Source organism: Rhinolophus ferrumequinum, chromosome 4 (assembly GCF_004115265.2).
Source record: "Rhinolophus ferrumequinum isolate MPI-CBG mRhiFer1 chromosome 4, mRhiFer1_v1.p, whole genome shotgun sequence".
NCBI classification, from domain to species: Eukaryota; Metazoa; Chordata; class Mammalia; order Chiroptera; family Rhinolophidae; genus Rhinolophus; species Rhinolophus ferrumequinum.
In genome coordinates this window covers 25,023,025-25,095,113 of record NC_046287.1, presented here as the reverse complement: position 1 = coordinate 25,095,113, position 72,089 = coordinate 25,023,025, and the positions used below count along the sequence as shown (strand labels likewise).

General features: G+C 38.7%; 1 long non-coding RNA gene across 1 annotated transcript; it reads left to right on the top strand.

Moving 5' to 3' along the window:
* Positions 1 to 18,224: 18,224 nt before the first annotated feature.
* Positions 18,225 to 49,045, top strand: LOC117021493 (uncharacterized). Its single transcript, XR_004422871.1, has 3 exons — positions 18,225 to 18,516; positions 26,763 to 26,961; positions 46,960 to 49,045. It is a non-coding gene; the product is annotated as an uncharacterized LOC117021493 (long non-coding RNA).
* Positions 49,046 to 72,089: the final 23,044 nt, after the last annotated feature.

Genomic DNA, 72,089 nt, shown 5'->3' with positions numbered 1-72,089 from the left:
TGCCCTGAGAACGTCTTTGGTACTAGTAATAGAAAATCCACTGAATGGGCTAAATGTTATGTCCTGCCAATGAGCCCTACACAAATTCATTTTCTCAATATGCCCAGAAGGTGATAGGCAAGGCACTGAAATGTTTAGAATTGTGTATATCAGTACAGTCAGCCCAGGCTAAAACTTCTTTCTAAAAATCAAGCCAGCAACGAACAGGGTTCAAACCGTGAGTCACCTGCTCCACTTTTAGCACCGGACTCTGCTGGTTCATAGCTTCTCTTGACTCCATACATGTAGGTCATTGATTACCAGACCATAAAGAGATCAAAGCACTAATGATAGGTTCTACTGCTTTAGGAGCTATCTTGAATTAGTGTTGTGCAGTATCATATAAAAAATAATTCAGCCTCAAGAAATAATTTAATTCTTTTCATGACAGAGAACATTAGGATTCATTTTAACATTATTTGTTCCTCCTATGAAAGAGCAGTCAAATAATAAAATTTCATGCTGGATTTATGGTTCTTGCTTTGTTTCAACAAAGGAGATAACATGAAAGCAGAGGCACTAAGTTAATAAACTGTGGGGAAAGTATGTGGACCATTATACTATGTACTCGTATACTATAAAAAAAAACTCTTTCTATATCTTAAAATAGAACCTGTTCATCAACATCATTACTGATGTGTTCAAAACAGAGTAGGTTAATATCCCCCTTATTTTTCCCAACACCTAACAAGGTCTGGGGCTGGGGAGGCAGAGACCATCTTGGATCTGTTCTTCATGCAGGCTGGGGTGTAAGAGGTGTACCCCTGAGAGCCTAGGTCTTCCTCTGGAAGTTCTCCAAGATTGTACGATGCGAAGGAGAAAGACAAGAGGCGAGAAGACAGGAAAGCTGCGGTTTCAAACTGAAATCAGCTGACCTGTGTATGAATCTGAAGGAACAAGAATGAGCAGCAAGACTGGCCTCCAGGAGCAGAGGGAGCGGAGTGAGGAGCAAGCCCTGAAAACGAGACTCAGTGGAGGGAGAAACTCATCATCTATTCGCCCAGGGCCTAGAATAACACCTGGCATGTTGTAGATGCTCCATCATTAATGTTTGTTAAATAATCAATGGTTGAGTGACTAAATGAATTCACAAAAGGTGAGCTTGTGCGATTCAGTAACATAAGAGATGTCCCCTCGTGTCAGCGTCAGTGTGTGCTGACTGAAATGGCTTTTAAAAATATCTGATGACACCAAAGTGGAAATACGCTCCTAAAAAGGGTACATGCAAGAAGGAGAAGTTATGCTGTGCAAAAAGCCTTTCCCTTTATAGTTCATCATATAATTATCTCCATTTTTATCATAGTAATTATGCTCTCATTAAGTGTAGAATCTGTCTCTCTTTTTTACCTCTGGTGCTTGAGTGTACTGTTTTCTATATTAAGAAAAGCTTCAGAAATAATACCAAATAAAATTGGATGTGAAATATTATAACAACAAATACACCTTCCCCATTAAAGGCTTTTTTTTAAGTGTAGTATTTTCCGGTTACTATGCTCTAGACTTGGAAAATGTCCTGTTGGGAGGATCAACTCCTCCCCCAATATCTGACACTGTACCCTTACCTGGTCCTACGTTATGAACTCAATCTCATGTCTTTCCACATATACACCATCCCAGTGAAACTGACTTTTCTCTTGTCTTATGCATTTGATATCCCAGATTTTATGCCCATATCTGGATACTATTCTGCTTTCCTATGAGTTGCTATTCTCACTTTTTAAGTTCTAGTTCAAGTTGTAGTGCTCCATAAAACTTTTATCTGCCCAGTCATTTTGATTGCATTTATAATTTTTTGAACAAAGCCAGTGTTTTAGGTACTCTGTATAGGTTTTTCATGGTTGGCATTTGATAAGATATTTGTTGATTATTTTTTTTTTTGCTGTGGTTTCGTGAGTCAGTATTTATTTTCATAGCTGCATTGAAAGGCAACTGTGGTCTAAAACGCTGGCTAGAATGCCATGAGTAGGTGATGTGTCACACATTTTACATGAACGTACTTTGCGACAAAATTATCTTCATCCTTCTGAAGTAGGAGCATATGAACATGGTCTGCCGCCAATGAGGTTTGTTCATTCCAGGGTAGAATATTATTATTTCCAAATCTCATCAGTCTTATATTTTTCTTTGGTTTTTCTTTCTCTGCTGTATGATTAGTATATTAGTCACACCAGGTCAGAACTAAAAGTCTTTGCTCAAGTTTATGAACTTCACGATGACTTTTTCAGTTGCAACATCTGGCTGTAAGGACTTCACAGGTGGATGCTGTGCAAGTGACAGCTGTGCAAGTGACAGCAGGTCATGAGTGCAAACTGCTGTAGGGTTCTCTTGTACAGTGATTTTTCTCTTCCGTAGTTGTCTTCTGCTCCTTAGCTATCCTTCTGATCCACGCTAAGTCAGTCCTCTAATGATGGTGACTTATAATTAGAAAGCACTTTCTATGTCCAGATGTGGTCCTGTGCCAAAAAAAAAAAGTGAATACATGATCTCTACAATGTATTCACAATGCCTAATATAAATGTTTTAAAATTCTTGAATGTATATTACAAATTAAATTATTAATTATTAAAAATATTAAACACAGGAAAATGACCCATAGTCAAGAAAAAGATCAATAGAGGGAGCATTTGAGATCTTGCTCCCCGGCGTATCAGTGTGGCTCAAATAAACTCTTATAAAAATTCAAAAAAGAAAGAAAAAGATCAATAGAAACAGATCCACCGATCACTCTGATGCTAAAATTGGTAGTCAGGCTTTAAAATAACTATAAGTGCATTAAAGGATCTTCAGGAAAATGGATGAAGAGATAGGTAATTTCATGAGAGAAGTGGAAACTCTAAGAAAAGAAATAATACATCTAGAATTTTTAAAAGTACAATATCTGTAGTTAAAAAAAGCATTGTTAGGAGGAACAGCAAATTGGACAATGCAGAATAAAGGATCTAGAAAAGAGGTCACTAGAAATTATTAAAACTGAAGCACAAAGAGCAAAAGATTGAAAATTATTGAACAGAACTTGAATAAATTACATGACAGAATCAAGTGGTCAAACGTACATGTTACTCAGAGTCCCAGAAGGAAAGGAGAGAGAGGAGGGAGAAAATATATCTGAAGACATAATGGGCTAAAAATTTTCCAAATTTGATTTAAAAAATTAATGAAGAAATCCAAAATTTCACCAAACCCCAAATAGAATAAATTACACACCTAGGCACATTTGCTGAAAGCCAAAGATGAAGTCTTAAGAGCAGCCAGAAAAAAAGACGCATTTCATACAAAGGAACAACAAAAAGAATACATTTGACTTGTGTTGACTTGTATCAGAAACAAAGGAGGCTGGAAAGTAATGGAATGGCATCTTTAAAGTGCTTAAATTAAAACAAAACAAAACAAAACAAACCTGTAAGCTTACAATTTTATGAATACTCATATTCTATAAAAATAATTTAAAAATGCAGGCAACATAACAAAATTTTACATGGGAATGTAAATTGGTGCAGCCACTACAGAAAACAGTACAGAGGTTCCTCAAAAATTAAAACTGAAGTTACCATATGCTCCAACAATTCCACTTTGGGTATATATCCAAAGGAAAGAAAAATAAGATCTTTAAAAGATATCTGCACTCTCATGTTCATTGTAGTATTATTTACAATAGCCAAGATATGGAAACAACCTAGTTTCCATGGACAAAGGCATGGATAAAGAAATGGATACATATATATATATATATATATATATATATCTCAAAAACGTGTATACAAGTGGACACTTTGGTCAGTGTTGCTCAAGCAGTAGTTCGCCATAATCAGAAGTGTCTGGACGTTGATAGTAACCACTTTGAGCACCACTCATAATTGCAGAAGTCAAACGTGACCTGTTTCATCTTTTGTTATCGGTATATATAGAGTATTTCAATTTTAATACAGTTTTTTTCTTTCTTAAAATGTGTACCATGTTTCCCCGAAAATTAGACCTAGCCGGACAATCAGTTCTAATGCATCTTTTGGAGCAAAAATTAATGTAAGACTGGGTAATATATTATATTATATTATATTATACCCGGTCTTATAGTACTATAGTACTTATAGTACTTATAATATAATATAATACCCAGTCTTATATTAATTTTTGCTCCAAAAGACGCATTAGAACTGATTGTCCGGCTAGGTCTTATTTTCAGGGAAACACAATATACCATTTTTTGGCACCCTCTGTATGTAATACACACACACACACACACACACACACATATATGTAATATATATTATGTGTAATATACATATATAATATATACATATATATAAATTATATATATAAAATATTATTCAGACATGAGAAAGAAGGAAATTCTGTTAATTGCGACAACATGGATGGACCTTGAAGGCATTATGCTAAGTGAAATAAGCCAGACGGAGAAAAATAAATACTGCATAGTGTAACATATATGTGGAATATAAAAGAAATAAAAATAAAAAAACCTCGAACTCTTAGTAACAGAGTAGAAAAGTGGCAGTGTTAGGGGCTGGAGGTGTGGCAGAAATAGAAGTTGGTAAAAGAGTACAAACATTCAGCTATAAAATGAATAAGGTCTGAATAGTTAATGTAAAACATGGTGACTATAGTTGACTACTCTGTATTATATAGTTGAAATTTTCTAAGAGAGCAGATCTTAAATGTTCTCACACACATTAAAAAAAGATAAACATATGAGGTGATGGATGTGTAAATTAACCAGTTGGTAGGAATTCTTTCACAATGTATACATACTATATAAATTCACCTTAAATATCTCAAATATACAATTTAAATATTTCACAATTTTCTGTACCTATTATTCCTTAGTAAAGCTGAAAAATAAAGAAAAGCAAAAGTGGAGATAATTTGTTGCCAGCAGATCTATCCCACAAGAAAAGCTAAAGGAGTCCTTCAGGCTGGATAGAAATAATACCAAATAGAAATTTAAAATTGCAGGAAGGAATGAAGGGTACATGTATATAAGTATGTGGATCAATATAAAAGATTATTTTTCCTCTTTTCTAATTGTCTAACTGACAATTGCTGTTAAAAAATAATTATTATTTCTAGGTTATATTTTATTGAGACCTTACTTTGTACTAAGAACCAGCCTGAGTGTTTTACAAATGCTAATTCATATAATCCCCACAGTAAAACAACACGATGCAGAGATGTGTAGGAACTTGACCAAGGTCACAGTTGTAGGCATTTAAGAGTGTAATGATTAAAATATAGATTCTGGAATGAAATAGACCTGGATTCAAATACTATCTTTCCACAAACCAGCTGAGTATATTTGGGAAATTTATATAATGCTTTAAGCATCAGTTTCCTTGTCTAAAAAAAAAAAAAATGCATAATAATATCTCTTAAATTGTGACAATTGGATAAAATAATTAATGTAAAAAAAAGTAACCCAAAGCTAGGCACCTGCTATGCTCCCCAAAATGTTAGCCATTGCTATAATGTGATCTGAGATTAAAACTCAGTACTGCCTTCCTGCAAAGCCCATGTCCTTAACCATTGCCCCACAGTACCACTCTTTCTTAGAGAACAGTTTAAAACCATGAAACATGAAAAGCAAAACAAAACAAAACCCTTCCCTATTAAGGAATCAACAGTATAGAAAATACAAATGCTCCTGCCAAGTTAAAGAAGAAAAAAAAAAATCTACTTTCTTTGATAGAAGACATCTGTTTCGAAAATTGGTAAACTTGGGGTGCAAATATTTATTTTAAATACCTTTAGATACTCAAGATTCCATCTCATACAGCCTTTTATGGTTTTGTTACAGCAGCACACTTTCTGTACCAACCAAAACAAACCATCACCAAATATGTGCATTTCAGAACAGAAACACTGATACCAATTTGTTAGGGAATTGTTAGGGGTAAAAAGCATTTTTCTTGTTTTGGCTACTTATATTTTCTCAATATATTCTTAAGTTTTTAACACTAAGTCAATCAATCTGATGATCCAGTAAAATTACTGTTATGATTTATCAGTTATTTTGCTTTCTTTTTGGCCTTTTGAAAGGTCATAAGCAGCAAAGAAACTTCTTGTCTATGAAATGCATATCCCTAAACAGCAGTACTAAAATTTTCTGTTTTGCTAGTCATGGGATTTTAAAATGATTCAATTCCCTTAAATAACGTAAGACCCTTAAATAACTAAGACATTACTTAGTTCATTCGTTTACTGAAAAATTTTAGTGAGCATCTACTGTATGCCAAGCTCTGTGTAAGGCATTATGGGACACACACAAAAAAATAGACATCCAGAAATGACAATCTGGGAGAGGACTCGAAGAGTCTGCAAGTAATTATATATACTGTGTTTCCTCGAAAATAAGACCTAGCCGGACAATCAGCTCTAATCGTCTTTTGGAGCAAAAATTAATATAAGACCCAGTCTTATTTTACTATAATATAAGACCGAGTCTTATAATATAATATAATATAATATATAAAGTAATATAATAATACAGGGTCTTATATTAAATTTTGCTCCAAATGACGCATTATGAGCTGATTGTCCAGCTAGGTCTTATTTTCAGGGAAACGGTATTCAGTTTGACAACTTTGTGACAGAGGATTAGGACAAAGACAATAGAAAGATAGAGATGAATTCTAGATTGGCTTCACAGTGAACTGAGTATTAAAGGACGTAAAGAAGTTAATCAGAACTGTGTTCAAACAATAGTTAAGAAATACACAATCTAAACACATTAAGATCCTTAATGAGCACAATGGGGGTAATGTTTTCATATTAAAGCAACATTGAAAGCTTCTAGACATTGGACTTGACAATAATTTCTTGGATGTGACACCAGAAGCACAGAAGCAAAAATATACAAGTGGGACTACATCAAACTAGAAACCTTATGTACAGGAAAGAAAACCACTAACAAAATGAAAAGCCTATAGGATGGGGGAAAGTATTTGTAAGCCACATATGTGATAAGGGGTTAATATCCAAAATTTATAAGAACCTCCCACAACTCAATAGCAAAAACAATTTAATTAAAAGATGGGCAAAGGACCTGAATAGACTTGTCACCAAAAACACACAAATGGCTAATAGGTTTATGAAAAGGTGGTCAACATCACTAATCATCAGAGAAATACAAATCACAATGGGATATTGCGGATGGCTGTTATCAAAAAAAAAAAAAACCCACAAAAGATAAGTACTGGTGGGAGAAAAAAAAAAGATAAGTACTGGTGAAGATGTAAAGAAAAGGTAACCGTTCTTTGTACATTGTTGGGAATGTAAACTGGTGCAGCCACTATGGAAAATACTATGGAGGTTCCTCAAAAAATTAAAAATGGAATTACCATTTGATCTTGCAATCCCGCTTCTGGGTGTATAAAAGAAATTGAAGTCAGGATCTTGAAGAGATATCTGCACTCCCATATTCATTGCAGCGTTATTCACAATAGCCAAGAAATGGAAGAAACTTACATTTGTCCGTCAGTGGATGAATGGATAAAAAAATGTGGTATATACACACAATGGGACACTATCTAGCCTTTAAAAAAAAGGTAATCCTGCCATTTGCAGCAACAGAGATGGACCTGGAGGACATTAAGCTAAGTAAAATAAGCCAGTCATAGAAGTATAAATGATCCCACTTTGATGAGTAATCTGAAATAGTCCAACTCATAGAATCAGAGAGTAAAACTGCGGTTACCAGGGGCTGAGGGGAGGGAGACATGGGGAGGTATTGGTCAGAGTACCAAGTTCCAATTAATTACCAAGATGAATAGGTTCTAGAGATCTATTGTACAGCATAGGAATCATGGTTAACAACCTTCTATCGTATACTTAAAAATTTGCTAAAGGATAGACCTTATTTTAAGTGCTCTTCTTACCACAAAAAAGAAAGAAAGAAAAAAAAATATATATATATATATATAAAATAAGTACAGGGGAAGGGGCAAAACTTTTGGAGACGAGTAAGTTTATGGCCTTGATCATGGCGATGGTTTCACAGTGTATTCTTATTGCCACACTCATCAAGCTGAATAGATCAAATATGTACAGTCTTTTGTATGTCGATCCAAACCTCAATAGGCTGACTTAATAAAAAAAAAAATTAAATAAAACATAGAATGCACAAAATAAAGGTAAAGCAACATTGTATTAGATATTAAACATGCCAGTCTTAAAGTTTAGCCTTTTCTGGGCCCATATTATTTTGCTATAATATTAAGTAAATAAATAAGCTAAAAATGAAAATAGTACTGATACTGATGTTTTCAAAGTGTAAAGTGTGGTTTCTGACTTTCTTCCAATATTAAAAAAGTAGAGTACATCACGAAGTAGGTTTTGGCATCAGCTCAGTAACATACGTTATATAAGACCAGATTAAATCAAACAGCTTGAGAAAAATAAAGAGATAACCTAAATTAACAATGTAGAATTACTAGTAGACAAACTTGTCACATAGTATTTCTGTTTTCGTTTGCCTTAACTTAGGACATGATTTCTGGTTTCACTTTGGCACAAATTCTAAAATGGCCTTATGTCTTATTTACATACTTGGAATTTAGTTCTCACAGAGGACATGCTGCTTAAGAAAACAGGTGCTTTAGCACAAGCCCTGGGAGGCAATATTTACATTTAATGTGATTTGCTTAAAGAATCAAGTAAAGCATGAACACCTTGTTTTGACACAGGTTACTAGATGATATTTACTTGGATTTTAAAAATGATGATTTGTCATAAAAAATACCCATGACTCTTACATGAATCTGTTTAAGCTTGCTAACTCTTTGAAACCACTAAAGATGTCTAACTAAAGATGTTGAACTTTATGTTTTGGGGTTTGGGGGCTTTGATAAGGTAGGATACAGTCTAAAGAAAATCATAGTACCACATTAGCACATCATTGGATCCTCTTAGTGAATGTAATTCATTTCTCACAATAATAATAGTACTACTAATAATAAATGCCATGGATATTCAGAGTGTATGTTTTTAAAGAAAGAATGAGAAGGAAAGAGAAAGCAACATCTTGGTAGAAAGTGGATTTGTCAAAATGGGGTAGAAAGCAGGGATATTGCTGAAAATGCATGTCTGAATGTTCTATGTAGTTTATCCTGCTGCAAACAGGAAACTCAAAACTCAAAAGACAGTCTCACTGAGCTATGGATTACCCAGCGTGGAGTGCACTTCAGGGTGGAACCTAAAGAAGAATGAGTTGTCCTTGCAAATTTTTCTTGCTACTAATGATGAAAACTCAACCTCCTAGGATTAGAGTTGAACAATAGGTTAACAACTGAACAGATGTTTGAAGATCTGGCCGACAGTGGCAAGTTCAGCTGCTTCCACTCACATTTGTGGCTGAAAATTGACAATCCATGCTCCTTGTTTGATTCTCAGTGTGAGAAGGTGCTAAGCTTGACTGTAAACCCTGACGACTTGAAAGGTCACCCTTTCCCTGTGCATCCTCTCCACCCTCATGATTAACCCTGAAATGGCCGCTCCCGACGCCCTTGCGGCTCCTCCCAGCCCACTGTCTTGAAAAATCCTCATTTCTGATAAAGCTTGTTAACCTTTGAAGTATGTCTCATTCGTTGTGTCATTTACTATCAAGCTTTACTCTTTCCTTTGATTGGATTTTTACTAAAGCTGAGATCTTTAAAAATATATGTTCGAGTAACTAGGGATGTATTAAACAATTGGGTACATTTTTACAAATATAAAGGGTAGTAGTAATTATAACTGATCTGCAAAGGAAAATGTGGAATAATTTTTATTTATTCTGAGTATAACTGTCTGATGTTAGGATTTGGCATTTCCTTGTGGGAAACCAAGTATGGGGATGTTCTGCCAAGATAAAGGAAGGAGGAAATAAGTACCGCACCCCAGTAAGACTATATGGAGGTTTTTACAAAACAGTTTTAAAAATAGCTTGTCTGATGATAGAATCAATTGACCTTAAGGAATATTTCCTAATCCTACTGCTATGAGGTGTTAGTTCCCAAAGTTATACGACTATTATTCTGACCGTGGTCCCATTTCTTTCTTTGGGGATTTCTCAAATCCTGCGCCTAGCTCTGCTGTGGGAGGAGGGATAGTTTTAATGAGTCCCACCACGCTGCTTTGGATCAGGCTCATGCCTTTCTACACTCTTCCCTAGGAAAGTCTCTCACTTGGGCCGCGTGATTTTTTTTCTTTTCCCCAGTACTCTGTTAGTGCTATGACAAGAAGAGATTTGTCTTTCTGCAGGAGCATCACATAATTTTGAGACGATTTCCCAGTTAAAGTCATAATTACTGGTCTCTGCATTGGCAGAGAAGTGATATCCTGAATCTCAGCTGATAATAACCTGTCCTGTAACATGGGTAAGTCACAGATCAAGGGCAAAGGGAAAACTGATTTCTGAACTTCCCATTACACTGTCCCTTGATTGATGTAGATGGGCCAAAAATATATTCTGACATGTTGGAAGGTCTCCAAAGATTGCTCTGTAGTGTCCTATTCTCAGAGGTACACCTTTGTAACTGTAACAGATCTAAAAGTACTAGTAGATCGAATGCTGGTTACCCAAGGAAGGCACCTTTTTTTTTCTTTAATCAAAACTGGTGCCAGATGGGCACGGGACTTACTAGGGAGACCATTTTGTAGATTGTGTAGATGCCTGACCACCCGGCTGTACACCTGAAGCTGAAGTTGAATATTATTGAATGTCAACTATAATTAAATACATATAGAGAGAGTTACGGGATGTGGAATATAGCATAGGGAATAGAGTCAATGGAACTGTAACAGGTATAGATGGTGTCAGGGGGTAGTAGATTGGGGGAGGGGGTTATCACTCTGTGAGGGGTATAAATGTCTAACTATTACATTGTTTTGTACACCTGAAACTAATAGGGAAAAAAAAGAAGAAGAAATCAAGAGTATTTTTCGTAGAGGGTAGGTGGGAAACTATCCTTAATAGCTGAGACAAGTGTTTCCAAAAATAAAGCACTTTTTAAAATTGAAATTTCCCAAAATATATTAAATAAAATGTCATAATTCAATCAAAAAACTTGTTATAATTCTCTGTTAATAGACTGAGAAAAGATATATCATTTTGATAAAGTGGGAGAAAGAAGTGGAATGAAGGGGTTAAATATTTTTCTCTTATATCAATATAAATGAAGGTCTAGCTTGATGGTAAGTCGTTACCACGGTTTTGCTTAGAGCTGCTGCTATGGCGGCTCTGTGAGTGTATTCACTTAATAGATACTTTGAACACGCGTTATGGGTGAAGCAGTATGGTTTTTCTAAAAGTAGGGCACACAGAGATGAAAGAGAGGGAGTTTTTATCCTGAAAAATAACTTAAAAATCTATCACAAGTCTGCAGTAAATAACCATAAGACTCCGTTCACAACACAGTACCTACCAAGTTTCAGCTCCTGCTTCAACTTTCTTAAACTAATCCATCATAGAAATACATTAATAGCCAGTATTGTTTGGAGGTAGGTTATAATATTAATCATCTGTAAGAGAAAATTTATTTTGCATGTGAACTAAACATGAGCTAATTCAGCTTCTTGTGCAATAGGCTGATGGGCTGAATACAGTTTAAAAATAGGATGAATTCTAAAGTTCTGAAAGCTCTAAAGAAGCATCATGATAGATTCATGCAATAAAGTAAGCAATACTTGAAACGTATCACCTTATTTCTCCTGCCTCTTGCATAGAAAAGTCTTATGTTATACATTTATTGATGCTGGTTGTTCATGGGACAATCTTTATGTCAATTTGATGATAGTTTTTAAAAAATTTTCTTGTAAGCCCTGCCAGCACTGTGCTACGTGTTCGGGGAGCACAAAGACAGCCTTACACGTACAACTGGGACAATCGTATGAAAGGATAGTGGCAGGAACAATTACAACAGGAAAGACACCTTAGAGTACGGGGTTTTTGAAATAAAAACTGAATCTTGGTTAGGAATTCGAACGGAGAAAGCAGCCCCAAGACACTTAGCTCTAGCAAAGATTTTGAAGGCAGGATAGTGATGGGGGAAAACGTACAAGTTTGTGAGAACTAAGACTTTTGGAAACTTAGGTGCACTTGGAAACATCAGAAAAGCTTGTACCCTGCCCAACATGAGAATTAATTGTGTTTAGTAGTGTTTCATAGGAATTAATACATGAAGACAGAGTTACTCTAAATTCACTTTGGAATAAATGCACCACATTATCTATCAGAGTTGAACCATATAGAAATTAGATGTACAAGGCATATTTTTACTCAGTCTAGTATTGAAATTACACATGGAATTGTAGATCCATTGTCATAATAATTTGGTTCCCCAGGGCAGGGGTCTTTCGCCCTCTGTTTAGAAACCACTCGTGTCAGGTATGGCCGTAATGGAGGGCAAAGCTAGAGTATCATTACAGGGCCATAAAGTTTGTTCTTAATTTGGGAGAAGGCATAAAAAGTATTTGAGCACATAGTGGCATAAGCCAAAATGTGGTTTGGAAAAATTAGCTCAATTTGATGTTAGCTCCATAAGGACAGGGGCTTCTCTCTCGTACTCACCGTTGGATACACAATGCTTAACAGTGCCTGGATCGTAACAACTGCTCAACAAATAAATATTTGTTGAATGAATAAACAAATGAATGAAACCAATTATAAGGACAGAGTTTCAAAAAGTACAGGAAGGTAAAAAAATGTCAAGTGCTGCAAAGCAACCAAGGAGAAGGAAAATACAAAATAAGAGCATGCAATTGTGACTAGTAAGGGGTCTGAATAGAGCGCCGCAGGAGCCCTTCCAGGAGAGTGCCAGGCATAGAGGGCAGGCAGACTAAGGGGGGAAGAAAGGTTAGTTAATGAAGAAGGTGGAGAAGAGATGAATATTTTAGAAAGTCTCAATCCTCTTTGGAGAAGACCTTGGCATTGTCTGGTAAACTTGAGCTGTACTGTCCTATGGCCCAGCAGTTCCTATGGCAGAACTATGGATAAGGCAGTGTGGTTTCTCACGATGGAGAACAGAGAGAAGAAACATTGTTGAGAACTCTGTCCCAAATCATATATATTTAGGGGCGATGGGGCATCGTGTTGGCAACTTAACTCTCATGTGGCTCATGAGAAAAAGTACTTTATACTGTATTTGCCCATTTTCTGAAAGGCCAGGATTGTTTTGAATTTAAAAAAAAATGTAAAAATCATTAAAAATGTTTTTAAGTAAAGTAAGTTTAAGAAGGTATGACATCAATAGAAAAGCTAGAGATAGGGCAGGAATTTGAATGGGAGACATTGTTAAATAAATGTGAGGCTTTTGTGAGGAGTTGTTTTGGTTTTGTTTTTTAGAATCAGGAGAATGTTGATAGGTTCACAGACAGGGGAGAAGGATCAGGTTAGAAGAGAAATACAGCTGGAACTGTTCTGATAAATGCTTCAGTCCAGCATGCTAAATTTCATGGGCCGATAGAAAGACAGTCACTGGCAAAGCCACCCACAGTCCACTCTTGCCTTCAGGAAGTTGGACTGCAAATGCTCAGAGCAGGAGCACATACCTTTTCACCTCCGAGTGACTCTAAAATGTATTAGGAGGCATGCTACAGGACAGTCTCGGTAGGAATGGACAGAACAGTTGCTAGAATTTTCAAGACCAATGTGCCCAGTATTGCTAGACATCAGTTGTTACAATCAGTTGACTCTGATTTCGCCTTCCCCCTAGTTACAGAGACACTGAGGCAGGTGAGTGAGGTATCGTTGCTGTGTATAATCAATGGCGTTGTGTTTGTACTCATCGGTGTGTCATTGCCACTCATCAGACTGTATTGCTCTGAACAGTTTCCACAGTAACCTGGGGCCTGTCACTGCTTGTTCTCTAAATCTGGCTCAGGGAGACGGGGCGCGGTGGCTGTGGAGTACAAGAGAGCTACATAAGAAGTGGCTTAAACTGGCTACCACAGCACAGAGCCATTTTGGGAGATTAAACGCACAGAGTTATAATCTGCTTTGGGAAAATGTTATTATTTTTTAGTCCGTTATAAACTCCAAAGCTACTGTGCTTAAGTGAGTAAATAATATCACTCCTGTCACATTAGTTGTGGAAGGCTGTTGTAATTCTGTTTGGTTAAACCTGCTGGCAAAGCAGGCAGAGCAGGGAGACCAGGAGACCCACTCCATGGAAAACATAAATAACATTTATTTTTGCTGGAAAAGATACATAATATTATATTGTAATTACAGGTCTTTAATCATCCCGGAGAAAATTTGAGATGATGATACGGAGATTAGACAACGGCAATCTCCAGGTCTTAAGAGAGAGACAATGTGAAGGGTAACACCGTGGGGTTTGGATTCAGACAGTGGGCCTGTTTCATCCCAGCTGGTAACCGTAAGCAATCTAGTGAGCCTCATTTTCTCCATCTGTAAAATGGGGCTAATGGTACCTTACAGAGTTTTTACATGGTTTAAAGATAATATATGTAGAATGATTAACAATGATTATTATCTGCTTACTCATACCCTGGTACACTGCTCATTAGATATTACTGCTTTTTATATTTACTGTACATAAACTACATTCTAATCCAGAAGCTCCCTAACTGGAGGATTACAAACATTCACAATCATGAAAAACAAGGAAATATACAGATTTAAAACAAGAAAAAGAAAAACAACGTAAACACAGGCTTTAAATTTAAAAGCCTTTTCAGGTGGAGGTATCTTCCAATAAATCTTCCATATCATTCATTCATTCATTCATGTATGTGTGTATGTATGTATGTATGTATGTATTTATCTGCCATTCCTCTACCTCTGAGGAAAAAAAGAAAGAAAGAAACTATATTTTATTGGGAATGGGAGTAGGAAGCCTTATGTTTAATAAAAGAGATCTAGCTTAGTTATAGAATCTACCTCCTTCTTTAAGATATCATAGCATTTAGAGATGTATCTAAGCAATCTCAAGAAGAGTTTATAGTCAGTTATGACAGTATTCTCGTGTGATATTTTATAATCTTTAAATAGAGAGGTCTTTTGCCCTGGTTTACCAAGGACACTTCCAGTTTATTCCTGTTATTCTGACTTAAAAGCCCCTATAATCCTTTCCCTCTTACAGGTATCCTAGTTTGGACAGTAAGTACAGTCATTCTATATAAAGCATTTTACACTTGAATTTTCCTGAGAACCCAGGTTAGATGCAATGTAATGGAAGGTATTGAATGTAGGTATTTTGCCTACAACTTGAATAAATTATGCAGAAAGCCACCTAGACTATGAAATGTTTGCACAGAAAATTTTCAAGTTAACGTTTTATTTTTAGGTCATAATATAGCAAAAGAAATTAAAGCAAAAAAGAGAAATATTTACAAGTCCAAGAGGACCAAAGCAAAAGTAAACACGTGCCAGGTCACTGTTGGCCAGAGCAGTACAGAGAATTAGGAAATTGTGCTCATGCCATGCTCTGGACTTTCTGGCAACTCCTTCCCAGTCTGATAAGAAAGATGAGAGGTTTTGATTGACTGTGAAGTGATTTTTACAAATCTAAATATTATGCAATTTTTTTTTTTTCAAAAATGCTATCGGAGTTCAAAACTTATTTTGAGCATTTTGAATTCTGAAGTCCTATACCCTGGAGAGGAGTACATTTCATAAAATTACAAAATGATGTGACATGAAAAATATCCAGTGTCTAGCCAGCTTTTCCTTTCCTCTTCGGTATATCTACAAAATCTGTATTTCCAAGAAAGGGAGAGAAATTAGGATTATGCTTTTGCTCATCAACAACTGAGATTTCTGGATTAATTCTAGTTTGTGAGACAATTCAAACATATTGCTTTTTGTAATTTAAGTCATGGAAAAAATTAAGCTAATGTAAATAACAATTTATGAGGTACGAATATACTAATTTTTCTTATGATGTCACTGTATCATTTTAAGCAGGGTTTTAAGTATTGTGCTTTTCAATATTATTTATTTACTCAGCCTTTATTGAACTTATTACTCACCAGGAAAACAAAATGGATATCTTGGCATGAAATAAAGACAGATAGAAAGAATAGATAGCTGTCAATGCCGAATACCAGCATGTGGATTATTTTAAGTCTAATGAGTTCTACTCCTGAGAAATCATAATCACAAAGTAATAGTAAATTACAGATTTTTTTCCTTTCATTAACTTGCCATAAGTAAATCCCCATGAGTAAAAATTTCTGTAAATTCTAAGCTTAAAAAATAATCAGCCTGAAGTCCTCTAGTAATCCAGACACTTCTCTCATTAATCTGTTAACATTTTCCATTTTTGAGAGTATAAAGAAGCTCGTGTGTATTTCTTTACTTATTTTGAAAAATTAGTTTAAAAGGCCTGATAACCCACAAGCAGAGATCATTATGAAAAATATTTATAGATATGACTACATTAGAATGACAATCTTCTGTAGGACAAAACCCATCACAACCAAAATCTAGAGACAGAATATGTAAAATACATGCTAGACAAAAGGTTACTCCATTTAATACATGAGTTCTCACAAAGAAATTTTAAAAAAAAAATTGTCTCCCCTAGAAAATTGGCAAAGATTTGAGAAGAGAATTTATATTAAGATAAGACATACATATAGAAAATAAGAAAAGATACTCAACTTCATTGATAATCAAAGAAATTGAAATTAAGTCATGATGGATTGAGTGCTTTCACCTGGTACACGAAGGACTTTTAGAGTGAGAATGTCTATACTGATGAGGATGAAGGAAGGAATGAGGATGAAGGAAGGAAGTCATTTTCATACACTGCAGGTGAGCAGGTAAATCTGTAAAACTTTCTAGAGAGAAATTTGGCAATATGTATTAGAAGCTTTAGTGCTGTGCAAATCATTCAACATGGAAATTCCCCTTCTAAGGATTATTCCTGAGAAACAGATTGGAGAAGAGCACAGGGTATTATATATAAGGATATGTTTTATAGGAATTCACACATTGGCAAAAATTAGGAAGAGTCAACTATCAATACTGAATTGGTTATTAAATATGGTATATTTATAGATGAAATGTTCATTTATTAAGGATGTAAATTTATGTTTATTGGCGTACAAAAAGGCCAATACACATTTAATTGAAAAAAGGCTAGTTACAAAAAGAATGTTTATAGTAGGATATACACCAAAATTATATCAACAGTCATCTTCCAGTGGTAAGGTTATATAGAATTTTACTTTCTCCTTTGCATATGTCTATATTTCCTAAATTATTTACAGGCGAATAAAAACAATAAAGGTATTTCCTCCCTTTCCCCATTATGAAGGAGAAAATGTCATAGTGATTTCTGGTTATTTTCAATTAGGTGGTTATTTTCGATTAAGTTTGAAATTTAATTCTCTGTCCAGAAAATAGTAACATTTATATTCTAATAAAAACCTAACTGTGAAGTGTGCTTCATACCTGAAACTCTCAGACAATGATAATGGGAAATTTCTATAGACAAGGTTGTGACCTCTGCAAATAGAAAAGTCAGGAGAAATGAGAGGTCACATGTGTTATGGCGTAAAGCTGCCTTTATGTGGGGCAATCCATTTGGAGGGGAGATTTCTTAATACGTCATTGTTGTTCTGAAGGTTGGCACTTCTTGTTTTCAGTTTCAGCCCTATTTCTTCTTCTTCACCAGCACAAAGTGAGCCAGATCTTGGGCACCAGGAGAAAGAGTAATTGGAGGAAATGGGGAGAGAAGGAAAGGGCGACAAGAATGCGAAACCTTCCTGGCCACAGTTTGGAGAGCAATGATATCTGGCCCATAAATTTGGTGCTACTTTTGTCTATGGAAAATCACAGAAGGGAGCCCAAAGGCCTCTCTTCCTGCTCCATGCATAAATTTTAAGTCAAAATTTAGCCCAGAGGTAAAAAAAAAAAAAAAAAAAAAAGAGCCAAATAAATACGTGTAGCAAGCTAAATCCCTCACAAAGGGGCCTTCAGTGTTTCTACTCAGCATAAGAACATAACTTCTGGCTCTTCTACTGAAATGATTCATGAAAAAAAAAAGCTGAATGTGTTTTCTTAAGAAGCAAGTCAATGTGTCAGAAAAATATGATTGTCCTAATCCAGTTTAACTTTTAACCTCAATAAATAAGCAAGAGAAGTTTGCAACCTGAACCTTCTTAGCAGTGAATGTTTCTCTTCCTTCTTACTCCTGAAGAGTTTTTCTTTTTCATCCTGGGGATAAAGGAATATTATAATTCATCAAAATTTATCCCTACAGGAATCTGGACACCCCAAAAAATGAGCTAGTGAAAGAAATTATGAAACTTGCACAAATATTTTCTTTTTTTTTAAAGAGGCAGGCATCCATTTGGATACAGCCTGGGGTGAGAGCAAAGGATTCTTGCCAGGCCCTCTGTAAGACTTTCCCTCCCGGCATGGGGAGCAGTGGATGGAGGGTCGGGACACATTACTGCACCCATATCAACCAGGTCTGCGATGCTGAGCAAGTCCCTTCACTGCTCCAGGACTCCGTAAGAAATGGAGACCAGATTGCTGATTGACAGAGGTGGGGGTGGAGGGAGGAGCAATTTGAGGAAGGTGGTCAAAAGGTACAAACTTCCTGTTATAAGATAATAAGTCCTGGGGATGTAATATACAGCTAACAATACTGTACTGTATATTTGAAAGCTGCTAAAAAAGTAGATGTTAAACGTTCTCAAAAGAAAAAGAAAATTAGCAACTATGTGTGGTGATGGATGTTAGCTAGACTTGTGGTAATCGTTTCACAATAGATACATATATCAAATCATTGTGTTGTACATCTGAAATGAATATGTTACTAGTATATGCCAATTGTATCTCAAATCTTAAAAAATGAAATGACATTGACATAGAAAATGGTTAGACTAAATGGCTTTATTTGTGCCTTACAGTTCTAAGGTTAAATTACTTGCATACTACTAAATTGAGTGAGAAGGAAAGAATACAAATCAATATGTACAATATGATCCCGTTTTTGTAAAATAAAGTAGAGACACAGTAATAAAACAAAAGTGTATTCATAAGGCAAAGACTAGAATGAAACAACAAAAATAGATTGCAGCTTTTTATAATTCTTTATATGAGTCCTTGATCAGTAAGTATAATACTGCAAATACTGTCTTCTCTCAGTCCGTGGTTTGACTTTTTACTTTTCTAATGGTGTGTTTTGATGAACAGCTATTGATTTTAATGCAGATCAATTTATTATTTTTCCCTTTTAAATTTGCACTTTTCTGTTGTGCTTAAGAAATCTTTGCCTACACCAACAAATGAAGTTATCAATGTTTATTTTTATCTTTACCATTTTGTTTCAAGTCTTTTAACCAATACATCAAGGGAAGTACAATACTATACTCAAAGGAAAGTGTCCTAGGGTGGCATGCCTTGTTTTAAAGTTGAACTTGCACGAAGGAAGTCAAGGAAAAGCCTTGAAAATCTATGTTCCACTTTTCTCTACAGATGGTAGCCAGTAAATCCCCTGGGAAGTTGATTCTCTCTATCTTTCTAGTATGCTCTCTGAAGCTCCCCATGTGTCATTGGCAAATTTCCCCCATTTCGTCAACCTTTACTCTCAATGCAGTCTTCATTCTCTCAAACCGTCTGCAGTTCCACCCCACCCATTCCTCTAAGCAAGGGTGGATCCAGGATATTTGGAGTTCTGAAATGTATACGGTTTGGGAGCCCTTTTAAAGAAAAGAAAATAAGTAAAATAACAAAATATCTTGGGCAGTGCATGTAAAAATGACAAATATAAAATGTCCTCAGCTGCCCTGGGCGGGGCCAGTGCAAGTGAGGGGTTCTGACCACAGGTCATAACTCCCTCCGCAGTCTTTTCAGAGGAGGCTGTTTATTCCTCAGACGTCTTGTACACAAGAGCCTGGAGTTGGGGTACATTGTGGGTTTTAAGTCATTTCTTTTCCTTCTTCCATCAAAAGCCCTCCCTCCTTTGATGTTTCTACCATCAGGCCATTCATCGGACCGCTCGTGTACTTCTTCTCCTTGTTTTTTCTATTTAACCTCTCCTTGGCCACTGACCTTTTATTGAAGATTTTTAGGTCACTTAGGACTGCTCTTCACCCACCTCTGTCATTTATTATCCCCAGATGAACTGTGCAACACCTTGGTCCCCATCGTGTAAAGCTGCTCTTCTGATCCCATGTCTCCCTGTAGCCACCACTTTGTTTTCTCATCTCCTTCACAGCAGATCATCTCACAAGAGCTTTCGATACTTAGTGTCCTCACTTCCTCACCCCAAATTCTGTCCTCAACCGTCTTCAAACAGAAGAAAGTGGTATTCTCAAGTCAATAATGAGTCTCATGTTTCCAAAAGCAATGATCTGTCTTTGTCTTCATCTTGTCATCTGAGGAGCTGTCCACTCCCTCTTTAAAAAAAAACAAAACAAAACAAAAAAGAACAAAAAAAAAAAAAAAAAAAACCAGCAAAACCAAAACAAACAAAAAAACCCCTTTATTTTCTTGGTTTCCATGACACCACACTCTCCTGGTTTCCTCCTGCCTCCCTGGACACTTACTCCTCTTTGGGGACTCCACCCCCTCTGTTCCATCTCTGAATATGAGAGCACTGCAGTCTCAGTCCTGATTCCTGAGTCGTACCCTCTTCACCATCGGCACTCACTACTGAAGTGATTTCCTTCCGTCCCATGGCTCTAAATGCCACTTAACGTGCACAGGATTCCAAAATGTGTATTTCCGCCATTTCCTATTCCCAAATCTCCAGATGCATATCTGTCTATATTAGTTTCCTGTGGCTACTGTAACAAAGTACCACAAACTGGGTAACTTGGAAAACAGACATCTATTGTCTAACAGTTCCAGAGGCCAGAAGTCCAAAATCACAGTATCAGCAGAGGTGGTTCCTTCTGAGGACTGAGGCAGAATCTGTTACATTTCTCTCTGCTGTCGTCTGGTCGTTTCAGACATGCTTTGGCTTGTAGATGGCATTCTCCCTGTGTCTTCACATCATCTTCCCTCTACATGTGTCTGTCTTTGTGTCCAAATTTCCCCTTTTTATAAGGATACATTCATAATGAATTGGCCCCACCCTCATAACCTCAATGTAACGTGTTCTTCTGCAAAGACCCTATTTCGAAATCAGGTCACATTCACAAATCCTGGCGGCTAGGACTTCAACATCTTTTGTGGGGACACAGCTCAAACCTGAACTCCATCTAACTGCTTTCCTGACGCTCCTCTCGGATGGGAATGTCAAACAACATGTACAAAACAGAAACCTTGATTGATGCTTCCACCAACCACGTATTTCTTCAGGCTTATTTACTTTAACAAGTAGTACCGCCTTCTACTATCTTCAGTGCCGTCACTGATGATTCTCCTTTCCTCACACCCCACAGCCAACACCTCAGTAAATGAAGTTAGCTCCGTTACACACTCTGAATCTGTCCACTTCTCTCTCTCTCCACCACTACCAACTACATTGATCCAAGTCGAGATCATCCCTCACGTGCACCGCTGCAACGGCAGCCTGTCTCCATTCTTGCCTCTCCACAATCTAGTTTCCACCCTGCCACAGCAACTTTTACCTTACATTGTGTTTATTTTTGGTCAAAGTAATATATACATATAATTTTAAAATCTATGACAGTATTTAAAAACCAGTGGAAAAGAGCAGTTCGTTATCCCATCTTTTCTTACCCCTTATTTTCTGGGGTTTTTTTCTGTTACTGACCTCTACGTTCCTAAATAATACGATTGCTGTTTCTTGGTATATGAATTTAGATATTATTTACTGGCTTCCTTTTATGGTTGGTGAAGACCTGTATCTCCTATACCATCATTTCCCACTGTTACGCCCCCATTTCTCTCAGAATAGTAATGTTCCTATTTTCTTGTCAAACAAGTCATCAGGGTTTTCATTATTTTGTTCATTTATTTTTTTTATTTTGAAGCTAGTTAGTTTCTTTTTCATACATATTTTGTGTTTTACTTGTAGATGTAAATAATTTTTTGAGACCTTGCATGACTCAAAGGGCTGAAAATTATTTTACCATCAAACTTGTGGCATGGTTACTATTGAAAAGTTGACTAGTATGTTAAACATTGTTCCTTTGTAACCTTCCCCTCCATCCTCCTCCCCCAGAAGCTTCTAAGAACCTCTTTACCTTGGTGCTCTTATATGTAATGATGGTGTGCTTTGAACTAGGTCTTTTGTATACCTTCTCCGGGGATTCTTCTTCAGTATAAAATAAAGATTCATGTCCTCTCATTGAAGGAAATGTTCTTGTATTATTTCTTTCATAATATCTTCTCTTGTCTTTTCTTAACTCTCTGAAATATTCCGAGTTAGATGTTAAACACCCTGATCCTCCAAGCCTTGCCTTTTTCTTTTCTTTTTCCCATCATCGTGTTTTTTCTTCTACATTTGGGAACTTTTTTTTCAACTTTATTTTTCAATTGTTTTCTTATTTCATCTAAATTTTTTTCTGTTGTTGGTTCCTTTCTTATAGTTCCCTGATACCATATTAGATATGCAATATCTTATCTTCCTAATGGTATTAAAGATTTTTTTTAATAATTATGCTCTTTGATTTTTTCTGTTTTCTCCAGGAGTTTTTTTTCCTGTTTATTTGGTCTCTCTTTTTTATATTAAAAGATTTTCTCAAATATCTAATTATTATTATCTACTATTTTATACTTAATAGTAGTATATAGTAGTATACTATAATAGTATACTAGTAGTATAATAGTAGTACTTAATAGTACTTGGAAACCAGATCAAGTCCAGGATTAGGACTGACCAAGCGGTAAGCTTCACTGTAAGATGAATAGTCAGGGAATTATGTGCAAGTACACTCTGGGCCTTTTCATTTTCTTGTAAGAAAAATGGCCTTGAGTTTCTTCTTGCCTGTGAAGTATAGACCAACATCCATGCAACAGGGATTTGCCAGCTTTTGATTAGTCTGTTTTCATCCCTACGCTTCACATACCCATCCCTCACGCTGCCATGTTCCCCTGATTCCTTCACCACTCAAGTTCAAATTCTCCGTAGAATACATGCTCCTTTACTTGCCATAAATGGTATCATCTTGATGCATGACCAGGAATGCGCATCTGGAGGCTAACAGCTTCCTATTCAAACTTTTATCCAATCCTTTTATTTCTAGGCCCTTGCCCCACCCCACTCCCACAGTACCTTATAACTTCCAGTCCTGGGCAGTGAAAATTGTCTCACTCCTCTTTGGTATTCTCTGCATGTACTTTAGTTTATAATTACCTGCTTCTATCTAAATCAGTTACCATTCTTCTGTCCATCTGCTTCCATGTTCCAAAAATATGTAGTAATGCTTTAGCTCCTGCTGTCTCCTCTCCTTCTATCATTGTTCTTAAAGTTTTATGCTTTTTTTATTCCTTTACTATTATTTCAGCCAAGTCTTTGGAATAAGAGGAGAAAACTCTATGTGGTCAACTAGTTGTCCTTAACATCTTTAACCAAATTAGTGACTTGCTCTTTAAAGTCTCCAGTGAGTTTTCATCGCGTGAAGAATAACATCCCAAAGCATTAGCATGGCCTCTAAGGCCCCATGTGACACGGTCCTGTACGTCTTTCGGCCCCATCATGCACCTCTCCTCCCCTTTCACTTACTGCACTGTAGTACACTGACCTCCTTTCTGTGGCATCAAGGCTTTCTCCTCAAATCTTCACGTCTTGTTTCTTTTTATTATTCAGATCTCAGCTCAGATACCACTTACTCAGAGAAATCTTCCTGACTTTCCTAACCCAAAGTATTGCCCCCGCAAGGCACTCTACTATATCAATTTTTTTTTTAGAATGTTTTTTACCAGCTGTACTTATCTCCTATGTTTATGTGTGAACCAGTTTACTGTCTGTACCAGCCTCAAGTTCAAAGGTTCTATCAAGCGTATTCACTGCAGTGTCCCCAGTGTATGGCACATTGAAACTCAATAAGCATTTACTAAATTATAAACACTCAGTATTACTATTTTCATTTACCAAACTGGACAAAATATGCTTACCTCCTCTGATACAAGAAAAGAATTTTACAGAACCTTAGAAGAATTTATTCTAAAAGCTTTACTCTAAAATTCAAGATATTTGAATTTGTGACTTCAGAGCATTTTATTTTCTGTTCAGGTTTAAGAAGCTGCTGTGTACAGAACTGAGGGAACCTGAAACCCTTCTAAACTACTTCCTCACCCATCATTGCTACTCCTGCCAATTTATTTATTCAATCAACACGTATTTATTGAGCTCTTACTATGTGTCAAGTACTGTGTTAATATGAATATATAAATTTGAGACAGACACTATTTATGGAACTTGCCTACCAGTGGGATAGGCAGATAAAGAGTAATAAACAGCCAGAGAAAGAAAATCATAGCAAATTTTGACAAGTCTTAGGAAGGACAAAAACAAGTAGATAATTACAGGTAAGGACCTACTTTCGATAGAGTAGTCAGGCAGGGTCTCTTTGAGAATCTATTAAAATATTTTTCTCATAGAGAGGAGAAAAATAATCTCACCAGTCACTTTCCTTCTCTGGGAAATATTTGTTTTCTAGTCCAGTCACATGGTCCCCTTTGATTTCTTAAAAACAAAATTTAAAAGTTCCACCACCAACGCATCTTATATAACATGGTGGTTTGGGGGGAGGGTGGTGGTGGAAGGAACGAAAATACATAAATATATATATAACAAAGCAGAGAAGAAAATATGAATAGCATCTATAGTCCTTGTTTCTGTAGCTGGTCATGAAGCCATACAGTTTTCTCTGTTGTGACTGATTTCAGGTTTCCTTTGAATCTCAACTCCTCTTGGTTCTTGGGTTGTTTCCATGGTAGGATGATCCACGCCTTCTTTCCTGAAGGGTCTGGGCCATCAGTGTTCCTTCCTGCATGGGGTTGCTGTCTTCTTCCGTGAACCTTAACCCCTGAATGACAAAGTGTCAAGAAGTGCTCCTGGGGACACTCTGAGTTCCAAACATACTCCTTTTTGCACCTATTGTATAGAAATTATTTTATTTCCCTTGATAACCAGGTTCCATCACCAGTATACCGTATCACGGTATTACTGTTTCACTCAGTACAGTAAAGTCTTCTTTGTCTGTGGCAAACAAGGAGAAAATAGGAGATGCATGTCAAGGACACAGTATTTGGAAAAAGAACCAGGTTAGTGTTTGTTATGAAAATCAAGAGAGAAGAAAATGGATAGAAATATCAAAACCCTGCTGCTGTATGAAGGGCATGGGACTGAGAACAGATCTACAGACTCAGTGACTTTTAAGAGAGTGATTTCAAAGGAGAGGTGAAGACGGGAGACAGACATTGAAGAGTTGAGGTATGCCAGCTAGTTAAGGGGTGAAGGCTGGGATGCAGTTTGGAGGGGAGATGCTGGGCTGTCCTAGATTATTAGTCATTCAAAATCATTGGCAGGGAAGGGAAGGAAAGAGGGCAGGGCAGGGTGAGAGAATGGTGATCATAAATTGAGAGTATTTCAGTCTGCCCTGTGCTATAATTCTCTGTAGCCCCACTCAGCTGCCCTGGCCAAATATTCACTGTTGCGAAAAAAAATATTCCTTTTCATTACAGCCTTTTGAAATACTGCTTTTCTCTCTCTGTCTCTCTCTCTCCCTCCTTTCCTCACTCCTTCTCCCTGTCTCCTCTCCCTCCACCCCCCCTTTTCTCCACTATTGATTTCATTGGACTTCCTACCTTCAGCTGTATGTCTGCAGATAATTCTTAAAAACTAGTGGTTCTTAAAGTGTGGGCCCCAGACCAATAGCATCAGAATCACCTGAGAAACGTTTAGAAATGCGGGAAGTGGGCCCCAGTCCAACCTACTGAATAAGAAAGCCTGGGAGTGGAGCCCAGCTACATGTTAACAAGCTGGAGGGTGATTTGGTGCATGTTAAAATTTGATAATCACTACCATGGCAGCATCCCAATTTCTGAGCCTTCTTCCAAGCTCCAGGTCTGGCAGTCCCCATAAGCCAAACATGGCTATCTGGGCATCTTGTGTAGGCATCATCTTCTACTAATTCCAAGGCCTCTAACTCTCGTTTCCCCAGTAGCCTCAATGTTCACCACTCCTCATTTGAATTTCTTTCAAATCCATTCATCATTCTAATTGGTGTTCATACGTATTTAATTTTTCTCTGTTGGTTATATAATAAAATTTATTTAAAAAAAAATATTTTTAACCCTCGGTATGTAGCCTGACCAGTAAAAATTTATTTACTATTATTTGTATTTCCTCTTGTGTCAATCATCTTTGCCAATTTTGCTCTTTGAGATCTTTGTATTTTTATAAATAGTAAAGCTCTTTATAAATTGGAGGTATAAATTCTGTTAATCATATTCATCACAAATATTTTCTTGTTATATGAGAAACTCTGGGAGTGGAGCCCAGCTACATGTTAAAAGTTTTGTTTTATTGTTTTTAATTGTAATGAAGTTTAAAAGTTAATGCTATAATATGTAATAAGTTGTAGACAAATGGATAGCTTTGTCTCCGTAATATTTTGTATTATTCAATAGTTAGAAAATGATCACTCCTACAGAACTGAAAGAGACTCTGTGTTGTGGTTTCCAGTGTTTTTCCATGGCTTAAAAAATGTGTAGCACTTTCCATGGTTCACTTTGGTTTATGGTATAAAGTACCCATAAGGCTTATTATACCCAAAATACTTATTAGTTAATGATTACTGTCCCAACTGCTTTATTAAACTTCATTTTTCAGGGGCAGTAGAGTGTAACGGTTAAGATGTGGCTCTGGAGCCCAGTGGCCTGGATTTAATATTAGCTCCAGCTCCTGCTGATCTTGGGAAAGTCACTTCAACTTTCAGCTCCTTCGTCTCTGGTGATATGCATCCTCCTGTGTCACACAGCCCCACCAGCTTGTTGTGACCGAAACACGTAAACTCAGCATCCAGCACATAGTAAGTGATCAGCAAATGTTAACTATGTTCCGTTTCAAAATTCATTAGCTTTCCTCTTCCTCTTTTACTGTGCCATCGACACATATGCCTATATTTGTACCATTATTACATTATTTTAATTATTGTGATTTTCCAGGTATAGGCTCTTGTAGAATGGTCTTATCTCAGCCCCCTTTTCCAGAAAATCATATATAAAATGCACATGCTGTACCTGACTGACTTGACCGAGTGACAAAGTAGCTTAGTAGGTAGAACATAACTTGAAAGAGGAAATAAGAAAGAGTCTGGAAGATACCAGCTCAGTCAGGCGGGCCACGGCAGGTAGGCAACATGCATGTGACGCTTTCATCGAGGAAGCCAGCATTGGACAGCGGTAGGGTTTTAGATGAAGGAGGAGAAGGAACACAGGTGAGTTGAGGAGGTGTTACAGGAGAGAATTGTGTGAGAAGAAAGCAAAGAGACGAGAAAGGAGGGAAAAGAAAAACAGAGGAATACATCATGTGAAAGAGAAGTGTCACTGAATCTACATAGCTCCAGTTATCTCTGTAGTGACTGGAAACAGATCCAGCTGAATCCCTCAGCACTCGAGAAATAGATTTTGCGCACGCACAGCCAGTGATGTGCAAGCTGGACAGTACAATACATATGTCTGCGTTTCATTCTAAGCTCTATTTGATTTTGCTTGAGTGTTTAAATGCAAAGTTACTGATTATTTTTTTCTGTTGTCTGGGTAGTCAAGATATTATGTTTTGCTCTAAAACGTTGAAACTACTCTTTATTGGTGCCTCCAAATATTTCTCAATATATATTTACATGAATTTTTAAAATCATTTATATCATTTCAAACTTACCTAAAGCCCCTTGACCATTATTTCAGCATGCTCAATCATTTTGGCCTTAGTCCACATTTGAAATTGTGATTTGTGTTTCCCAGTAGATTTCTGTTCAAATCACATCTTGACTCCTAACCTTCTTCTGCATTACCTAAGAGCACATAGTGTTACCTTCAGAAAGAGTAGATGCATATTGCATTGGAAAGCTATGCCGGGCCTGATCCGTGAGTTTGCCTTAAAGCCAATTTATGCCACTTAAAGTAATCCAGTATGCACCTTGGTAATTGAAATCCTTCCATTACTCTCACTGCAGCCCATTTAAATATTTCTCTTTCAAATGCAATTACGTCAGGAGGTAAGCCAAATGCTCTGGGAAAGACATGGGCATTTCCAACAAGAAGGCTTTTGGCTGTCCACCAAAAAACTTGTTGGTATTTATAATTCCACGTCTGACTTTCTGCTCTGCAAGGCTTCCATTTGCAAAGAGCACTGTCAGCCCCCCAACTCCTCATTCTAGGAGAACGATGGGACTCGGGTTGACCAGTGCTCAGGGTGGCGACCACCCAGAGGAGGTTACCTTAGATCTCTTTATGGCTTGATTTTTTTGCTACAAGAAAATTTCCCCCATTGCTTTCTTATCTCAATCTGAAATCAAAGCTTTTTACATCCTGTGAAGTAGTACCACGTCTTTCTAAAATCTTAAACGTCACAGATGCAATTTTAGCTTGAGTGCAAGCTTACCCCATAATCACAAATTTGAAAAGAAAGGTTTTTGGATATTAACAAAACTAGCAAATTTCTAGGCTACAACATCAAGAATGCCTTTAAATGTCCTTAGATAGGTGTTTATTCTATATTTAAGTATGAGAACGCTGCTGGACCACAGTGTGTGAACTAAATTCAATTGAATACATAGAGGAAACTCGTGATTCTGTATTCTCGTAACTGTTTTGTGAAAAGCTTTCCATTGAACTCTCAAAAATGTCTCACAAATCAACACTAGGATAATGCAACGAAGTTATAGTTAACTCGAGCACTCTCCTCACATGCCAGGGTTCAAGTCTGCTCCTAAGTAAGTGCCCTTTTGAGGGCTCATTGTGAGTATTTCCATCTTCCCTCAAATAAAATCTATTATGCATGTTCATTTCCCTTCTTCTTTTGACTTTTGGCTGTCAGATTTACACCTCTTCCAATCTATGTTATCTTGGCCTGTGGCAGCAATATCACAGCCAAGGACAGGGAGCCCGAGCCGGACAGACATTGCCAGAAAGTACCTAACAAATGCTTTCTTACGTGATCGATCCACTCAAGAAATGGCCCCAAATAGTATCACAGAGAAGGTTTACGATGAGCTACTGGAAGAATTATTAATAAGTCACTGATTGAAATCCCTGATTAATAATAGACCAACTTTACCGAAACATAGAGAAGGTACATAGAGCCAAGCTACACAGACAGGTATACTCCAGAGCCAGTCCAAGGTCTTGAGATAAAAGCATGAGGCTGTGTTGCTTTCTTGGCAATGCCTAAAAGATGTGCAACAATAGTGGGCTTGTCGTTCGTGAAGACGTTGTAGCGGTTTTCATGACTTCTGCGCCCAGAGAAGATCGAGTTAGAAATCCTCCTGAAAATCCATTCATGTCTTAGTCAAACCTCCTCCCCCCGAAAGATACACATTATTGAAATACGAATAAACCTTCAGAAAGAGGGTACCACAAAGCCTCAGTGCCCCTGATTTTACTAGAAAGATATGTGGTAGCAGGAAGCTGAACAGCTTCTATTTGTGCATAAATGGAAGAAATGGGTCATTGTATCTGTCTGGTGCCTTTCATTGGTACTAACATTATATATTAAAATTACCTTTTAGTCTTTAGAAAAATAGAGGCTTAAATGTTCTAACTGTGAGTTTCACATTTCTGAGGACTGTGACATTTAAAAATGTAAAGTTAACATTTTTAGCTCAGTTTATAATAGGTAACAAAATATGTCCTTATTGTGTACAATGCAGAATATGTGTGTATGTGCATGTGCACATGTGCGTGGAAAAAGAGGAAGAGACAGATGTGTCTGAGCTTATATGAAACATTAATGAGCACAGAAATCTCAGTCCAAAACTCTAAGGTTTAAAACAGACAAATATTCATTTAGTGGCTTTGGGCAAGTTATTTAACTTTTCGTTGCTTCAGTCACAAGTTGGAAATCCTAATACTAACACATCCTTCAGAGTGCATGTTCTCTAATTCAGTTTTAAGCATTTCTGAAAATATGATCTAATAAAATGTCTTCATGTCTCAACAGAACAGTGGAAGGCAAAGCATGAGACTTTACATAAAATGCAAAAGCAGCAGTGGGCTTCAAACAGTTGGGTCCAAGAAAATAATTTTCTTAATGTAATCTACAAACAGAATCTCCTAATATTAAAATCTTTATGACCTTGTGGCATTGATGGGCCCAGAGCCCCAGTAAGTAAAATACCATCAAAGCAGAAACTTTTATCCCATAAAACCAGATCCTTGAAAAAGGAGGCTAGTGGCCTGGGGCTGAGTCCGCAGAGCTCTTTCCACCTCAGGACTCCAGCAGTAACCATCTTCACACAGGCTTCACACAGTCTCACCGAGAGCTGCAGATAAGTGGGGCTGACTCTGCTCAAAGTTCCAGAATAACCTGCCCACTCCTTAGGATCCAGCTTACTTAGAACCAGGCTTAAAAGGTTCGTTGTTGATCTCTTTTACTTTAAATTTTGCTAATCAAAATTTTGGGTTTTTTTGTGTCGTTTGGAGAAATCATGTCTTTCCAAGGAAGTTCATTCCAAAAGTGATTAAAACTCATTCTCAAGACTTAAAAAAGAAATTCCTAATTTTAGAAGAATACTTGTTCTGTGATCTATGGAATAATTTAAATCTCAATTCCCAGAATGATGAACTGCCCTCCTTTTCTCTTTGGCAATTTTCTGTAAAGAATGAAATACTGTGTTTGATCATTACACATGAGCATTAGTTTTTGAAGGAAAAAGCTGCATTTTTTTTCTTTATTCTGTCTTCTTATTCCAGAGCTGAACCCTAACACTGAGATGGGAGTTTTGTAATCTCCCTTAACAAAAATTACTTCAGGAAAAATTTGGAAAGATCATCAGGGAAATTGACCCTTGCTCAGAAAGTTGACATGAATGAAATGTAACTATAAAGCTAAACTATTTAGGTCAGGGCAGAAAGCACTCGGAGGTAATTTTCAAAGGATACAATCATCCCTCAATATCCGAGTGGGGTTGCTTCCAAGATCCCTGCAGATACCAAAATCCACAGATGCTCAAGTCCCTCATATAAAATGATGTAGTATTTGCATGTAACCAACACACACCTTCCAGTAGACTTTAAATCCTCTCGAGATTACTGATATTATTAATACCTACTACAATGTAAATGCTATGTAATACTGCATTGTTTAGGGAATAATAACAAGAAAAAAAATCTGTACATGTTCAGGCCTAACTGTACATCACAGGCCTAATATATTAATAGTACATGTCAGCAACAGGGTAACATTTTGCTTTCAAATGTTTTCCATCTGCGGTTGGTTAAATCCATGGATGTGGAACCTACGGATGCAGAGGGCCAGTTATAATTCTGATATAGGTCTGAGGATTTGGCAACTACAGAAATCAGGTAGAGAAGCTGTACCAAAATCAAGGCTCCGTAAGTCCAGTGCACTAAACAGTCAGGTGCAAAACAGTATCCTTTCCTCATGTGCTCCCCTGGGCCCACAACAGGGTCCTACCGGACAGATGAATGCATCGTAAATACCTTTCTTCATTCATTCGCTCCCTCCCTCCCTCGTGTTCTTTCATTGATTTTTCCATGTGTAGATACAGCTGAACAAGCCCTAAGCCAGGCCCCATACGTGTGCTTCAGATACAGAGATGAATACAAGATAGTCTATTTGCAGTGTAACATCAGGAATCCTTAAGTCAATCCAGTACAAAGAGGTAAGGACAATAAGAAAGAAAGGTATAGATAAAGCAGAAGAGAAGAGGTGCACTTGATTCAACTGAACGGAAAGAAGGTGGTGTTTGAGCCAAGCCCTGAAGACTGAGTTGGGATAGGCAGACAGAAAAAGTTGGGTGGGGTGGGATTCCAAATAGTGGAAAAAGGTGGGCATGAGAGACTATTACATGTGATGTCGGTGATCATATCACTCAGTATGGCCACAGCGTGGAACATAGTAGGACGTGGGAAAGTGGACAGACAAAATCCATAACCTAAAAGGATCTCTCTGTCATTCTAAATGGTCTTCCCTTGGCACTGAAGGTAATAGTGACCCCAGCAAATATTTTAAGCAACTCAGTGGCATGATTAGATATATAATTTTTTTTAACTTTTTATTCTTTAATTTTTTCATTTTTATGTATTATATATTATATGTAATAATTGCACAATACATTCACATTTTCAAAAAAAAAAACAAGCAGAAAGGAATACAGGGAATTATTTCATGTTCATCCCTGCCCCATATGTGAAGAGTTTCCTCAGTCTTCTATAACTGCGTAGCATTTATAAAGGAATACTCTTGTTGCAGTGCAAAAGAAGAATTGAGGACATGGGAAGTTGCAGGAATCTAGGCAAGAAATGGTAAGAGCCTTGAAAAATGTTAGATCTGAGAGACTGGAGAAGTACCAAGGAGATAGAATCAACAAAACTTGGAGGTAAATTGGGGAGGAGGTGAAGAAAAGAGTCAAAGACAACCCTGGGATTCTGGCCAGGGCAGGGTGAAACAGTGTTAGATGTGCAGCATTTCCTGAGAAGGAACTCCCTGGAAGAGCAGGTTGGGATAGGAATGACTCAAAGGAGATGATGAGTTGAGTTTTCAACAGGTGAAATTTGTGGATGGAGTTCAGGAGAGAAATGAGAGGTGGAGAGTTTCAGGTCCTTGGAATACAGTTAGTGATTAAAGCCTTGGATCTGGAGGAAATCATTTAGCAAGAATATGGAACAAGAAAATAAAAGCAGGTAGAACCCCCTGCATTTAAGAGGCATTTCAAGGAAGAGAAATAAATATTAGAAATACTACAGGACATTAGAGATTAGCATAGGTTTTGCCGAACAGTGTCCTATGGAGGTGTTCCCCACATAGGCAGATGCTCACGCACACATGCATGTATGTGCACTTGGTCTGTGTTTGTGTGTGTGTGTACATACACGTGTGCATGTGCACGTACTTGCACACACTGTTCCATGGTCGTAAATCTTGGGGGTTCACAATCTACATTGCTGTATTAAAGATTAGTAACATCTTAGAGGACATTTTTGGAAAACAGACTATCCAAGTGTTTGGATAAGGACTGCAAAGCACCGTCTTTAGATCTGGAGAAGATGGCCTCAGCCCTGGGCTCTGTCCTTTTGGGGGTCCTGCCTTGGTTCTCCCCTAACTGTTCCCTTTTTCATAGAATGTAAAGTCCATGAAACTAGAAGTATATATGCACTGGGAACCTGTCCCAGCCCTGCTCTCACACTTAGACGAGGTTCTTGCTATCCGGGATCCCAGAATTTGCTGCCCTAATGGCCTTAAAGCTGCACCCAGGGCCTGTGTGGGCACTTACCTGGTCTGTTCTCCTGCGGGCAGAGTGTACCCACCCTCTGGTGTACACATCGGTAAGCCCAACTGGTGGTGAAGAAGTGACTATTTATGGGGAATGTGGAAGAAGCTGGGAAGGATGAGCTGAGGTAGCCATACAGATAGGAATGAGAGTGCTCATTGTGTGGGTGGGAGCTGGGGTGGGAGGACCACGCTGACAGACCAAGGGCCAAAGCCTGCGGCCAGCTCTCCCCACGCCACCACATCACCTCACAAGTCCGAGATTTCTAAATTCAGCCCAGCCCTCCAAGCTATTGTGAATGTAGATTTATCAGGTTGCAAGACAGCATATACGGTAGTCACCCCCTTATCCACAGTTTTGCCTTCCATGGTTGCAGTTACCCACAGTAAACAGTCCAAACATTAAATGGAAAAACCCAGAAGTAAACAATTCACAGGCCTGAAATTGCACACTGTTCTGAGGAGCATGCTGAAACCCCACGCGGTCCCACTGCATCCCACCCCGGATGTGACTCATCCCTTTGTCCAGCGTATGCACACTGTATATACTCCCGCCCATTGTTCTCTTGGTAGCAGCGAGATTATGAGATCAACTGTTGCAGTATCGCAGTGCTTCTGTTCAAGTAACTTTTATTTCATTTGCCACATTCATATAACTTATTACAGTATGGTATTATAATCCTATTTTGTTATTAGTTATTGTTCATCTCTTACTGTGCCTAATTTATGTTAAACTTTATCATAGGTATATATGTATAGGAAAAAATAGAGAGAGAGTTTGACACAATCCACAGTTTCAGGCATCCATTGGCAGTGTGGGGACATGTCCCCCGTGGGAGGGAGGACGCCTGTATTTAACTTAGCAGTGTGTTAGCTTGATACATACCTTGTAGATTCAGACATACGGTATATGGACGTCCAACATACTGAACTGGCCCCACAAAATTCATGGGCTGGTCTGGGAAGGAAGAACAAGAGGATGGGATAATTGACAACCACTGAGGAAGGATGCAGTGACTTTTACAGGAAATGAACATTTTAAAACAGATTTTAGGAGAAGTCTCATTCCTTAGAGCCATGGGCCCTGCATTGGGTCCTTTAATCCTTTTAACCTCTGAGTATACAAATGAGTAAACTGAAATTCAGAGCGATTGGTCAAGTTCACACAGTTAGCAGTTGCTGGAGATTATTGCTCAGGACTACCAACTCCAAACCAGTGTTGTTTCCACCATATCCTGCTGTCTCAAAACTTGAGAATGCCAAAGCCTTTTTATTTTACGTGAAAACAAACATCCTTCTAAGACGAATGTATGATCTTAAACACATGGTACATTTGAAATTCATGATGCAGTCTTAAAAAGTAATCTGTTGTGTGGTCGTCATGCATCATCTCCTGAGGTTTATCCAGTTTAGAAATAAGTGATAATAAGAAATAATATTAGAAATAATTAGAAATAATTAGAAATAAGAAATAAGTGTGCTCTATGTCATTTCTGAGATCAATTCTCTCACCACAAACACATACACATTGTACGTTTTCATGGTATACCATGAAAATCACCGTTTAATATTGACATTGTGGATGAGCATTTAGTACCTGATTATTACAATCATTCAATTTAGTCCATATTTATAAAAAGAGAAATCTCTTTCTCAGACAGATAGATCGCATAGCATAGCAAAAAGATGTATTAATATATATAAGCATTAATATAGAGACCCAAGGAAACCTAAATATATACAACATGAAACTTAACACTGTCATGGACTTAAACCAGAAAAAGGTTATTTTGGTGCTATCTCGAGTTGATTAGCCATGAAATGTTAAAAATAAAATTTTAAATAAGTCACATAAGTAAGAATTCATTAAAATGTGTTCATAGTTTTTGAAGACTTTATAAATCATATTTCAGAAGACAAAATGCCTTCATTCGAGTTGATTGCTGAGTTACTTCCTGACTTGCCTGGATTGGTTTCATCTGAGATTATTCTTTTGTGAATAGGCTTGAAAATAGAAAAGTTACTTGGTAAAAGAATTAGGAAAAATTATGTATTACAAATGAGGGGCAAGTAAGCATGGTTAAAAAAAGAAGTTTCCAGAAGTTAAATATTTAACACAGATATTGACTCGTCCTTCTACAATGCCATCTCAGGACTCTTCACTGTTCCTGCAACGTTAGAAAAATAGACCCCACTACCACCTAGATGCCCCTCAGTACACTGGGCAGACAGGCCTCATAACTATCACAGATTATTCGGAAACACAGAAGCAGGAGCTCAATATCTCTTGGATTTTGCCTGGAGCCTAAGATTGTCCTGGAAAAGATCATGAATTCTGACCGTAATTGGGTTCAGGGTTACATTCACATATGTAGAACGATGCCCTTCTCCTCCAGGGATGAAAAAATGGGACCCTGGAAGTAAGCAGAGAACGTTGCTCGCTCTCATACCTAATGCTGGAGAGTCGAGGATTGTGAGTGGCCATCACTGACCCAGTGCCCCTGTGCCCTGGAGTCCCTGAGTGTTGTGCCTAACATAAGTAAAAGGATTGTGCTGCTGGGCCTGAACCACTCTGCTGTGGGAGCCCGCCAGGAAGTCCTGGTCACAGACGGTGTGACAGCCATTGGTCCAGAGGAGAGAGGCAACAGTGATACCACGTCCAAAAGCAACAGAGTGACAGTTGTGGAGTGACAGCCACAGCATCTGACACTGGAGATTCCATCATTTGTCCCTCTCCTAGGACTCCAAGGGCAAGAGACGTGCGTATACCAACAAAACGGCATAGAGGACACTTGACCTAGCACTCTTCTCAGAGATAATACACAGGGAGGGGAACCTGTGGAAAAGTCAGGACTTACCCCATTATCAGTAGGTGAGTGAGCTCAGAGCATCAAGATATAGGCATTTACTGCAAATGAGATTGTATATTCACCAACTGGAGCAGCCAGGAACACGTAGAACATTACATAATATGCATACATGCATGTTACATAATATACATGCATGCATATTGTATAATATACATAATATTGTGGTGCTTTTTAGCCTGATCTCTTGTGATTCTAATGGAAATTATGATTGCTCTTGAAATGCATCCTCTATTTAATTTTAATGTCACTTCAAGATAAATGCATACTATATGTGTGCCCCTTAGACATTCGTTCAACGTACTTTCTAAGTGATTTCCAAGTGTCAGGCACTATACAAAGAACTGGATGAGCGATTCAGATACAGTCCCTGCTTTCATGAACCTTATAATGAAGGTTCACCCCAAATGTAGTTATCACTCAGAATGTTTCATCAGAATCCCAAGTTTACAGCATGGTGGTTTCTGCCTGTTTGTTTTATACATGTCAGAGGAAATACTTGCAGATTTCACGGCAGCAAAACACATCATACCAAATAGTAAGAACTGGACCAGCTTCCTGGCCATGTGACTGTGCAGTTACCCAGGGCCATGCTTAGAAGGACACCATGTCTGATGTCATGCTGTTACCATCTTAAAATGTGTAATAATTTTTGAGCAAAGAGACCCCACATTTTCTTTTTGCACTGGGCCCTGCAAATTATGTAGCCTGTTTTAGGTCAGAAAAGTTTTGAGGCTCTGTGTGTAGATGGTGTGTTGCTTGTGTAACTAGGTAAAGGGTTCTTGGGAGGGTTGTCAGATTTAGCAAATAAACAATACGGACACCCAGTTCTAGTGTAAGTCGCAAATATTGCTTAGGATATACTTACACTAAAAAACTATCCATTGTCTATATAAAACTCAAATTTAACTAAGGGTCCTATATTTAATTTGGCAGCCATCTCATGGGGCAAAAGTGGTGGTAAGCATATGGTACCACTATAATTTTTAATGTATCTTCTTTCTCTCTCCAAAGTGTCTTAGTTTGTACAGTAATCCTTGTTATCCCTCTAGGTAAAGGCTTGAGAAGAACCTAATGTATATGACAACTCTGGCCCAGAGTGCTTGGAGAACTCTTTTTTTGTTTTTGGTTAAAATTTATTGGAGTAACAATGGTTAGTAAAATTACATAGGTTTCCAGTGTGCAATTCTGTAATACATCAGCTATATATCACACTGTGTGTTCACCACCCAGAGTCAGTTCTCCTTCCATCACCATGTAGTTGACCACGTTTGAGGGTAAATTGGAGAACTCTTGTTGAAGGCTAAGGTTCCTGTGCTCCTATCTTTTAGAGAGACAGCAGTAAAAGGCTCGGGGGCCGGGGGGGTAACAAGAGAAGAGGTGGACAGTTAAATGTGGGCAGCGCCAAAGTGTCTCGTAAGAGTTAAATGGACTTTCCAGATTTAATCAATTTGAAAATTCTTTTCAGTGTGAGATTAGACCAAAAAAAAAAAAAAATTACCTCATATATCACGCTTAATTGCTCATGGATAAGCCTTGAAGAGGCTTTCTTTGAATGGACAAATTCAAGAAACGAAGGAGAATGTGAAAGTCACTGAAGCATCTCAAACCAGCTGAGTCATGGAGAGTTTGCCAAATCTTGGTTGTGGAATTTTTAACTTTGTTTTTTTGTACTAATTTGTATGTTTATTCCCTACACAGATTTTTCCTTTAGATAGTAGAATTATTTAAATGTTGCTAATAAGTGCAAAGCCATAGACCACTGACTCAATTCTTAATTCCTCATATTCTGACTTCTGTGGCTACCAATTTCATAAAGATGTTCTCTTAAAATCCCCAAATTTTTTTTAACTGCCTAACTCAGCCATCATTCTTCAGTCATCGTATTCTTTCTCCTCCTTTGGTTTCTGTGCTACTCCCTCATCTTGAGCTGATTTCCTAACTGCTAGCTCCTCTCCCTTCGTCTTTTCTTTTTTCTATACTCTCCCTTTGCAATTTCCTCCCTTCTTGGAGCTTCAACTAACACCTAGTCGCTGGTGTGTTGGAGCTGACTTGTCTCAGCTCACAAGCTGATAGGACATCTTCCCAATTCCACACACGTATAGTGGCGTCATGTGGGGATAGAAAATCAGTAAATGTTACAAATCCAGCAACCATTCCCTCCACCCCATAGCTGGTTATTCAACATTTAATAAGATGCCACTGCTTCACCCAGTATTCAAGGCCTTTTTCAGCCTGCTTCCAATGTATCCTGCAGACTCATCTTCCAACTTCTTTCTGTTCTACTCTAATCAAATGAAACTACTCTGTGTTCTCCCAATGGCTGTAAACCATCCTACTCTTCCTTTGTTCATATCATAGTCTTCACCTTCTCCATGATGTCTTCCATCTTGGCCCAGCCTTGCCTTCTGAACTTCTGTCCCAATTTTGAGGGTCTTTTGTCTGATATTTTTCATATTGGAACTTGCATCCCAGTTATTTGTAGACTTGGCTCTCTCCTTTATAGTCACAAGTTCATCAAAACATGAACCAGATCTTTTTTTTTTTTTTGATCTTTTTGGTTTTTATGTATAGTTTGGTCTCCTACTCTCTCCAGTCCACTAACTTAAATAATCCACTCATCAAATACAGATTCTTCCATCACTGGATTTACTCACATGGAAAAGAACTCAGAACTTACAGAGTATCTTTATAGGATAAGAAAATAATTTGGCTCAGAACAATTGACTTTGAATCTCTTCGATTGCATAAGTCCTTAAGAGAGATACGAACACGTTCTAATAAAACTAGGCCTTGCTTTTACTGAGAAGCAAAGATTTTTTTTTTTTTTAAATGCAAGTGGCAATAGAAAAATCCTTTTAAGCTTGAACTATAGGAAGTCGTTACCCACTCATTCATGGTAGAGCATAGCTAACATATCACAATGAAACTGCTTCAACAAATATTGAGTTCCTCTTCTGTGGAAGAGGCAATATTATATGCTACACTTCATAAAATACTTTGAATTGCCAGAAAATAGCAACACTTCCTCAATTTTGGGTTGCTAATGGTGTTGATAACAAAGAGGGAGATTCATGTAGAGCAATCCATATTAAAATTTAAAATGCATTAAAATTAAATAAAGGGCATACTTCAAGAGCACGTATAATTTACATTTGGGTAATAAGAGAATAGATACTTCCTTTTCAGAATTTTCCCTTGGTATTCTATGAGCAATGTCAACTATTGATGCCTTCAGCTTATAAATGTGGTGCAGTCATAGAAACAGAATTTTAAAATCCATTTGCCTGGACTCATTCTCTCCAAAAAAAAAAAAAGTCTCTATTGTATGTCTCTTTATTTCCTGATAGCTTTTCTCATTTAATTTCACTGGTACTGATAGTGGTTGGCGTGTGTGTGTGTGTGTATGTGTGTGTTTGAGCTAGGAAATGTAGAGTGGAGCAATGTGGTAATTCTTGAACTGTAACATTCTCGTATTACACACACATACACACACAGAGAGAGAGGATTGCATTAAGATATGGAACATTCCACAAAATCAATGAGATCTGACCTAATTTCATGGACGTGTTGTGTGATAACACTGGAAACCTAGGATTTCTTACAGGCTAATATGTTCACACTGCAGAGAGCCGCTGTAAGTCTGAGCTCTATATTTTTGCAGTCCTTTTGGACCCAACTTTTAAACTCCAACCCTGATTCAGGTGGTAGGATACAGGAGACATGGCCTTCAAGGGAAATTTCCTCTGCAGTTTCTCAGCAGGGCTGGACTCTGCTCAGTAATTATTCCAGCTCTGGGCAAATCTTGGTCCTTGACAATCCTCCAGGAAAGGGAAGTGCATAGTGCAACAGTGCTCTCCAACCCCCAGATGAAGCTGGCAACTTGGAATCACAGGAGCGTGCCCAGCTTTCGTGGGGAAAGGACATCAGCCCGAGCTGGAAGCGTTGCCCCCAGGAGCAGTAAGACAGCCCTTCCCAAATCCTAGCCATGTCAGGCCTGCCTCTTTTACCATTGGCCTTTGAAAAATCTGCCTTGGAAAGACAAGTGTGCTCGTACTGGAGCCATGCATACAGCACCATTGTGCAATATGGAGAAGGCATCCCTCTGGGCGGGTGTAGCCTCACCTCAGGTGCATGGCCCAGGGAGCATGGGGCAAGCTGGATTTACCCCCCCCCCCCAACTACCTTCTCACGGGGTGCCCTTTGGCAGGGCGCAGCCTACAGATACAATAGCTCTGATTTTCACTGTTCATTTGCTGTTCTCACTTCCAATATTATGGACAAAACAGCAACCACCAGGTTTTTCAAACTTAGTATTTGCATTTTTCAGCCGTACCCTGATAACATTCCATTAAGTGAGAATTGCTGATAATAAGCCCCCTGATTACACCCCTGGCTTCCCAGTTTGCCATATCCTGTCTGCTTCAGACATGTCATTACCAAGGTTATAAGCAGATGTATCCAAGATAAAGCCTTACTTTAAGGTGAGTCTTGCTGTGGTTTATCTGTAAGACGTGTCAGAAGATTTCTCTGTAGTCTCAGATTATTTTAAGCCTGTCTTGGGTGACTTCATGTTACAATCTCTATCTGTTCTAATCACCAGGTCATGAAATAACCTTGCAAAAGAATTGTTAATATGCTCTAACATAATTCTAAAGAAATTCTCTTGAAGTCCATGGTGGTTACAAGAAGGAAAACAAAAAAAGTTGACTTAGCACCACGCTAGAAATACATTCCTTTTCAGCTAAGTCATCAGCATAACCCACTCCTTTTTCTATGGAAGACGTGTCCTTTGCAGGGCCAACCTTGAAGGTACAAGGCCAGAGAAAACCATCTCCTTAGAGTCAGAGAACTTCCTCCCAAGAGAGAAAAGAAGGAGCCCAGAGTATCTTGGTGCTGACTAGAGAGAGTTAAGCCACAGAGCAGTGGAAATAGATAAATAACATTCCTGTCATCTCTAGGTTGCACCTTAGCATGATGCCTGGAACAGCATAGGTGCTCAATGAATATTTGCCGAATGATTGATTTGGGGATCTGATGACAATAACCTGGTGACATAAATGGCCATCCGAGGACTCGGTTCTTTCAGATGTGGAAAATCAACCAGTTGTAGCTCAGGTTCGGTCCATGCCTTTCGATACCCAGATGCTAGGAATCTACAAATTCCCAAATGGGTCATATTTTTTATACGTATTTGACACAATGGAACTGCCTGTGATCACATGTGCATCACTGCATAAGCATATCCTGACAGGCTTTTTTTTAAAAAAATTAATAGCTGTTTAATTTACAAAGAATGTTGCTATTATTAAGGACATGTCAGTTCCGATGGATTAGGGCAGCTCATCACATTTTATAAACTGCCAACATGTAGTGACACTTTCCTCTTTAGGATGAGTTTCATCAAATTGAAGTGCTGCTTTCTGGTTTATAATTCAATCCATTTCACTGACTCACAGAGGGTGGAGTAAAATGACAAAGTCCTTTGGTCCTTCAGTCAGAGTTTTTCATATTACTGGGTGATTATGCATTTATCTTCTTAACCACATGAGGTTCCATGTAAAACCATGGTCAATAATTACCACCCTGCAACTGACTTTTATGTGTTCTAGAACTGCCCTCACATAAATATGTCGGATCAGAGGAAACAAATAAAGCATAAGACTGTCATTAAACTGAGGAGGGCTGGAGGGACAGGGAGGGAGAAAATATGATGGCCGTGCCAGCTAGAATCCTGCCCAAAAGGAGACTCCAACAATTCCTTACCCCCAGGTACATTACATACTAGCTGCAATTACCGCCTGTCGTAAAGGGAGGCAAAACACCAGCCAGACACAGTGTAACACAAAGCTTACATTGTACACACGAGGATATGGGAATATAAATATGGAAAACCAAGTGCTATCACTGTTGAAAGAAGAAAGGAACTCATTTGTGCTGGCAAACCTCTGAACTGGTTAATAATTAGGTTTAGACTTTAACTTTCCTCTCTCTCCGGCACCCCTACTCTTTTTGGAATCACTCTTCTTGTATACTTTAGACCAGGGGTGTCCAAACTGCGGCCCGCGGGCCAACTGCGGCCCGCGATCCATTTTGTATTGGCCCACAGCAAATTCCAAAAATATATTTAGTTTACTTAAATAAACCAGGTGAGGCAATACGTACTTCACCTCGAGTGAGTGGCCCCGCTGTTTGTGTATTTTACCGGATATGGCCCTTGGTGAAAAACGTTGAAAAAAGTTTGGACACCCCTGCTTTAGACCAAATGGGTTCATAGAGCTCTTGAAATGTGTTAAGCAGTTAAGACCTTTTCACAGTAATTGCAGGGATCCAGAGAGCACTGCAGTTGTATGACAGTTGGGAGTCTATAACGAGGTACAATGATTTAACTAAATGATAAACTCTCTGTTGTGCTTTTGGTATTTATGTTCTTTTCTAGTTAAGCCCATTTAAAATAGGAACAGTTTAATTTTGAAGAGATTGTTGATTTAATGTTTGTACAATTGTTTATTAATTGTTAATGTTTAATGCACAAACCAAGTATAGTTAATTTTGGAGCATCCATGCCATTTAGAGAGAATGGTAGAGCAATGATTGAAAATGAAGGCATTAAAAGAATGCTGTATGTTTCTCATGAAAAGTGTTTCCGGGCTTATATTTAACAATAGATAGGTCTAAATTCTGGGCATTTGAAATACTTCAAACAAAGTAAGAAGCTCCAATCCTGAAAAAGGTGGAACACTAGCCATCTTCCCCCTTCCATTAACTGCACAACTCCTTCCTGCTCCCCGCTGCATGCAAAAAACTAACCGATGCTGCAGGAGCATTTGCCTGGCAAAAGCAGATGAGAAAGTGGCCCTGGACAACGGACCTGTGTATTGTCTACTTACATACATGTAAAAAGAATTACAAGGCAAAGTCTCCCTCTCACTATTCTTTTTCACCCTTGGAGTGGGAGAGCAGGAGGTATGTAATGTCTTCTCTGGCATTCTCCTCCCCTGGTTATTCTAACTTAAGGTCTTTTGTCAAAATTTATTTTTGAAGAGCAACAAAATACTAAGAAAACAGGTCTGCCATATTTCTGTTGAATTTTGATTTTCCTTAATCTTAAAGAAGGCTCCTTCAAAATTTCAGAACTCAGTAATTCTGTGAAGCCATCAAGTATAAATCCAGCCATCTTGTCCATTAGTGCAAAGCAGCATTTCTTAAGCCCTTTTGCTTAGGATACTAGTTCTTAGAGATGTTAATAGATCCACCATGAAACCAAGTTTTTCAAAGTAAGTAAGTTTGGAAGCATTTTCTTCTGGATAACCTTGAAATTTCACGATGAACGTTCTCATAACAAAGGCTTGGGAAAGTACTATTATAAAGAAACTTCTTTGGTGAACCCATGGCTTTCCAAACTTCTTTGACAATAAAACTTTTTTTGAGAAACACCTACAAGCATCTTGTAGAACTGATGTCAACAAACATATTTTGGCGAATACTGTTGTATAAAGAACAATAGTGGGCGAACTAATATATTTGTATGTGATAGAAAAAAGGCCACACCAAAAGCAGTGTTTTAATCATATCTTAATACTTTGTGTTGAAAAAAAAGTTGTTACAAGTCGCTAGAAGAGTAAACCTGTGAGCAAGCAATATTATGGCTGTAGTTTTAAATGAAAATGGAATATATAAATGTATCTTCATATACTTTATTGGGTGCCCATTTACTCTTTTCTTAGAAGGATAATATGATAATAATAGTTTTCCTTTTTTTTACCTCATTTGGATTTGGCATATTGAGTACAAAATGTAGTTTAAAAATTAAGAAACTACAATGCTGCATTTAATTTGTGAAGCTGTGAATTATATACCAAGCCAAATTTTTCCATTGATTTTTATTCTGTGATCTATTAAAATAGTTTAGATTGAAAAAAGTCTCTTTTCTTCCAAATTTTCATGATTGAAATATGGAAGTTCCCTTTTTTTTTTTTTGGAAATCTTTTGGAGTTAGAAAATTTCACAGGATCTGAACCATAGAATCACGCTTGCTTACTTACTTTAGAATAAGCATGCTTTAATGGCTCGTTTGCAGCTTTTAACAGGAAGAACCAAGGGTCTGAGCACCTGAACTACAATGTCCTGCTTGTCACAACAAAAAGTTGGATACGTGTTTAACATTGTCAACCTGTGTATCATTCTCGGTTTATCACACGCATGAGGAGAGACCTCTGCTTCCCTTTATCCTGCTGTGTGTTTCCAGCCTGCTGTCCTGGTCTGAGCTCCTCTGAGCTCCTTTATTCCTCAGGACCCAGCCCTGGGCTCCAGCTTCCACTCTCAGCACTGCTCACCTGAGTCGTCTCACAGATCCCCCAGGTCAGCTCATTCACCTTTGGGCCAGAGCTTGCCTCTCCTTCAACTTCTTGCACCTCTGGTGTCTAGAATCACAAGAATAGCAGTGAGTTAATAATATTAATGAGTTGATGTTAAAGAAGCACTGATTTTAAAAACATGTTAGATAAAGCTAAAAATAGAAAAAACATAAAAAGCTTGAAACCTGAGGCGGGGGGGGATACCTATTCTTATCTGCCAACTCATTTGTTTTCCTGAGAATCATCAACATACATTTTAATCTGTCTTTCATTAGCAACCATCTCTTATTTGACATCTGCCCACCGTGACACATTTTCCTGGAGATTTTGGTAAAAATTCCCAACAGCGGAGAACTCAACTCAATCTCCCCTTTCTTATTTATCTTACTACTTCTATTATGGCTTCTTCCTGGCCAACAGGTTCAAATGCTTTGCCTACTCCAATGGTATTAAAGGTTGGTCTGAAGAACCCTGAGAGTGGGGAGCCAAGACTCAGGGAGTCCATGAGGTCAAAACTATTTTCATAATAATATTACATTGGTCACTGTTAACTGCTTTTTTCTCTCACATTCTTTCAAGGGCACATATGTTTGGAAACTACCACCGGTTTCTAGCAATAGAAATCTCTCATAGTAAGAACAAGTTATTGAGGTTTAATTAATGGAAGTCGCCAGGCAATGTTCTACATAATTTTATGTATACAAATAGTACTCGTTACCACAACCCTAGGAGACGGATACCATGTCAGTTTTGCCAACGAGCAAACTGAAGTTCTAGGGGTGAATTTTTACATCTGTGAGCTGTGCAGATCCATATTCCTTAAAGCCAGAATTTGAACCTATGTTTATCACCAACAGTTTTATCTCTACTACTCTACAATAACATTTATTAGGTTGATGCAAAAGTAATTGCGGTTTTTGCAATTATTTTTAACCTTGTAAACCGCAATTACTTTTGCACCAACCTAATACCTGAATGATCACATTGTTTTCCTTTTAAGAAAGGGCTACGAGCTATATAAACAACTTTCTTTTTAAATTGTGTGATCATGAGGTTTGAGTCTTTACAGGTAGGGAATTGGATGTGGTGTTCTATTTAACTGTGGGTAGTTGCAATCATTTTCTGCTCATTTGTATGCAAGCCATCAATTAGAATTCTATCTTTTTTCGATTAGAAGGACTTTTTTGTTGTTGTTTTTAGAAAGTCAGAATTTCCAAAACTGAATTCTAGCAAAATAAGAGAGAGAGATCTACTCTGTGATGCTGGTTATCTGGCATGATCTGCACAAGTAGGGAATGTCTCTGAATGAGGTTTATTTTATGTGGTCTTTGACATTTTAAGAAAGACTGCAGGACTGTAATTTTCTATTACACTTGGAAATGCAACCGGAGGACACTGAACAATGGGGCACCCAAAAAATAAATAAAAGTTTCAAAACTGCTGTCTGAGCATCTCACTAAGATCAAAGAGTTCATGGAAATTTTGTTGGGCTTGTCTTTTATGGTATCAGAGGGTCTCTGCCTTATTGATCATTCATCTGGACCTGTCAATCAGTCAATATGGGTCAGATGTCTCTAAGACCCCAAAAAAAAAAAAAAAAAATTTTTTTTTTTTAAACAGTTACTGATTGCAGGGCACCAACCAATTGATAAAACCCATTCTGTCTGTTCAGTTGCCCAGCTGCCATGGACTTTACAGTTGCATGTATCAGTTTGTTAATTAGCCTTTTAATTAGTTTTGTCTGCATGAGTGATTATTTTCTTACGTTGATGGTGATGGTGGCAACTGTTCTTTGACCATTGCTACTGTTGACAATCTGCTGTATAGATGTTTTTAGACAGGCATTATAGAAGTCTTTTAATTCCATATCATGGTTTCCTTTAATAATAAACACTAATAATGGCTTTGTATCATATTCAAAATGGCTAATTTGAAAATCTCTTTTCTGAAAATGTGTGTTCCAGAGTTCAACTGACCCTGACTCCAACTCCATTTGAATAGCTCACTGTACGGCCTTCATAAGAAAATTCACTGGGGCCCATTGTTTGGGACATTATTGACTTAACATTCATTAAGAGACTCATAAAAACTTACTTCCTGCATGTCCAGGGCATAGTGTTTAAGCTGTAAATATGGCAATATGGGTGTAAATATTGGCTGAAAACTCTTCTTTGAGTCATTTATTTCCTTTATCTTATTGTCTCTAAATCGCCATTCTCTTCTGTTTAGCCTGGCCCTTTCCCAGTCTCCAAATGTGCTTTCTGAATTCCCAGTGGCAGTTTTGTTGGGATTCTTCCCGAAAGAGTCAGGGGGCACCAAACTAGGATAATTTTTGTTCTCACTCTGTTCCAGACACTCCGTAGCGGCTGAACACCAAGACGGCACTCCACTGGGATGACCTTTGATTCTTGGCAGAGGACAGCAATTTCACTGAGGGAATTCGCCCTGGTTGATGAGTCTCTAGTGTTTGTCGAGATCTCTGTGGAAACAAACATTCAGAGGGTCTTTGTGGAACAGTCCAGAAATAATTGAGTAATCCAGGAGACCCCTACTCGACCCCCCACAAAAAATGTCAGGTTACACTTTCTTTTAAGGACTCCCTAATTGATGCCCTTGTATAAATAATTGCTATTTCCCAGCACTTTCACTTTTCCCTTTTACTGAGAAAAAAATACAAAAGAAAAGTCAACCGAATCAAGACATAAATTCATTTTTACAGCTGAATAAGCTTTGTCTTTGGTGGTTTTAAAAATGAAATAAATGGGAAAATATTTGTTAGAGAATAATAAACACACCCAGGTATTTGCAGCTCTTCTCAGGCAGGGCTAAGATTGAAGTGGCTTGGTAAGACCACCTGTGTTTCTTGGTGCAAGCCCAGCAGAGCTTCAGAATTTGTATAGTTGGTTTCAGTCCAGCGACCTGGCTACATTCTTGGATCTCTTACTCAACATGAGGCATCAAGATCACTGGAAACTTGAACAAAAACATCAACAACTGGAAGAGCCAGTTAGCCTATGGTTTGACCCCCAGCCTGCACACCCTTACATCAATCTACTTCTAATCTTCTGGGAAATTAGTTCAGCCTTCAAGGCAGGAGAAGGGGCGACCTGAGGGTACAGCTGCTCAGTGTCCCGTAGGAGATGAAGAATCTACAGTCACCCGAAAGCACACAGTTAGATGGTTGCTTTTTACTCTGCTTTCCCCTTGGCAGAAAGGACGCCTCCATAATAACTCTAAAAGCATTAAAGAAAAAGCAGCACACTGTAGCATTCCACAATGGAATCCAATAAAAGAAACATAACTCAAAATCACTTCAGAAGCAATTAATAAATTGGTACTCAGAAGCAGCTCCTCAAGGAAGTTTGCTCTTCAGCCCAATAATCTAAAACACATCCTGAAAACAGTAGCTAAGGAGGAAGGAAAAGATAACAAATCTTATTTTCCGCTTGTCCTTTGGTATACTTCAAAATAATTTGGATACTTTCTGAAGTAGCTATTTTGGAAGTTTTTATTCAAGTTCCCGAGGGCCTACTTATTTTAACTACCTTTATCTAAAGAAGATGGTAAAATGGCCGTATCAACTTTAATAGGACGAGTGAGCTGTAGACACAGTATCACTACTGAGCCAGCCAGCCTAGGTTTCAGGACCCACCTTCACTCCCTACCTGTGTGACCCCAGACAGGTAATTTAACCCCTTTCAACCTCAGCCTTCTGATTTGAAAATGAAAAGATAGGATAAGATTCTGGTTTCCCACAGTGTGTTTCATGAACATAGGTATTATGTTAAAAAAATAGTTTTCGTTTTATTTATGTTTCAGAAATGTAGTGTTAAAGTTAAATGGAGTTTTACAACAAGATTGATCACATCTTTTAATACACTAATTACTATCATAAATTGAGGGTTATAATATGTAGCAATATCTAAACTTATTTGACCACGGGACTCTTATTCACGGAGCATCACGGGAATAGCATAATCTAAGGTTGCATCCAGCTCTAAAGTTCCATTTTTCAATCTGAAGTAGCTAATTGCAAATTGGCACATATACAGAGGTCATCATCACAGTAATTATTAATCATCTTCGAATGATGTGCTTACAGGTGGATGTGTGGGAAAATGGAACAGAACAGGCATATATCAAATCCTACCTAGTGGGAGGATTTCCTTATTCTCCACCTATTCTCCTCACCCTTGGGGGACTGATCTCCCATGCATACAAGGCCTTGGGTCAGAGAGAGAAGGTCCCAGACTCATCACCATGCAAACTGGTATTACTCATTACTGGTATTACTCATTGCACCCTGTTACGCTCTTTGTCTTCCTTATGGGTAATATAAGGTCTAATTGACAAGCTCTGTTTCTCTACTCAGCAATGTATCCACCACACATGTCATTTCTTTCCAGAAAACAAATTTTATTTTTAAATATTTTAAAGCAACAACTTTAGTTATAGCCTTATACTTTAACTAGAATAGTTTCTTCAGTCTAATATTCATGCATGGCTAACCCATGCTCATTTGAATTTTATCAGTTTATTACTCCTTGTTGTGATTATAAGTTAGCACCACAGGTTACAAAAGCAAACGATAGTAGATGTGAAGTAATTGAATTGACTTTCTAGTGACAATTCTGTTAGTGTTGTCTTATCTCAATTGACTTCTTTTCCCAAATTGTAAAAGGGATACAAATGATCTCTGATTACTTTATGTATATGGTAAAGAATATAAAGTTAATTAAAATTGTAAATAGATTAATATTTTAATTATAAATTTAAACATATAAATAAAAATAAATTTTGAGCATTTTTCCTTGTCAACAATTATTCATTACCTTACTTAATGATTAAATCCATGTGTGATTGTGTTGAGACTCATTTAACACATGGTGGCTGTGAAAATGCTCCTCTCCAATCTCCTGTTGCATAGAGTGTAATTGATGGTTTCAGCTGCTGCTCTCTGATTCCACCACTGAAGTTGAGCAAAGGTCACGTTTCCCATGGACATTCCTGAGAGCTATAGGACTTCTTTGATAGGCAACTTTGGCTTGAGGACTCTCTCTCAATCTTATCAAAACTGTTCAACTGTACTACTAAGACTCTTCCATCCAAACTTCCTTCCTTCCTTCTCTCTTTCACAAGGATGAGATCTGCATTGTGTGGTCTGATGGCGCTCTCCCCGCACTTTCCCTCACTGGCATTTACCCTAGTATATCTCTTTTATCACTAATTTTATCTTGGCTTCTGTTTTTCAGAGGATCTGAGCTAGTGTGAACCAATTCCCTATTTTTGGACATTGAAGTTTTTCAAGTTTTTGCATTTGTTTTCAATAAATAGCATTGCAGTGAAATTTCTTGTAAGATCTGATACATGGCCTTTATTAATTCCTTAGTACATAATCTTAGAAGTGTAATTGCTTGCAGCATAGAAAGTATACTTTTTAGGGCTTTTGATACACATTGAAAAATTGTCCTATAGAGGTTACTCCAATTTGCATGACCAAAGCAAATTACTTGTATCTTTTGGGTTGTTTGTACTTTTTCTTAGTGACTTATAAGAGAGTTTTATATATTAAGGACAAGAAACTTAAAATAATTTTGAATGTTAACAATTATTGACATAATCAATTTCAAGTCACATAACCCTATTAAGCAAATTCCACCTACTGTAATAAAACTTAAGCCTCCCCCACATTCATGGATACACACACAAGCTCACAATATCTAGAAAATATTGTACATGGGAAATATTGTACATGGTAAATTGAGAAAAAAGCAAAACAAAATTTTGTCTTTTGGAAGAATTCCTATGGAGCCAATAATATGGAGCAGCTTGGTCTCCTATTGCTGGTAAATCATCTTGGTGAGGAGCTAACAGAATCTGGCCAGAGATAGCAGAGGAATTTTGTGTGGGCATGTGCATGCATTTACTTTCCAAAATAATCCCATCTGGATGCATGAGAAATGTTCTATCTGTTTCAGCTCATTAGGAGACAAGAGTCAAGCAAACACGCTCATTGATTTAACATGCTGGATCTGTGAGAAATGAGTCATCCATTGCAATTTGCTCCACCACGTTTGGAGATGGAAGATGACCCACATGCATTTTCTGAGTTGCCCATTAATTTATAGCTCAGAAAACCATAATATTTTATTAGCTGCCTCTAAATTGGGCACCCAGAGCAATTAGGAACTTGGGGAATGGGAGGGATTAAATGGTTTCAAGCTCAACTCTAACTTATTTTAATTGATTCTTTAATCTTTGAGGTCAAAGAGATGTCACTAATTTAAAGTAAAATGGCCCTACACAAAGATACCTTATAGAACCCTTAGTTTCCTATACTCTGAGTCTCAACTCAAAAACTAGGCTTTGAAATTGTACTTTAAGCAAATAGTTTAGAAGTTGTACCATGTCTCCATGTAAACAATGTTTATTTCTACAGGCAACTATGTACTGACCAACTATGTATTGCCAAATGAATGTATTGCCAAATGAAAACCCTACTAAACCCATAATGGACTGTACAGGAGCTGTGAGGAGTTACAAAGAAGGCATGACTCCCCACCCTTAGGGTCTCCCTGACTTGTAGAAAACAAAAATGAAAATGCCTAAAAACCATTTAGGTCCATTTAAAAGCTCCACAGTATCAACTTACTTTTAAGGGGCACTAATAGAGAGGGAGCTTAACATTTGCATTACTGACTTGAGCAAAACAAAGGAAATGAAACCCTGAGCCTATTAGAAGGAGCAGTAAAAGATGTAGCTCCTCAGAATGTTATATATTCATTTTCCTGGAAAATCCCTGCTATTTTAACTTTCACTGTGTCTCTTGAAGCAATAATGTACGATGATGAGTGTGTTAATATCTTTACATCAAATCTCTCCATTTTGACTCTTGACTTCTAGACCATTAACGTTAAGGAGGTAGGGGGTTTGTGTGTGTGTGTGTGTTGTCACTTTAATTGTGTGGTGTATACTGCTGTTAGAAATATTTTCAGTAATGGCATAATGACACTTTTATTTAAATCAATTGTACAAAATTGTAAGCTAAACCACTCAAAATAGCATGAAGAATGTAAATGCTTATATTTCTATATAATCGACGAAACCACTTATTTTGAGATTTTTTTTAGGACAAAGTAAATTAAAATCGTGTTTCTCTATTTAAATTGTGATAACAGAAATGTATCTGTTTTTTTTATCAAAGCCAAAAGTTGGTAAACTGAGGACATGCTGCCTATTTGCCAATTTAAATTGCCCCTCAAGGTAGGATTGGATTACTTGTTGTTCACGTTCTATCTTAAACTGTGAAATTGATAGCTTCAGTGTGCAAAGTTAAAGATTGGCACGTCTATTCCAAAAATAAGTCCAATTCAGGGGAAGGAAGAGGTCTGCATCTTGTGGCTGCATAATGGCCACCCAAAGATGTCCAGGTCCTAATCCTCAGAACCCGTGATGGTGTTACACTGCATGGCAAGAAAGAGTTAAGGTTGCTAATCAGCTGACTTTAAAATAAGGAGGTTATCCTGAATTATCTAGGTGGGCCCAGTGTAATCACTATGGTCCTTAAGTGGGGAAAGGGGAAGCGAAACAGTAGTCAGCTCCAGGGAGATGGCATTAGGAGAAAGACTGGGCTGGCCGTCGCTGTCTTTGAAGATGGAAGGGCCCCACGAGCCAAAGAATGCAAGTAGCGTCTAGAAGCTGAGAAAGGCAGAAAATGGATCTTCCCCTAAGACTTGCAGAAAGGAATGCAGCCATGTCCATACCCTGATTTCAGCCCAGTGAGAGCCATTTCAAACGGCTGACCTCTAGAACTGTAAGAAATTTATTAATGTGTGTTATTTTAAGCACTAACTTTGTGGTAATTTGTTACAGCAGCAATCGGAAGATAATACAGTTGGTCATTTGGGATTTTCAAAGGTAAAGGGTGTGAGTGAGGGTGTGTGTGTGTGTGTGTGTGTGTGTGTGCATACATACACATGAGATTGTAATACACACGTAAGATTGTGTGTGCATATTTGTAGTGTTATTAAATCTGAATATTTAATCATGATGATAGGCTAAAGTCTCCAAATTCAGATGAAGTTCTCATAAATGGTTCTTTTTAGGGGAATACTCATATAACCTCATAGTAATATCAAGTTACTTGAAAAATCTCAAATATCAAAAAGTAACTCACTTCTATTAACTTTGACGAGAGCTATATAACTAGAGACTCCTCTCGGGAGGAAATCAAGTCCGATTCCTCTAGACTGAGCGTCTTAGGCAGGAAGCTGCCAGAGGGTGTCCTCCATGTAAAGAACAAGGAAGCCCTGTGTCCAGGGAGGAAGGGGTCCCACACACAGTGACAGAGGGATCCTCAGGATTGTACTGAAGAGAGGACCCAAGATAATAGTAGAACACCAGAAAGGAGGGAGGCCAGGCCACACTATAGAGGTCAATTACCTCCAGGTGAGGCATCTTTTAAAAGTGAAACCGATAGAAAACTGATGCACTGGAGGCACACATTTCAGCTTGAATTAATGCCAATTAGTAAGTCCATGAAAAACCAAAAAGTAGTGCAGAAAAGGAACAGAAATTACATTATACTATAGGATTTAGTTGCCAATAATGTTTTCACAATCACAGTCACACAATACTGAAGATTGAAGAAACCAACGTTACAACATAACTACAGTCATGCATCACTTAACGATGGGGATTTTCTGAGAAATACATCGTTAGTTGATTTTGTTGTGCGAACATCACAGAGTGCACTTACACAAACCTAGATGGGATAGCCCATTACACACCTAGGCTATATGCTATAGCCTATTGCTCCTAGGCTACAAGCCTATACAACTAGTTACTGTACAAAACAATGAGATTAAATCTAGCACGAGAAAATAATGCAATTAAGAGACATGGTAAACACAAGATGTATGAGGCTTTTGCCAGCCTAACACAGCGTACGTTTTATAGCAAACATTTTTTTTTAATAAGTAGAGTACCCTCTAAAATAATGATTAAAAGTATAGTATAGAATACATAGACCAGTAGCATAGTTGTTTATTAGCATTATCAAGTATTATATACTATGCATTTTATACGTGCGCTAGACTGTTAAACAGCTGGCAGTGCAGTGGGTTTGTTACACCAGCATCACCACAAACACGTGAGCAATGTGTTGCATCATGAGGTGATGATGGCTACAACATCACTAGCTGATGATAGGTTTTTAACTGTTATGATCTTATGGGACCACTGTCACATATGCAGTCTGCCATTGACCAAAACTATGCAGCACATGACTGTATATTAGGAGCATGGGACATGAGAAGGTTGTGTGGTGGAAGGTGGGGTATGAAAGAGACCTAAATCTTTGTTTTCCAAAGTGCAACGTCAATAAATAAAGCCTAAGTAAATAAGTGACATCTACAACTTCAAAATCTAGAAGGAGCGAAATAAATGTGTCCTTTAGCCATTTGGAGGTAAATGCCAAAAGAACCGGTTATATGGGTTGGAAAGTGGTTTTCCCTGGACAAAAGGAGAAGGGTAGCGGGGCATGGGGCTGCCATGCAACTCAATAAGCAACTCAACAACTACACCATACTTTAGATTGCGTGCATGTATATAACTGTTGTGGGGACAGAGCCAGGAGTGCAGTTTCCAGGCTCTTGGCCTCACGTGGAAAGGTGCTGGCTCAGGTAGTAAATGGCCATCAACTGTGATTGGATGGCCATCAGCTGTGGCTAGTTGGCCGTCAGCTGTAACCAGTGAGCCATTGGCCACTAATATAACTGCCGTGGCTACACTAGCAAAACAATGGAGGCTAGCAAGAAGATGGGGGCTGAGCCTGCAAGAGCAGCGGATTGCAGATAGCAAGTGAGGTTGGTTGGCAGAGACAAATGGACAATGGGTTGCAGATCGTGTGTCTCCTGCTTCCTGTGTCTCCAACCCAGCTGCCAGCGAGAGTATAGTGGTATGGCTCCCCTACCTGTGGCTCCATGAGTGTTCCTTTTTGGCCTCACCCTGTCCTGCGTTCTTATGTGGGGACTGGGAGCTGAGACCCCACCTGCCGCCCTGCATGACAACTGTGTTCAATAAACAACATAATAAAATTGAAATTTTACATTTAAAAGGAAAGACCAATGATCAGTGTGTTTTACTAAGGACCCACACCTCCCAAGTCAGGAATCCAAATAGTTTATATGTTAGTTGTAGGCCTGGACTGGAAAATAAGATTTGGTTTTTCAATTGAAAAGAGGGTGTCTTTCAACTTTCTCCAAAATCTAAACCAAGTGTGCCCACTGGGGAGCGTCTGTGAAGTAACATGTCTTCTGCTGAAAGGATGCACCCATCAGCACCCCAAGCCCCGATGGGCCTCTGACCTGTCTTTAGGTAGTAGGTACTGGGACCTGAGCCAGGTGTGCCTTGTATGGGAGGGTTAGAAGTAGGACAAGTATATGGCTACTGAGCTATAGTGCAGTCTCCTTTCTTTACCTCAGCACATGGCTCCTGTGACTTTAAAGGGGAATGGGTGAAAGCAAAGGCGGAAGCTTTCTCCCCAGCAGTTCCAAGAAGTTACAAAATATGAAGATAGAATTAAGGGAGTAGGAGAAACGGGTCTCCCTTATGTAGAGAAATGGAAGAGGGCAAGTAGTTGCCATCAGTCAGCCAACAGACACTGAGTTAATGTCCTCTACAGCATTGAATGCCAAGTTTATTACAGTTCTGGGCTTTGCAAACTCTGACTTCTCAGTAAAACCTACAGACTCACTGATCTCTAGGCCCCTGACAACCTGAATCTTGTTTTATCCTCTCCCTTTGTTTCTCCTCTTTATGCTGTGAGTGTTTATCTCCTTTTCTTTCCTTTTCTGGGTGCAGTATCTATTCGACATACTTCTAAAATAACCCAAAGCTAAAACCACAGCCAAACACCAAAAACTGAAGCTAGCAACAATAAAACAACTGGTACATTCTATGTTATGTTGTAGTTTCACAATATTTGGTCGATTTTGCAGCCAGCAACAAAGCAAACAAATAAAAATTTTCTCTATGACTCCAGAAATAGCATTCGTGCCTTTTAGAAACTTTACACTAGAAGAAAGCTCCTGTAAATCAGAAACAAAATTATTTCATAAAATTTTGGCTTTCTCTCATTATGATAACATGTAAATCTGGGAGAAAGAACCAGGAAACACAGCCCACATCAGGGTGAACTCTCTGAGGAAGCAAAGGTGGCCTTGCCTGTAGCCTAGTCAGCCAACACAAGTGTGGGGACAGAGTCCCAGAGAGCAGTTTCCAGGCCCTTGGCCTCACGTGGAAATGTGCTGGCTCGGGAAGTAGATGGCCATCAGCTGTGACTAGTTGGCCATCAGCTGTTACTGGTTAGCCATTAGCCACTGACAAACTGCCATGGCTAGGATAGCAATCGCGGATTGCAGTTAGCAAGTGAAGTTGGTTGGCAGAGAAGCGGATGGCAGATTGTGGCTAGCAAATAGTGTGAGCAAGCATGGATGGAGGATTGCAGATCGTGTGGATCCTACTTCCTGTGTCTCGCCTGGCCACCAGTGAGATTGGGGTGTAGGAGGACCCCTGTTGGGGTATTGGTAGATGTTTGCTGTGGGGACAGAGCCCCAAAAAGCAGTTTCCAGGCTCTCGGCCTCACATAGAAAGGTGCTGGCTCAGGTAGTAAATGGCCATCAACTGTGATCAAATGGCCAGCAGCTGTGGCTAGTTGGCCGTCAGCTGTAACCAGTGAGCCATTGGCCACGAATATAACTGCTGTGGTTACGCTAGCAGAAAAAAAAAAAGAAGGGGGAGCTAGCAAGAAGATGGTGGCTGAGTCTGCAAGTGGCACAGTGAGGGTTGAGAATTGTGTGGCTCCTGGTTCCTGTGTCTCCAACCCAGCCGCCAGTGAGAGTATAGTGGTGTGACTCCCCTACCTATGGCTCCGTGGGTGTTCCTTTTTGGCCTAGCCATGTCCTGCGTTTTTGTGTGGGGAGTGGGACCAGAGACCCCGCCTGCCGCCCTGCATGACACATGGCGAAGTCGGCAGGATACCCTGCACTACATTTGCTTTTGTGTCTCTACCAGCCACTTCGAGAATATAGTGGTATGACTCCCCTATCTATGGCTCCTTTGGGGTTCCTTTTTGGCCTCACCATGTCCTGCGTTCTTGTGCATGGAACAGGAGCTGAGACCCACGTGACACTCCGCATGACACTCCATGTGACACATGGCACAGTGAGCAGGATATGGTGCCAGCCAGAATTTTCAAAGGGGTAATGGAGCAGTTTATACGCATGAAAGCTCAGTTTCGTGAGCAGGGTATGGTGCCAGCCAGAACTTTCTGAAGGATGGTGGAGCACTTTGTGCATATGAACCCTCAGTCTTGCGAAGCCCGTGAGGAGTGGCACCGGGAATAGGAAAAAAGATCTGCTTGGGAGAAACGTGACCCCTCAGTGAATTGGTGGGCCTCTGAAGCCTCCGGATGGCACACCACCCTGGAGCAAGCATCATCTTCCTTTTGGTGGTCTGTTGCTGCCTTGGGCTCCTTGAGTTGTGGACATTTACACCAAGGCCTCCACCCAATCGGACACCTGGCATGGCGAGCAGGATTCCGGCCAGGTAGGAATGGTGTCTGACTCTGGGCAGGAGAACGTGTGGCCCCCACACAGTGTGTGGTACCCGGTAGCCACTGTTCTCAGGAGCTGGACCCTCGAGGAGGAGTGGGAGGACATGGATGGCTCTCTGGCCAGCATGGAGAGGGCCCTGTGGGTTCTGGCTGGGCGTTTGCTGGAGGAGGTGAAGGGTCCAGCTGGTCGTGTGGGCTGGATGTTCCTCACTGCATTGTCATAACACAGAGGACGCGCTTAATGAAATAGCTCAGGTGTGGGACCAGCAGCCCCGGGGGGAAGTGCTGGAAGCTCGGGACCCCCAGTTGGAGGAGGTTCTCACCGCCGTGCACCATAATTCGGAGGAAGCACTTGCTGGAATAGCCCAGGTGTCCTGGTGGGAGGGGCTGGAAACTCTGGTCTGCCTGTTAGAGGAGGAGCCCCGCAGTGGAGACTCAGGCAGAGGCAGTCGATGCCAGTGGAGACCATGTAGCTCCCAACCCCCACACCTGGCCCATTGTTAAGCAAAAGGTAAAACGTAAGCAACCTTTGGGCCCCGGGGGCGTTGCTGCCAGTAACCCAGCTACGACTGAGTTCAAAACCTACACCCCTTACACTCCCACTGAGTTGCAGGACCTGGGGAGGCAGTGCCCACAGCGCCCTGGAGAGCCAGTCTCGGCGTGGCTACTGCATTTATGGAATGAGGGGGCAGGCAGCATTCTCTGCTCTCCAGGAGAATTGGAAAAGCTAGCATTCGTGACAGTGCATCCGTCCCTGCGACAAAGGTTACAGAATTGCCATAAGTTGGCCCAAGACCAGGGCAACCACACTCTAATGGAGTGGCTCATTGCTGCGTTCGCACAGTATGGGGAGAGGCTGGCGAGCTGCCAGACACTGTGAGTAAATGGCAGTCGTATACTGAACTTACTCAAATCATCCATGAAACAGGTATGAGACATGCTATGTTCAACCCTCACATTGGGGGCCCGATGACGAATGTTTTACAACCAGTGTGAGGGATCTGGTTTTGGATACTGCCCCTGCAAGTGCTTTTGGATCCGTGGTTGCCATTCTTACGCCCTATGTGGGGTGGCGGATCCATAAAGTTACCATTGCCATGGCCACCCTGAGGGATGTTGAAAGCCTGGCGGCAAGGGAAGTTAAGACAGGAGGTCCCAGAAGTTGAAACCTGGAAGCCCAAATCAAAAGTAAGGGGGTGAGGTCACGGGGCTGATTTGGCGTGATCTCGTGGGAGCAGGAGTTGATTGGGAAAAAATAGACCGACAACCCAATGCACTCTTGTTGGAACTTTGGAAACAGCTGTGTCCGGAACAGCAATTCCGGCAAAGCCTAAAGGAGAGGTCCAGGAAAGCGTGACCCTTGTCCCTCTAGGACTTCATGCGGCTGCTTGAGGCTGACTCCTTTCAGCTTGATTAGGGGTGGGGCCAAAGTACCTGGTCAGAGGGGACAAGCAGGGACTGGAGGCCCCACCTGGAACTGTCCATATATTGGTCCCCTTCTAATGTGCAGAGGGTTTTGGCCCTAGTTGACACTGGCGCAGACTGCAGTCTTATTTTTGAGAAACTCTGGCTGTGGCCAGGAAGTCTGGCTATGCTCAGAAAGTAGGTGGACATTGAGGGACACCCCCTGGGACATTACTTGAACTGCACTGAAACTTTCTTGTGAGCTCGGTTTCTGACACAGGGCCCCTCGCGAAAGACGCTTGTCACGTAGATTGTGAGGTGAGACCCTGTACGGGTAGAGTGTGGGCACAGAGTCCCAGAGAGCAGTTTCCAGGCTCTTGGCCTCACATGGAAAGGTGCTGGTTCGGGTAGTAGATGGCCGTCATCTGTGACTAGTTGGCCATCAGCTGTTACTGGTTAGCCATTAGCCACTGATATAACTGCTGTGGCTAAGATATCAGATTGCAGTCAGCTCGGAGGATTGCAGTTAGCAAATGAGGTTGGTTGGCAGAGAAGCAGATAGCGGGTTGTGGCTAGCAAGTGGGATGAGCAAGCGTGGATGGCGGATTGCGGGTTGTGTGGATCCTACTTCCTGTGTCTCGCCTGGCCGCCAGCAAGATTGGGGTGTAGGAAGACCCCTTGTTGGGATATTGATGGATGTTTGCTTTTGTGTCTCGACCAGCCACCTTCGAGAATATAGTGGTATGATTCTCCTATCTATGGCTCCGTTCATGTTCCTTTTTGGCCTCACCATATTCTGCCTTCTTGTGCGGGGAGCGGGAGCTGAGACCCCACATGACAGCAAGTATACCACATTCTGGAAAATGGGTTGGTGCTCTGGGAGAAAGTGAGGAGATGCAGAGTCCAGTGAGGCATGAAATGAGATTCCAATATATAAAAAGCAAGAGGCAGCAGCGAAAATGAAGAAGAGCTGAAAGACACTTTCCTTCGAGTTCTCTCCTAGGACTCAATAGTGCAAAACTAAAGCAGCCCAGTCCATTTGCTGGTGAGTAAGGAAAATACACGAATGGCTACCCTTTCTTGAATGCCCACTGTGTGCCAGGCAGTATACAGACACCGTTTTGAGTCCTCACATGAGCAGTACAAGGGAGACATTTCCATTCTCTTCCATAAACGAAGGCTGAGGCTCAAGCTGGTTAAACAACTTGTCCAAGGTCACGTAGCTGTTACATACCACAGTCAGGATCCAAACCTTGATCCATCAGGTAGATTCCAAAGCTGTCCTTCTCGCCGCCATCCCAAATTGCCTGTCAGTATTTAAATAGGTGCTTGAAAAATGTTTGTCAAACTGATGAGTAATATTACCCAGCAATTCAAAAAAGTTTACCACCTAGTCCTTTATATTGGATACTATTGATAGAACTCAAAATGGTAACAGTAAATTTTCACATTTTTTATTGCCTAGAAATTTTTACAATATGTGTATATTGGTTTTAAAATAACAATAAAGATATGAAAAAGGACTGTAAAAGCAAGCAAACAAACAAACAAAAGAATGAAATCTTGCCATTTGCAACAACGTGGATGGACACAGAGGGTATTATGCTCAGTGAAATAAGTCAGACAAAGAAAGACAAATACCTTATGATTTCACTTCTATGTGGAATCTAAAAAACAAAATAAATGAACAAATAGAAACAAACTCATGTATACAGAGAACAAATTGATGATTATCAGATGGGAAGGAGGTTGGGAAGATGGGTGAAAAAGGTGAAAGGGATTAAGAAGTACAAACTGCCAGTTATAAAAATAATCATGGGCATGTAAAGTACAGCAGAAGGAATATAGTCAATAATATTGTAATAACTATGTATAGTGCCAGCTGGGTACGAGACTTATCAGGGGGAATCCCTCCACAAGGCACATAAATGTCTAATCACTATGTTGTGCAGCTGAAACTAATATAATATTGTATGCCAACTAATTGAAAACTACATTTTAAAAAACTAATGAATAAATGCAAGAAGTGGATTCAAGGGAAAGGGACTCCAAAATATGGGATTACAACTATTAGAAGGAGGAAATAAATATATGTAAGTCTTGGGTAAGGACTTTTGCATTTTTTGAAGAATGTACACCTGGAAGTGAGATTTAGTTGATGTATAGAGAGAAAGATGAGGCCCATGAGTAAAGAAGAGTTGCTAGACAGTAACAACTATTATTTTAAAGAGTAATCTCCTAGGTCAGTAATGGAAGCCATCATGAGAGCATTGGAAACCAACTGAAAATAATATGAATAGGAATTTTGAAAAAATAACAACAATCCCGGAAGCAAAAACATAGATTATTACATTGATTCTGTTTGTTTCAATGATGCTATACTATAGAATTCACGTGACTCCTAATAAACTCACAGCTGTATAAAATCCTCATATGCATTGAACTTCATAAGGGCAAGCAATACACATTTCAGCATTTTATGTGAAATTAACAAATGATAATGATACTTATCTCTGGGGATATTAGATACTAATAACATTGTTTATTCCTGTAAGTAGCAAATGCTTTTTAAATCTTACAGTTCTACTTAAATTAATACTATCCATTAATTCTATCCTATGACATTAAGTTCTACAGGTTAATTATATCCTAGGTTGTTTCCTTGTAACCAGTTTTACTTGTCTCTAATTGGGTCTTCTTTTGTTTGAAAGAAGCCTGATCACTCTCATTAAATCCATTGCCTTCTTTAATTAAGTGAGCTGACTATTAAATCTACTGCGTTATCAATTCCGTGATCTCCCCTGGGCCTAATACCATCTTTGATGCTGCATTCCTTAAGTAGAAATAGGACAGACTTTCATTAAGAATGTGGTGTAGGAAGAATGTGAGATTTCCATTTGCTGTCCAGTGACCTTTCTTTCCTACTGAATATCCTCTTCCTTTTTCATCACCCCTAACACCAGATTGCCACAGTCACCATCACCTCCAACTCCTCCACAAATATATCTTCTGGCATATTGATGTATTCTTGTGATTGTGAGGCCTAAGTGTCAATCCAAGTATATACCCAGTCCTCATAAAGTAATCTTGTCAGACACGGTTCCTGTCTTCCAGGAGTTTAACCCTCTCCAGCGTTATTCCTCACTTCTTCAAATTTTTTCCATTCAAAAGCCTACTTGCTTTTCCCCTGGTGTAACTTGGCCACATTTCTTTATACTTGTACAGACTTTTCTACTTAAGGTGTTTTCTCTTCCCAGCATCATCAAGATCCAGTGCAAATGCCACATCCTCCATGAAACCTTCCCTGTTCTCTTCTCTGACTGTACTTTCTGTCTCTTCTAAACCTCTTTATCTGTAAACCTTTTAATTATCAGTCTGTCCTTTAACATTTCATGTCTTCCACATAATAGAGCTTAATAAAAGTTTGTTGATGGAATGAATGATTAAATGAATTTATAGTGTTGATCTCAGATTAGCTTCCAAGAGTTACTTGTCTTACTCCTCCACTGGAAAGAGAACAGAGGTGTCAATATGCATATTTATATCCTTCTGGCACCTTTTAGAGTAAATCCCACAAAATAGACACTCACTGCTTGCCTACTCATTCAAAATAAAGATAATATTCTGCTGGAGACTAAGAGAATGATTGCTGTGAAAAAGATGAACTGTGAGAATATGGTTATAGCAGAAATGTTTTATATATATATGTATTTCCCGAAAATAAGACCTAGCCAGACAATCAGCTCTAATGCGTCTTTTGGAGCAAACATTAATATAAGACCTGGTATTATATTGTATTATGTTAGATAAGACCCAGTCTTATTTTGCTGCAAGACCAGGTATATAATATAATATAATATAATATAATATAATATAATATACCGGCTCTTATATTAATGTTTGTTCCAAAAGACACATTAGAGCTGATCGTCCAGCTAGGTCTTATTTTGGGGGAAACACGGTATATTATATATATATATATATATATATATATATATATATATATATATACACACACACACATATACGTGTGTGTGTGTAACTCCCTAATTGCCCTGACCTTCCCACATTAACTTGGCATTCTGAACTCAGTTAAAAATAAATAAGTGGCCCCATAGACCATAGGCTTCATGGAGGGGAGATTAATAGATTACTGGGCTTTTATTCTGAGAATATGAAAAGGTCATATCTCTTTACTCTCCACTTAGTGACACTATCAACTGGTCTGAGACATGTGGCAAGAGAACAGCTTTCTACACCATGTTCTCTCATGTTCTCCATGTCTTCCCAGGCTCTGTAGGCCTGCAGGGGGTAATGGAGTCAAAGTTGTCTGTCCTGGTAGGCACAGAGTGGTCAGTTCTTAGTGGTCCCCATGCCTTTAAATGGTATCCACAATTACGGGGTGGGAAGAAGCAAATGCATAATGTCACGGAAAGAACTTGATTTTAAGAATACGATTCATCTCAATTTGAATCCTGGATGTAGTATTTTCTAAAAGTCACTCCACTGCTTGGAGTCTCAGCTTCCTCATCAGGGGGAAAAAAAAAATGGGGATAACATCTTCAAATCTTCTACCCATAAGATCACTAGAAGTAATTGAGGATAAGTAGATAAGTGGATAGACTGACAAACATTATCTAGAACAAGGCCTACCATTCCATAAAATAATAAATAATAATAATAATAATAATAATAATAATAATAATAATAATGTTTTCAACATTGTCAGGAACCTTAATTGGAATGGATCCCATATTTACCAAATTTAGAACCTAAAGTAGTTTGAGATCTTAAACAAACACCAAGATTAGGATAGGTGTATCAACGTTCTGAGGCTACCCAGGCAACTGTGTTAATATTAAGTAAATCAGAGATCAGGGCAGTAAATATTTATGGTAAATACAAGCCATGGAAAGCTCTATTGTGTCTTAGAAGTGAAGAGTGACTCATATGTTGCTGCATGTTCAGACAAAATGAACTAGAGGACGAAATCACTTTTTTTTCCAGTTACTCATAAAGCTTTGGGAAAGAGGTGAAAACAGGGAAAGGAAAGGGCCTAGTTCTGCTAAGAATAAGTGGTGTTTCCAGGAATAGGGTTTGAGGATTAAAAGGTGGTAAGACATTGATTAACTCATCTAAAAAGAGCTCACAGGGACTTCAGAATGGAAAGAAAAATAAGAAACACCTGGGTTTCTTTTCCTGATGTATGCTTGCACAATCTCTCTGAGATTCATTCTATCATTTAGTTATCCATTCATGCATTCATTCATTCACCTATTCAGTTATGTAACAGGTACTTGGTAGAAACTACGTGTTAAGTGATAAGTGCTTAGAACATCATAGAGAGCATTGTTGTGGGGTAAACAATCCCTTGAGTGTATAATTATGGAAGGATAGATATATGCTATGAGAAAAGCCTCAGTTTGCTCTCTATGTAAGGGATTTGACTAGATAGTTATCTCTTCCATTTCCGAAACTATGGTTGTGAGTGATAAAACTCACTTTGCTAGTTTGCACTTTGCAATTTGGCAGAGGTCATCAAACATGGAACATTGCCCATTTCCAACATTCAGCATATCTAAATCCCTGAAGGGCTGGCTATTATCTATGCATGCACTTGTAGGTACGCTTGTCCCCACAAGTCTGCAGACCTAGTCACACACACACATGCCTGGGAGTGGCATGAAGCACTCAGGGATATGTGGACATTAGAAAATTATCTTGAGAAATTATCATGGGATTAAGATCATGCATTAAGGTCAATATGCAAATAATTGCATCAAGTATTTACCCTCTTTAATGAGATAACAATATTAAGATATTATTCTGTAGGGACTAAATTTTTTATTTTTTTCTCTACAATGGTTGATTTTCCTTTACGTCTATGGAATAAAGACATTTTCATGTGTTTTAAATAGAAAAACAATGAGTTATTGTGGGTTTTTTTAGCTCAAGGAAATCAAAACTGTTTAAATGCTAAAACAATAAGTATCTCCTCCTTCTTGTGTTCTGAGTCACTCATCTCAGATATATTGATCACATTCCTTAAGGCTGAACCTTATTTTATCAATTTCTGAAAATTTCTCCTCATATAAGGGTATCTGGAGTTCTGCAAGAGCATTAGAACAAGATCAGTCTGTTCTTAACGTGACAAATCACACAGTTTCTATGTGCCCTTCTGCATTCAGAGTCAGATAGCATGAGAGCTGAAATGACTCACGGTTTCCCGACACTGGTGGAACTAGTTTACATCTACAGCCCCTGAAATGCCAACAGAGATGGACTTGATTCCTCCCAAGTACAAGCAACCTTTAGAAGATCTTATTCTAGATAAGTTTAGCAATAGAATTATATCGGTCAAAATAAAAGGAGCTCAGAAAGCCATTTTGTCAACCCCCATGTTGTCCCCAGACAAGCCAATATATAAACTTTTTTACGCAGATCTTGATACATCAAAGCAGCCTGGTAATGTTAATTTTGGTGAGGAATATCAACATCTTGATGTTACAAGCAAACATGTAGAGACTTATTTCAAATCACAAAGGAAGTCACAGATAGATGCATCAATGGCATGCCCACACTCAGCCCTCCTGTGAAACCCGGTAAGCCCAGCTGTATTTCTCTACTTGGTGGAAATATTGCCATTTTCCTCAGCAGTCTCAAATTCTAAAACTACTCTATGTGTTCTTCTTTTTTAAAAAGACCCTGGTTGTTAGAACCATGGTCCAATATATCTGAATATTTGCATATGTAGAAGTAGAATGAATACATAGCATGGTAGAAACAAAAGAGACTTTAAAGTCCAACAGAATTATTTTAGGACCCTGCTACATAAATTACCTGATTTTCTTCCACCCAAATTTCTTCATCTGTTACAAAAAAGTAAAATAACAAGATCTATCTCACAGGGATTTTTGAAAATTAAACAAGATAATACAATTAAGGTGCTACTCCACAGATGTTAGTTACCATCCTCTTCTCTTCTTAAAAACGAATGGGATTTTTCTCCACAAAGAAGATTGAATAAGGATATAGTAACGTGTGTTTTTTTTAAATATCAAAAGAAAAAAATAACTTTTCAAACAATCACCAAAGGACTAATAAAAGCTCTAGAGTAAAGACCTATACCAGACTGATCTCACCAAACTAAGACTGGGATCACACTATTGTCTTTTTTTTCCCCTTTCTTCCGCCCCCACTCTCAAGCCATTGTTTCTCAGTCTAGTTGTATAGGACACAGCTCCCTGGCCCATGCTGGTATTATGAGCCTTGCGCTGCCCCCACCGGCTGAGGCAGTCGGTCACCAGCCCATGGCAGCTCACGGATGACCTTAGCAGTAGGAGCACAGCGCTCCAACCACCTGAGCTACCGGGCTGGCCTGGAATCACCCTATTGCAAATGCACTGAACACTGCCCCTGCTCAGCACATCCCAGATCTGTTGCAAGTTCACCACCCGTGGTAGTTGATGCTGATGCTTTCTCCCACAGTCCACCTCTGGGCCATGCCATCCTCTCCAACCTCCTCTCCAATACTCCTAGGCAGTATGGAGGCAGAAGCCAGAGCTTAGTAATAATAATAGTATCATCTTCTTCAATTCCCTTCTGAAAGGAGCGAGTGTATCAATTTGGAAATAAATAAACACAGAGCTGGGAGGCAACCATAGAGTGTTAGCAAATGCAAAGACTGTTGGCTTCGGAGTCAATGGATGTGTGCTCTGCCACTTCCTAGCTGTGTGCCCTCTGGTGAGTTTCTTAAGCTCCCAGAGCCTCAGTTCCTCGCTGTCATATGGAGCAATACGAGCTCCTAAAGAGGGTTATTCTGATGATGAAAAGATGAAAAAAAGATATAGTATATGCAAAATGCCTTAGCCATGGTCCCAGAACCTAGGCTGGCCTATAGATATTAATGTACACTAACCTCAAAAATAGGATTTGCTGTATTGGAAGAAATAGAGAGGAAAGATAGAAATTTAAAGATTCAAACAGCAAAATAGTTGAAGTACTAGTAACAGTAGTTATAAGTTTAAAGGATGGGCAAGGAGTTAACTCACCAGTCTAATACTGATTCATATGTAGAAAGTGCAAAAATTATGATATTTTCAATAATGCCATGAAAAAGAGAAAATGAGAGTTAAGAAAAGATAAACTTTCATTCATCCTTGATCAAGTTGATTTGGACTTCAGGGTGAGCTACCCAAGACAAAAATATAGAAAAGCCTGGAAGGGTCATGTATTCAGTTAGCTTTTTCACATTAGCAATTAGCAAGTTAAACATAAAAAAAGACTAACATTGATAGTGGGCTTTTTGTGATAATAAAAGGTTTTAAAAATCTAATTTTTGAAAAGTTAAGTTCAGAAAAGTATAAACAAGAAAATAAGAAGCATGAAATTCATCTAAAGGTATATCATTTATTTGTCTACTTGTTTATTTATTCCACAAATAAGCCAGGCACTGTTCTAAGTACTGGAGATCCATTAGTGAGCAAAAAGAAAAGTCACTCAGAGGACTTACAGTCTATGGGGGAGAGAGAGTGAACAAAGTATAAATAAGTCATTTGGTGGTAAGTGCTATTTTAAAAGGCTGCCTAAGAGGATAGGGACGGGAAATATTGGGGTAAGACTGGGGTGTCTTAACGTAAGTGGTGACATGAGAAGATGACATGTAAGCAAGGTCCTAAAGGAATTGATGGCACCAGCCATTCCAGGTGGAGGTAAGAGTAGGCGGAAGCTCAGTGGAAAGGGAAGGTGTTTGGTGGGGATTAGGATACAAAGGACGAATGTGTCTGACACCAACAGTTTGAGGAGAAGAGTGGTAGAGAGTGAATTCAGAGAGAGAGCAGAAATGCCGAACACAAAGGCTTTTGCAGGCCAATGCATAGATCTGGCTTTTATTTTGGAGGCTGTGAGCAGAGTGGTGAGTATGGGACATATTTTAAAGACTCACTCTGAGAAAAGAGCAGGAAGGGAGGAAGGGCTGATGCAAGGACCCCAATGAAGAGACCTCTGTGGTGATCTAGCCAGAATGTGACGGAGGCTTGAACCAGAGAAGAAGCAGTTGGAGATGATGGAAAGTGGTCAGAGTCTGCTAGCTTGAAAGGAGAGGTGAGTGGATTTATTAGGTTAGTGCAAAAGTAATTGCACTTTAAAAGGTTAAAAATAATGGCACAAACCGCAATTACTTTTGCACCAACCTAACATTCTGTGATGTGATGGGCTGTGGGTATGAGAGGAAGAGACAAGTTCAGATATTTGACCTGAACTGGAAGAATGGAATTTCCCCCTATTGAGATACGGAAGACTAGAGGAAGAACAGATTTAGGGATTGGCAGCTGGGAATAAAATACTTTGGATATAGACAGGTCAAGTTTAATATGCCTATTGTCCATCCACGTGGAAATGTTTAAAAACATCACTGATCACGCATGTGTACCATATGTTAATATCAAAATAAGCTCTTCTACTCTGTTCAGTTTTGTTATATCAGAGGAGTCTTCCCAACCGTAAGTGTTCTTTGAAAACATTATTTTTAAAATTTATAATATTCTACAAGTAGATTTTACCATTCAGAAATTTTTACACATTAATTTCACATTTATCAGTTTTATATGTAATGCTTTAATAAAAACCTTAAGGGGACAGCTTCACTATCCCCTTTAAGGACACATCCAAATACAGGGTCAAAAGTGTGAAAACTTTTAGAACTTGGTACATATTAAGTTGCCTTGGCAGAAGTTTATGCCAATTTAGTCTCATCCTTATATCTGAGAGGACCTACTTCTTTAATTATATTTTGGTCCAAATAGAAAATGATCATTTTTAGTAGTTTTTTCCAATTCTATAGTAAAAGTTATCTATCAGTGTTTAATTTGCATTTATTTGAGATTTAGTGAGTTGGAACATTTCTTCATAAGTTTATGTGCCTTTTGAATTTTTCCTTCTGAAATTCTACAGTCACATCCTTTAAATGGTTTGCTTTGGAAGTTATCGTTTAACATTGAAATGATAACCATAATAATAATAGTAGCTAACATGAATGGTGTGTGCCAGGCACTACACTGAGCAACGGACATGTTTTAATCTTCACTGCCTTATTAATACTCAGTTTGTAGACAGAAAAATTTAGCATGAAAAAGACGAGATGACCTGGTTCAAGTTACAGAACTAGTCAGCACTTCAGCTGGGATTTGACACGCTGACTCCAGAGCCCACCAAAAGTAATCATATTTAGTAATTTGAGAAGAGAACGAGTTCGGAGACCATAGAAAAGTTTGAAATGTAAGATCTGAATTTACTCAGGTAAGAATTTACTAGGACAAATAATCCAGCGCAGTAATGTTATTTTAGCAATTCAACTACTCTACTTAATTGCATATCTATGAAGGGCAAAGGTTCACAGAAGATGCTGCGGGGGAAACACAAAGGGCTGTTTGACAAGCTCATTTCTAGCATGTGAATACTAAGCTTGTCACTCCAAATATGGCTGCCCTATTTTCAGATGGAAAGATCTGCTAGTTTTGAATTTACCTGAATTATATGTAAACTTTAACCACTGTATTTTAAGAAGAAATGTGGGAAGGAAAACATGGGGTGCCTGAAAAGAGGCTTTTGAAAGATCATTTATTTTCCTTATAGTAGATGCCCCCAAGAAATAAATAGTGCTTAGACTTAGACTTTAATTATTTTCCTAATGTCATAAATATTTTCAGAAAGGACAGTGAGGTCCCCTCCCTTCTTTCCCACACCTAGCCTTTGACCTCCTTGGTTGTACCTTCCTTTGCAGATTTTTACTTCCCAAAATGCATACTGAGCCATGATCCTGCCCAAGGCAGCTTCAGCTTCATTAAGATGACTCTTTCATTTCAGGATCAAAGTTTCACTCTAAGTAGGTGGTTGTGCCTGTGGCAGTGAATCAGGGACAGTTCCTCAACAAGCAAGAATAGACCAAGGGATTAGATGAGGACCGCTGACAGCTGTACAGGTCTTTGCCAAAGCCCTGGGAAGATTCCATTTTCTCCAGGCCATGGACAGTGAGGGGCAGCCAAGACAAGTAGACCTTCCCATCTGAGTGAAGACAAACCAGAAAACTAGTCCCTACAAACTTGCATTGCTTATAAAATTAATGAATGTACTATTAACTGATCATTATTTTGATCATCAAAACCTTTAGGAGACACAGGTAGAGCCCTTGAAAAGTGACAAGGGCACAGCAGGCCTGAAGTATGGCAGGAAGCTGGCCATAGCCCTGAAGGCAAATCAGGGATGTCAGGGCTTGGGAAGAAAATGGACGTGAATAATGTCATGTGCTTCATGGCCTACTAGACTCATGCCTCCTCCAATCTTCAAAAGGACACATGTTTTAATACGCAACTGGATCTCAATAAAGCTGTTAAGAAAAAAAAGGCAACTGGAAACTTCTATTCGATCATAAATTTATGGATGTTAATATAATAATAATTATCATAATACAAATAGTTGCCATTTAATAAACCTTAGTATGTATCGGACATCAGGTTAAACATGTCACTGGGCTCTCTTCTTTAATACTCATTAATAAGTCCTTGAGGTACATACTATTCTTACCTCCATTTAACCAAGTAGACATCAAGTAATATGGACAAAGTGACACAGCTAGTAAATGGCAGAGTTGACATACGAACTCAAACCTATCTCATGGCAAACAGCAAGAGCTTAACAATTATGCTGAATTTTTTTATCTGAATTATGCAAGAATAGTTTTGTTATAATTGTGTTTAATTGTATAGGTTAACTATTGTATCTGTTCCAGATACGTACATATATATAGGTATATACTGGGGGTGCCAAACAAATGTATACACATGACTTGTATTCATCTTTTGTTGTCGATATATATTATTATAATTTTAATACAGTTTTTTCATTCCTTAAAATGTGTATACTTTGTCACTCTCTGGATAATGTGTGTGTGTGTATGTATGTATGTATATACTTATATATAAATACATATATATGTATATATTCACTCTTGTCCTGTCTAACTTTCTTATTCATAGTTTCTTTCCTCAGTTTTCTTAGTTATTAATTTATTTATTTGCTTCTATTTAGTAGTTCGTTGTAGGTCCTAAAAAGAGAGCACAGACAAATAAAATAAACAAGATATTTTACATATATATATATATATACACACATATATATATTGCTTTAAAGTCTAAAGATATAACAAACTTTTAAAAAGGAAGAATAAACATACTCACTGCCAACTACAAAACTAGCTCTGAAGCAAAATGCCTTGAGTACTTAAATGACATATTCCACATTTCAGTATTGAGTAAAGATAGGAGGTAAAGCAAATACCGTAGATCATACCTAAAATGGTGTTACCAATAACTATTATTACCACAATGGAATCAACTCCTCCATTTTGCAATTCAAAAGTCATTGCACAAATCAATTTCTGTGAAAGCTCTTCAGTCAGCAAAAGTGATTAAGATTTTTATTATACATCTTATTCACAAGGGCCCCTGAGAGTAGTGCCCACTCACAATGATTAGTTGGTGGGTCAGCCTGAATCATAAAAAAGAATGCACCTGACTGAATCACCAATTCCACTTCCTGTAGCACCTGGTTTTTCCTTGGACCACAGCCATCCCCAAGCCGCCCCAGCCAAAGCCTGTTTAGTTTATGCAATCTGATAAGGTCACAACCGAAGGTAGTAGTAGTGAGATTCGCTAGAGTTTTGGTGCAAGAATCAGGAAATCCATTATCGTCTGAAACCAATTCATGTATATCTATCCAGTTTTATGACGTATGGCATCCTAAGTTCCCAGATATTTAGACAAAGCCATTCTCTCGGAGCACTGTGCAGGTATACAGGAAACTACTAATACATGTCCAAGTAAATATTGGGGTTGTTATATTTCAAAACAGTTGAGGTACAAAGTGTCTGATACATGTGGCTGCTGAACCTGTGAGTCATCTGTCACACCACAGTTCTGGCATGAGAATTATCCTACTTGCTGGACAGCCTGAGAGCCTCTCATTGCCTCCTCCCCCAAAGTTTTGACCCAGTCTCCTCACTGCCACCTAGGAACAACTAGTGAGGGAGCACTCATCTGTATGAGCTGGAGAAGAATAGTCACGTGAATGAAAACAGGTTTAAATCATACTTTTTCAGCTTGAGGAAGGCAACTAATTGGGGTGGGGGGTGGGAGAGGAGAAAGAGAGAAAGAGAGATTGCGCAAACCCCTATGTGTTTGCATTTCCCTCAGTGAATATACCAGGCTATGAAACCTATAGATTCAAACCACTAATATCAGCACATCTTCTGAGGAGATACACATTGATTCAGCTTATAGGACTGATCCACAGTCATTTACAACGAAAAATGTAACTGTCGGGAAGGTTAGAATGCTTGACTTGGCCGATCAATACACCTTCTCTCACAGTCAAGCGATGTGGAGAGTCCAACGCTCTGAAGGTAGCC